Source organism: Zingiber officinale, chromosome 6B, assembly GCF_018446385.1.
Source record: "Zingiber officinale cultivar Zhangliang chromosome 6B, Zo_v1.1, whole genome shotgun sequence".
NCBI classification, from domain to species: Eukaryota; Viridiplantae; Streptophyta; class Magnoliopsida; order Zingiberales; family Zingiberaceae; genus Zingiber; species Zingiber officinale.
Window position 1 is genome coordinate 131088014 of NC_055996.1, and position 71932 is coordinate 131159945.

The following is a 71932-nucleotide window of genomic DNA, read 5'->3' on the forward strand; positions in this document are numbered from 1 at the left end:
GAATTGAAGACATATCTTAATTCCCTGTCTGTACTAGCCAAGCCGATCGGGGGTGAGTCACTTTATATTTATCTGTCTTCAACCGAGCATGCTGTAGGCTCGGCACTTGTAAGGGCGAGCGGCGAAGAGCAACCGGTGTATTTTCTGAGCCACATTTTAAAAGATGCTGAATCTCGTTACACCGGGCTCGAGAAGTTGGCCTTTGCTTTGGTTCTAGCCGCTTGGCGCCTTCGACCATATTTTTTGGCTCACACCATCATTCTCCGGAGGAACAGTCCACTAGGAAGAGTACTGTTGAACCCAGAAGCGTCCGGACGGCTCATCAAGTGGACGACAAAATTAAGTGAATTTGACATCCAATACCAGCCCCGCTCGGCGATCAAAGCGCAATCCTTAGCTGATTTTGTGACCGAAGTGCAAAGGCCAGAGCCGGAAGCTATGTGGAGAATATATGTGGATGGGTCTTCCACTCGACTCGGAAGTGGGATTGGAATATTACTGCTCTCACCTCAAGAAGAAAAGATGCACCTATCCGTCCGGCTAGATTACAAAGCTACCAACAATGAAGCAGAGTATGAGGCCCTCATAGCCGGATTGCAAGCAACACGGCATGTGGGAGCCGGTCGGGTGACACTTTATTCGGATTCACAGTTGGCCGCTCAGCAACTTTCTGGCACCTTTGAAATCAACAGCGTTCGGCTTAAACTCTACGCTGAGGCATTTGAAAAACTCAAAGCTACTTTCCGAGAGGTGCTTATTCAGAAGATTCCCCGAACGGAGAACCAGGTAGCCGATGAGTTAGCCAAACTCGCAAGCTCAATAATGCCGGTTGCCATTCAGCAACCAATTGAAAAGTACTGCTGGTGGCGCACGTCGACCGGATGCAAGGCCTCACGTTTCCGAGCGACTGGAGGACACCCATCATAGAGTTCCTCCGCTCGGGAGCCACACCGGCCGATCGGGATGAAGCCCAGTTGCTCAGGAGGAGGGTCGGTCGGTTCACACTCATTGACGATCAGCTCTACAAGAAGGCTTTCTCTCGCCCGCTGTTGAAATGCATGAGCTCGGAGGACTCGGCTTACATCCTCCAAGAGGTACATCAAGGATCATGCGGGGGGCATCCGGACGCTCGCTCGTTGGCCAAGAAGATCCTCTTGGCCGGGTATTTTTGGCCAACTTTACAAGCAGACGCCACTCGGACAGTATCTTCATGCCTTTCGTGCCAGAAATATCATAACTTCTCCCACCGACCGGCCGAAGAAATGAAGGCATCAACCGTTTCATGCCCGTTCGATCAATGGGGAATGGATATTGTCGGTCCATTTCCGATAGATCACCGAACAGATAGTTAAAAAATTCATTTGGCAACACATCATCTGTCGGTTCGGCATCCCGCGTCGACTTGTGTCCGACAACGGGCGGCAATTCACAGGGAAGTTGCTTGAAGATTGGTGCAAGAGCTATGGGATTGAGCAACACTTCACGTCCGTGGCTTATCCCCAGAGCAACGGTCAAGCCGAAGTGACCAATCGGGAAATCCTTCGCATTCTACGCACTCGGCTCAACCATCTCGGAGGAAGCTGGCCAGATGAGGTGCCGGGCGTCTTGTGGGCCATCCGAACGGCTCCAAAGGAAGGAACGGGCGTCACACCTTTCCATTTGGTGTACGGCGGTGAGGCAGTCATTCCGGTGGAAGTCGGCGTTGAGTCCGTCCGGATCCAGAGCTATGATGATGGCAACGCCGAACGGAGGAACATGGAGCTGGATTTGGTCGAAGAGGAGTGAGCCAAGGTGTCCGTTCGGCTGATGACATACCGGCTGGATGGGCGTAACTACAACCGTCGAGTAATACCTGATCATTCCGTGGCGGCGACTGGTCCGAAGAAAGTCAAGCTCGGCGACGTCGGCAAGCTTGAAGCTCCGTGGGCAGGTCCCTTCAAAATCATCGAGAAGCTCCGCTCGGGCGCGTATTACTTGGAGGATGAGGAAGGTCGGCAGCTAGATAGGCCGTGGAGCGCGAACCACCTCCAGCCTTACCGGGCGGGGTGAAAGGTGTGCCTATGTAAATCATCCTGTGTACTTTTTTCGACTGAATACTTGAAATGCAGAAATGAAAAATCAAGAGAACAAATAAGGCATCACCAACAAAGAAACGAAGGCCCCGCGCCGTTCGGCCGGAGGTAAATTGGTCGAGCCAAGCGCTCGAGAAACGAAGGCCCCGCGCCGTTCGGCCGAAGGTAAATTGGTCACGAAGGCCCCGCGCCGTTCGACCGAAGGTAAATTGGTCGAGCCAAGCGCTCGAGAAACGAAGGCCCCGCGCCGTTCGGCCGGAGGTAAATTGGTCGAGCCAAGCGCTCGAGAAACGAAGGCCAAGGCCGCTCGGCCTGGTAAGGAGTAAGCCTTGAAAGACCGACGAGCTCCGTCGTTAAAGATCGAGAGCCGCGCCGACCGGCTATAAATATCCGCGCCGTCGAGCTCCAACGTTAAAGATCGAGAGACGAGCCGGCGTCTATAAACGTCCGAGCGAAAGGCCGACGAGCTCCGTCGTTAAAGATCGAGAGCCGCGCCGACCGGCTATAAATATCCGCGCCGTCGAGCTCCGACGTTAAAGATCGAGAGACGAGCCGGCGTCTATAAACGTCCGAGCGAAAGGCCGACGAGCTCCGTCGTTAAAGATCGAGAGCCGCGCCGACCGACTATAAATATCCGCGCCGTCGAGCTCCGACGTTAAAGATCGAGAGACGAGCCGGCGTCTATAAACGTCCGAGCGAAAGGCCGACGAGCTCCGTCGTTAAAGATCGAGAGCCGCGCCGACCGGCTATAAATATCCGCGCCGTCGAGCTCCGACGTTAAAGATCGAGAGACGAGCCGGCGTATATAAACGTCCGGCCGGGAAACCGGGAGATCGAGCCGGCGTCTACTATAAATATCCGCGCCGAGGCCGTCGACGTTAAAGATCGAGAGCGAGCCGCCGTCTATAAACGCCCGAGGAAGACCGACGAGCCCCGTCGTTAAAGATCGAGAGCCGCGCCGACCGGCTATAAATATCCGCGCCGTCGAGCCCCGACGTTAAAAATCGAAAGACGAGCCGGAGTCTATAAACCCGCCGAGCGGAAGGCCGACGAGCCCCGTCGTTAAAGATCGAGAGCCGCGCCGACCGGCTATAAATATCCGCGCCGTCGAGCTCCGACGTTAAAAATCGAGAGACGAGCCGGCGTCTATAAACGTCCGAGCGGAAGGCCGACGAGCCCCGTCGTTAAAGATCGAGAGCCGCGCCGACCGGCTATAAATATCCGTGCCGACGAGCCTCGTCGTTAAAGATCGAGAGACGGGCCGCGTCTATAAACCCTCCGGCCGTTAAAGATCGAGAGCCGCTCCGACCGGCTATAAATATCCGCGCCGTCGAGCTCCGACGTTAAAGATCGAGAGATGAGCCGGCGTCTATAAACGTCCGAGCGAAAGGCCGACGAGCTCCGTCGTTAAAGATCGAGAGCCGCGCCGACCGGCTATAAATATCCGCGCCGTCGAGCTCCAACGTTAAAGATCGAGAGACGAGCCGGCGTCTATAAACGTCCGAGCGGAAGGCCTTGCGAAAATCCAGCAAAAACCCCTTTGAGGCGAGGCGCGAAGCAAAAGATGGTTAATCGGAATTAAAAATGCGAGCAAGTGAACGAGCGCCGGCCGTGCGCCGAGCGGCTGCTTAGTCGCATGATGAAAGACATTAAAGAAAATTCGCTTATCTGGCATAGCGTGGTGCCGAGCGGAAGAGTTTTAAAGAACACTTAAAGTTGGGACGAGGGAAAAATTTCTTGCCAAAACAGAAAGTGAAAGGAACAGAAGATTATCCACAATGCAAGCAAAAAAAGTCATTACAGAGATAAGCGGGGCCGAACGGCGGGAATTCAAAAAAGTTTACAGAAATGCTCCTCACATATCAAAATCAAAAAGAGAGTCGGGGATGGTGTCCATCACGCTCGCTAGATCCTCGGGGGGGATGGTCAGCTCGGCAGACAGGTGACCTTTGGTCTTCAGATAGCCCACCGCCGCCTTGATCGCCTCCTCGAAAGTGAGGGATATCTTCTCGGTAAACTTCTCTCCGAAGTTTTCCGAACGGAGGAACGCCTTCCTCACTTCATCCGAGCGGGCCGACTCCCCCTCTTGGTATTCCTTGAGCGCGGAGTGGGCGGCATCACTGGCAGCTTGAAGCTCCTTCAAGTCCCCATCAAATCTCTGGAGATCAGCCGAGCGGCTCTCCTTCTCGGTGGCTAGCAGGGCGTCCAAATCTTTGATGCGTTGTTCCAGCCCCCTGATCTCCACCTTCATGCGGTCCATATCATTGATGGCCTGTTGCTTCCGAGTGGTCACCGTTTTGATCTTCTTATCTCGTTGCTTGATCATCGTTTCAAGCCGAACGACCTTGCTCGCTAAATCGAAAGCCCTTTTCCGTTCGGCATCCAGTAGTTTTTTGGCCTTCTCCAGAGCGGCCGTCGACTGCTCGGTACGCCCCGCAGCTTTTTGTTGTTTCAACTCGTCCTCCAGTTCAGCCAACCGATCGCTAATGGCGATCTGCTCCACCCAGTTCTGCCAGCAAACGTGGGCAGGTTAAAAACTTAATTCAAATATACAAAAAAAAAAGGGGGAGGGGGGGAGAGCATACCCCTGTGGCTGACTGAAGGTTGCTGTCGCCGAGCTGCCCGGGAGTCAGCGCGGCTATTCGTCGCCGAGCATCCAACCAAGCTTGGGCGAGAGGGCCCGTCAGGGTGATCATCTGCTCAGGAAACACTGGCCGATCAGCAGCAGCCATGTACTCCTCCGAAGGAAGGCGCAGAACAGTTTTAAGTAAATTCTGGCCGCTCGGCTCGCTCTGAGACGGCCCACCAGCAGATGAGGAGGGTAGCTCGCCTAAACGCCTGATACAGCGCAAAGTTCTTGAAGGGAGGGAAGACGACACCTCCGAACTGGCCCGTGGAGAACCCTGAGGGGTCGGGGTACTCTCGAGGGAAACCGTCCCAGACTGCACCGGGGCATCCACGCCCCGCTCGGGTTGTGACTCATCAAGTGTAGAGGCAGGGGCGGATTCCGGTCGTCGGCGTTTCCTAGTGCGTAGCGGCACATCATCGGCCGAACGACCCTCCACCTCAGTTTCGATAGGAGGTTCTATGTCGCCCGCGGCCTCATCATGAGGAGTTGGAGCGTCTGAGGCTTCGGGGACAGTTGGCATCCCCTCACCTTCTTCGCCTGCCGGATCAGCCTGAGCAAGGCCCCGTTCGGCGGCCTCCTTGTTCGTCACCGCCTCAATCTGAGCGGCCTTCAGTTTGAGCTTCTCGGTAGCTTTGGCGCGCCACATGACTTCAGCTGCATGAGCAAAAAATAAATCAGTTAGAACAAAACAAATGGGAAGATAAGGAAACTTACTCATGCTGCAGGGCAGATCGGCTGTGGCAGAGGACAAGCCGAATATGTGCATTACTCCCGGGAGGAGTAGTTTGTCAATGTGATAGCGCTGGCCAACTAGCCGTTCGGCTGCATGAAGGTAGGCCGCGTCACCTCTAAATTTTCCGAGCTCCGGTTGCGATGGCATCGCCGTCTGCCACTTGGTGCGAAAAGTTGGCCGTTCGGGAAAACGTATATAGAAAAAATGCTCCTTCCAATGTTTGTTGGAGCTCGGCATATTATCGAAAAGGACGAAGCCTATCCTAGACTGGAAAACAAAAATGCCCCACTCGGCTTGCTTGGGATAGTAGAAGTAGTGGAAGATTTTTGGGGTTAAGGGAACGCCGTTCAGTTTGAACAAAACTATTACTCCGCTCAGCAACCTAATAGAGTTGGGAACTACCTGGCCGAGCGGAATGCGGAAATAATTGCAAACTTCTAAGAAAAACTTGTGGGGTGGAAAACGTAGGCCGGCTAGAAATTGGTCCCGAAAGAAAACAACAGTGCCGGGCGGCGGATTGTGAGGCCGATCGGACGGTGTGGCTAACACTATTTGATGGTCGATCGGTAGGTCATATGCTCGAGTGAGGCACAAGGCGTCTTCCTGGTCGAACCGGCTTTCCATTTTCGAGTACCAAAGACCCGGAGTACCACCGGTCGACTGCGAGGTACTGGTCATGATCGAAAGGCCAGAATGCGGGATAGAAGAGGAGAGTTCAAGCAATGGAGGAAAACCGACTGAAAAAGATGATTAACAGAAAGAAGAAAGCGTCGGGAGCAAGAAAAAGGTCTTACAAGCGAGGAAGATGATCGGAAGAAGCCGTATGGTCGTCGAAAAGCCTGAGCACAAGGTCGCCGGCGAAAGGAGGAACGACAGGGGTCTGGAAACGAAGAGGGCGAAATGCGGCGGAAATGGAGTCAAGGGCTTTATATCACCGCCCGGAAGCGATCTTCACCATCCGATCCAGGTCGTTGATATCGAGGTTGTCATCTAGCCGTCCATTTCAAACGGCGGCTGTCCCATCGGAAGTGACGCAACCGCCATACGCTGACAAATGCACGATCACCACGTGTCAGCCGGTTACTAGTCGCATTTAATGAGCTCCCCTTACCGCGGGCAGAGCACGTGATGGGTTGCATGGGAGAACAACGGGCGTGGATTTCAAAACACAAGGCATGGACAAAATATCGCCGAACGGACAGATACCGCCGCACGGATAAGCATCCTTATGGCTGGCCGAGCGGCCTAATGCAATGATCATTGCTCAGGCAGATCGGCAGTCCAGTCAGTCGGACTTTGCCTCCTTCGACTAGACTCGAGAGGAAGGCAAGTGATCCGGCGGTAAGAATCCGGAACCCCATAAGGAGGGGTCAACACCACGAGGAGGTCAAAGGGTCCAGTGGCTCGCCGGAAAGGGACGAGCCGACCGGACTCGGAAGAAAGGGAAATCTGATAGTAAAAGGCACCCTAGTAGGGACCAGGGTTCCGACGCTCAAATGAAGCAGTACATAATGACCGAGCGGAAGGACGTGCCTCCCGGTCGGCGCAAGGAATTAAGGCCGTCAGGACGACGTTCTTCGCCCGCCCGGCCGACCGGACGCTCCGGTCAGGCGGTGGGTAAAAGACGGGAACATCTTCTGACAGCCGTTAAGGCGTATGGCTATTCCATACTCTTAGTCTGACAACGGGGGGTCCTGTTGTCCCATCGACGAACATGCTCGGACTGTAGCAGTATGGTGTCAGGTAAGCTCTCTGACAGGTGTATACCGGGGTATGGGTTGCTGACACGTATGCACCTCGGTGGACGTGCATTAGTCCCTTCTCCGTCCTATATAAAGAGCCTATTACTCTGCCAAAGGTACGCATAACACAAGCTTGGCAGCCACTTTTTCCACCACTTACCTGACTTGAGCGTCGGAGGGTCGCCGCCGGGAATCCCTTCCCGGCCCGACTTTGGTGTAGGATCGCCGGAGCTTCGTTTGACCAGCCGGAGATCCACTCCATCGACTAGGAGCGCGCCACGTGCCCAGCGTCCTTTGGTTCAGCGATTCGGACAGGATCATCCGTTCTTTTAATAAGAGTTGTACTTTTGTAAGTTTTAAATTACTACTAGTAGTTTGTTGTATTTCAGAAATATTAATTTGTGTTCCATATTTTGCATAATATTGATTATAAATATCATATAAATAAATTCTAACATTATATGTATATTATTAACTGGATCAGGGGAAGAATAATCTTTAATTGGAATTAAAGCGTTAACATTTCTTGTAAAACTTCTAATTTAAATCTAGGATCTAAAGCAAATGCAATTAAATAAATTTCAGGAATTAAATAAAAATATTTTTCCCATCCTCCTGCTCTGTATTGATTATAGGCAGTTAAACTCTGTAACTATCAAGAACAAGTATCCTCTACCTAGAATAGATGATTTGTTTGATCAGCTTAAAGGTACCTGTGTGTACTAAAAAATTGATTTAAGATCAGGCTATCACCAGTTACGAGTTAGAGATACAGATATTCAGAAGACTGCCTTCCGTACTCGATATGGACATTATGAGTTTTTGGTAATGCCGTTTGGACTTACCAATGCTCCTGCAGCTTTTATGGATCTGATGAACCGGGTATTCTTAGAATATTTAGACTGGTTTGTTATTGTCTTTATTGATGACATTCTGGTATATTCGCGATCAGAAAAGGAGCATGAACAACATCTCAGAATAGTTCTAGAAACTTTACGGAAGGAACGCTTATATGCTAAGTTCAGTAAATGTGCTTTTTGGCTGAGTTCTGTGGGATTTCTAGGGCATGTAATCTCTAGCAAAGGGATTTCAGTAGACCCCCAGAAGATTGAAGCAGTTGACCGATGGGAACAACCAAAGTCAGTGCAGGAAATTCGTAGCTTTCTCGGATTAGCTGGGTACTATCGGAGATTTGTGGAAGGATTTTCTAGTATTGCTGCACCTTTGACTCGATTGACTAGAAAAGGAGTCAAGTTTACTTGGTCTGAGGCTTGTGAAGCAAGCTTCCAAGAGCTCAAGCAGAGATTGGTGAGTTCTCCAGTATTAGTTTTTCCCTCCGGAGATGATGGATTCATTCTTTACACGGATGCATCTATTCAAGGATTAGGGGCAGTTTTGATGCAGTATGATAGAGTAGTAGCTTATGCTTCTCGTCAGCTAAAAGATCATGAGAAGAATTATCCCGTGCATGATTTAGAATTAGCAGCCATCATTTTTGCCCTTAAAATTTGGAGACATTATCTCTACGGTATTACCTTTGAGATATTCACCGATCACAAGAGTCTGAAATATCTTTTCACTCAGAAAGAGTTAAACCTTCGACAGAGAAGGTGGATGGAGTTTCTGAAAGACTATGACTGCACTATCAACTGCCATCCTGGAAAAGCTAATGTAGTCGCAGATGCATTGAGCAGGAAGTCTAGAGGAGTATTGGCAACTCACAGGGTGGCAGTTACAGATCTAGTCAGACAGTTTTCAGAGTTAGATTTAACTGAAGTAGGGCAAACACAGCGTGGTATACTGGTCTCCTTGATCGCCGAGACTGTGGAGGTCGTGAGGTAGGTCGAACCTGCTGAGACTGTGATCCTCCTGCTTGATGTTGTGCCTTCAAAGTGCAATCTTTCTGCATATGTCCTGGCAGTTTACAATAAAAACATATACTCTTATCCAGTGGACATTCTGATGCCAGGTGATTTGGTGCACCACATTGAAAACACTTCACTGATATCTGGCCCCGCTGTGATGGAACTGGGCGACTAGATCCCTGTGATACTTTGGCCACCTTTCGTGACCGTGAAGACTCTCTAGTCGTATCCTGACCACGAGATCGACGACCTCGACTCTGCTGTCTAGAGTGTGAGCTATGCGAGGTCTGTCGGCTGGCTTCTCTTTCTTGAGAGACTTGCTGCTGAGTCATCTCAATAAATATGGCTCGATCAAGTGCCTCTCGATAAGTAGTAACAGGAAATCCAGACATCCTGATCCGAATATATGCTGCCAGTCCCTTTGTAAAGTGAAACATACGGTCTGAGTCCTGAGCAACCATATGTGGGCAAAACTCAGCAAGTCTGCTAAATTCTGCACTATAGTCTAGCACACTTCGGTCACCCTGCTTGAGACTCATAAATTCCTGGCGTCGAGCAACACAAAATGCTGCAGGAAAATACTGTCTCTCGAACGCCTCTCGAAAAGACTGCCAAGAGATAATCTGATCACCAAAGACTGTCTTTTGCATCTTCCACCATGTGGATGCTTGCCCTCGAAAATGATAAGCGGCTAGCTCTACCTTCTCTGTGTCTGAACAGGACATGTATCCAAAAGTGGCCTCAATATCCTCCAACCATGTACGCGCCACCCAAGGATCGGTGCCTCCATGGAACAGCGTAAAACGATCCTTTGCTGAACTAGCAAGCAAAGGAATTCGGGCCTTTTCCATAATAAACGATGTTGTAGGAATGGCTGGTACGGCTACCTGAGCTGCAACAAGATGAGGTTGTCCCTCAGTCTGACCACCAACTCCAATACTGGGACCAACCTGAGCTCCCGGTATCAACTCAGATGGGGAGATAGGAGCCTCATCCAAACCAAGATCAGTAGTAGTGGCACGCTGACATGCACGACCACGACCGCGACCACTACCACTGTCGCGACCACGACTGCGACTACGGGCACGGCTACTGCCCCAACCGCGACCACGGGCTCGTGGCATTGCCTATAAAATCAGATGAAAATTTTCAATAATCAATTATAATCAAGATAATTAAAACAAAGAATGACCCGTAAATCCTATAGCTCAGAGATATAACTCGACTTGTATAAAAATTCCTTTGCTTGAGAAGTACATAAACCGAAAACAAAAATCTCGATATAAAGTCAAAACTCACAACCAGAAAACGCAACCTTGCTCTGATACCAATAAAATTGTCACGCCCCCAGAGGAGTCCCTGCCAAATGAAAATGACAATATGAAGCATACATACATACATACATCACAATATATAAACATAAACAACATATTCATCAGCCCACACGGCTGGAACATACATAAAATAGAAACAACATAACCACGAAATGTATCAATTATATATATATCTATCCATAGACTACAATTACTATACAGATAAACGACATCTGTAACAAAAGTGCAAAATGTAAATACAGCGAAACAAAAGTAAAACAAACCAGAAAATCAGCACGTCGAGATCTCTGAGCAACTCTATGAAAGTCCAAAATCAACTATAATATCACAAGGATCCCTGTGTCTGCAAAACTGGAGACCAAGGAATGTAGCAAATTAGCCAAATGGCTAAGTGGATACTCAAGAAAGATGTGCATGAATTTAATCTTATTGAAGAAGTCAAGGAAGTAGAATAAATCATCATCTTTTATTACAACTTTAGGATTATTCTTAAGGTTTTACATTTATACATATATATGTATAATCATCTTCTCATTATCTATAATCAGGTAAAATTTTTAGATAGAGTTTAGGATCTTCACCTTATTATCACTTGTCATCATTAATAAAATCAATTTTAATCACTCAATTATAAGTTATCATGGTAAGATCAACATGTATATCAATAGTCTGAATATGATAAATCAACTAAAAAGTGAATCACTGGAGCCAAGATCATCAGAGTGAAATATCATATGGATAGGCTAAAAGCCTCCTAAGAGTATAAAACTGTCGCATACGCCATCTGACGTACGGGTTATCAGCCCTCACCGGTGGAAGACATAATAAACACTGACCGAGGGCTACATCACGCCAACACGCCTCGGGTGTACGGTCAGATACTCTGGACCGCGGCCGCCGCACTACCACAATAACATGTGGGCGGTCCAGTACTCTAATATAGAGCTCTGGTATAAAGCTAGGCTCATGGTCTTCACTTTTTAATTCTTCATTTATTATCTTTATTAATTCACCGTTATGATTATATTCATCCATTTATCATGATTATTCTCTTTTCATATTAATTGGTCAATCAAGATAATATTTTCGTATCAAATCTATTAATTTATCATTATAGGGTCCACAGATAAAAAGCTACAAGTATCAACAGATAGAGTATCAAAAGCATGAAGTATGAAAGGTCAAGCAAGTCAAAAGAGACAATGTATCAACAGAAGAGTAATTCAGAATATTTCTTTAATTTTAAAAAAACACAACCCTTCCCATATCAATCCCAATATAAACCCACATGTGAACAAGAAATAATATTAATTATTTACCCTCCAATAATTTTAATATTTTAACCCATTTCGCTATTTATAATATCAGTTAAATCCCCATTTTGAAAACAATAATATAACCTATACCTATTCCAATTTATATATTTATTCATGCACAAGGAAATAGACAAGAGTAGATGTATCCACCTTATATACAACAAAAATCTCCGAGTATCGGCAGGTCACCGTGCTCCACTCGAGCTCGGATCTACAAACACAATATCAAACATAACTTAAATAATCAAAATACTATCTAATAATAATAATGACCTAAAATCTACACATTAACTCTGATTCAAAATCAGTGAATTATTTTGATCTCGATACCTCGTACCATTTCGCATTCCTAAATACAACATCTGTTCTAATCTAGATAACCCTTCTAACTACACATCAATTTAACCAAAAGCAACCTAAAATATACCTTCTAAGGGTTTTGTGTGGCTGCTGGAAATTAGGGCAGCAATTAAGGTTCTTTGTCGGCAACTCCGGCAAGCTGCGGCAAGCTCCGGCGAACAACGACGACGCTGCCAATAAAAGGACAGCAGCTAGGGTTGCTGTTGGAGGAAACAAAAGGCAGTAAAACTGCTGCTGTTGGTGGGGAAAAAGGAGAGAGCAACTAGGGTTTTGTTTCCCCTCTTTTCCCGGTGGTTTGGCGAGCTCCGGTGAACTCCGAGGAGCTTCAACAGTTCTGTCGAGAAGCAGAGAAGAGGAAGCAGAGGAGAAAACTGTGCTATCTGCCCTTGCTGGAGGAGGAGAAGAGGTGCGGCAGGAGGAAACAAAGGTTGCGGTGCTTGAGAAGGAGAAGGGGAAAGCTTGGTCGTTCGTCGCCGCTGGAGAAGAGAAACGAAGAAGAGAGGGGTTTGAGGTGTCGGTGGGGAAGAGAAGAAAAAGGAGGGGGTATGGGAGAGACTTGTACACGTGGATGGCATGGATAGATTTGATTTTTTTTTTTTTTTTTTTTTTTTTCAAATACTTAACACCTACTCTCATGTATTGGAAGGCTAACTTCTCTTTCTGTTCTCAGTGTGGATGGTATGAATGACATAACATCTCTTCCAAGTGGCTGTATCAGAAACCTCACATCCTTGACGAAATTGAAAATCACAAAATGCAGAGAACTCCAATCTCTTCCTGGGGATGAAATACAGCACCTAGAAATGCTTCGTTCACTGACCATTAGAAGCTGTAATAATTTGACATCCTTCCCGTCAGAAGTTGGTCGTCTTAGTTCTCTTTGTTCTCTATGGCTCTCAGATTGTCGAAGTATAATATTGCAGCCACAAGAACTCATACAAATCTTGAATTCAGTAGATGAGTTCAAAATACAGATTTGTGACAAGAAAGTCAATTTACGTGGCCAACTGCAATACTTGCACACTCTCAAGTACTTGCGTCTATGTGGTGCACATGATCATAGATCAAATAACTTTATGTTCGGAATTCCAAAATTAAGTATTTGTTGTTGTGATGAATTGAAGTCGTTGATGATAGCAGAAGCAGCAAGTCATACTCTGCTAGAAGGCATATGCATAAATGGAATCTCCAATCTCACGACCTTGCCTGACTGGTTGCGGCATCTCAAGTCTCTTAGTTCACTATCAATCGAGAACTGCCCACGATTAGAAAGGCTGCCAAGGGATTTGAAGGATCTACCTAGGTTGAGTAAATTGAGACTTATCAATTGCCCACAGCTGGAAGGAAGATGCGAAAGGGAGACAGGTGAAGATTGGCCAATCATCTCACACGTGTCATACTTTGATATACGCTCCTCAGCTTAGCCGATCATCTCACACGTGTCATACTTTGATATGTGATAGGCTCCTCATATTCAATTGAACATGGTTTGAAAGGTAAGTTAGAAAACCATTTTAATTGAATAAAATAATAGATCATTATATGTAGGGATGTAAACGAGTCGAGTCGAACCGAGCTGAATAATATCAGGCTCGAGCTCGGCTCGTTTAAGTTATATTCGGGCTCGAGCTCGGCTCGAGCTCGGCTCGAGCTCGAATCGAGCTTTTATCACAAGGCTCGAGCTCGGTTCGTTTTAGAATTATCAGGCTCGCGAACAGTTCGAGCTCGGCTCGTTATTAGCTCGATTATCAAAGTTAACGAGCCTAACTCGTTAAGCGAGCTCGGACTCGTTTTCGGGCTCGTTTAGAGCTCGTTTTAGAGCTCATTTTTTGGCTCATTTTAAGGCTCGTTTTAGAGCTCATTTTTTTGGCTTGTTTTAGAGCTCATTTTTTGGCTCATTTTAAGGCTCGTCTTAGAGCTCGTTTTTTGGCTCGTTTTAGAGCTCGTTTTTTGGCTTGTTTAAGGTTCGTTTTAAGGCTCGATTTAAGGCTCGTTTTAAGGCTCATTTTTTTGGCTCGCGAGCTTATAAACGAACATGTTCGCGAGCTCACGAGCCGAATATCCTTAAGCTCGAGCTCGGCTCGATAAAACTGTCGAGCTCGAAATCGAGCTCGAGCTCAGCTCGATAAGATAAACGAATGAACTCGAATGAGCTTTTTACTGAATCGAGCTTCGAATAGCTCGCGAACCGTTTGGTTCATTTACCTCCCTAATTATATGCATTTCTATAGTTGCACAGCTAAACTATTTCTTTATCAGGATACAACATGTTTTCTTTTTCTTTTATATAAAAGTTTAAATTGTATTTAATTTAGTTAATTGTTAAAAAAGGATAGTGTTCAAACTCATACACTTTATACTAAGCTTGATATGATAATTTATCAGAGCAGGTTGGTGGACAGAAAAAGAAAAAAAAAAATCTTAGAACTTTCAGAATTCTCATAAAAAATAGCCATTTATTTAGAATTCTTAACTAAATTTAGACATTTTATATATATATATATATATATATAAACAGAGTACTTATATCTCCATAAAATGTACAGTAACAAACTTATAAGCAATAAAATGTATTTGTAATTCAAATGTGATAATACTGATTGTAATATTTGTAAAATAATTGGTAAGAAGATATTGGATAAATATCAACTCACTTCGATATAGTATTGTTACCGTCCTTTTTAATAATATTGAATTGTTTTCTTTTAATTTCTTGGTTGTAGGATGAAAGTCGAGGGAGGCACATGAGATCATAATTATTGTTGATGCATCTATTGTGGCTTATGAAGTTATTCAGGTACGTGATTTATAAGTTTATTACATTTCACATTACAACTTACTTTGTTGCTGGATACATTATGATTTTTTCTTTTTTTTAAGGATTATATGTTGTATGAGAAATTTCTATTGCTTTATAATCTGTATAGTTATGCAATAAATAAATAACTTGATATTGAGTGGCAGCTATGTAATATAAGTTTGCTTTTATTATTTTTTATTGAGATTTTTGATAGATTATGTACCTCGAAAAGTGAAAAGAAATATATATTTTTATTTCATTTAAAATCTTAAAAAATTAATACATTTTAAAATAGTTCCATGTGAGTAATCTTTTAAATTTTATGTATTATTATTATTATTATTATTATCCCTACTTTAAAGCTTAAAGTATGTTTAAAAGATATCAGTTAGCCATTTTTAAACTCTATTGTAATTAGCTTTCAGAATCATAAAACAAAACCCTATTTTTGGTAATCGGTGGAGCTTGGTGTTCTTCTACCTGCGGCTACGGTGGAGGGCGAGGTGCGTGTGTGGTTGACAGCTAGCGGATTCTCCGTTCCTCAGTCGGGGCTATCTAATTCGTCTGATTTCTTCCTTCCGGCGCTGCCATAAGTAAGGATCGACGCCGCGCCGCGGCTGCAAGTAAGGTCTGATCCTATGCTTCTTCCTGTGGTGTTTAATTTGTGCAATTTTAGCGCGGTTGGAAACTGGAGGACGTTGAACACTGAATCGTTCGATCGTGCTGTGGCTGCGATAGCGGAGTTTGAGGAGAGGGGAGGCGGACAGCTCGATGTGCAGGAAGGGGTATGACTCACCGCTCCTTTCAATCTGGCGAGTCTTGTGACTCTCTTCCTTTCCGAGGTCGGTGCTATTATTCTCGCTGTGGAGGTGAGACGAAGTTTCATATTGAGATTTTCATTGAATTTATATTCTTCCTTTTAATTAGTTTCTTGCACATCATGTTATTTAATAACCAAGCAAAGAATGTACAGATGAGAATAACTCAGGGAATAATTGGGTAAAACCATTTTGTCAACTACAAAATTGGAGATCTTTGTCCTAGTTTCTTGTCTTTTAGAAGGAAGTTGGGATTGAAAGTGCCTTTGACACCACTCGTTAAGAAATAACCTCTACCACAAGGCCCTCGGTGGGATCTTCATCTTACTTGGTAGCATAGGCATAGCACAAACACACACACAAAAAGGCAAATTAGTTTAACATGGTTTCGAATTTAAGTCCATAATATATCAGAGGAAAGTTGAATAAGAAACTAGATAAATTCATTGCCAAAAACTTGTACAACATCTTTCGCCAAAAAAAGAAACTTGTACAACATCCAATTCCCGTAGATTTCTGTCTCAATACTAACATGGGGAAAAAATTTACCTATTGTGATCCTCCAATACTAAATTTTTTTGTCTCAATTCTCTTGGTCATTCACAACCTCTAAATACTCCCCAAGCCATCTATTAGGCAATAGTTGCTGAACCAAAAATCATTCAAAATTCTAAAATGGGGCTTATTTAGCAGTCAGGCAACAGTTGAGTCTAGTGATCTAATATGTTGCTGAACCATCACAACTGTGTTTCAAAAGTGAAGTGAGGCCTCATGATGCAGTTTACCTGGAATTTCTCTAAAGCAACGACTTAGGATATACATTTTAAATAGTTTATTTCAAATAATTTGAGACATAAGCAAGAAAACATTACTATAGATCGTAGTGAATCTCTCTCGATAATTTCAACTTCTTCAACAATTTATCTCATAAATCGCATCACATAATAACCACATTGTTTGACATCTTGTTGTCGAGGAGCCTATGGTAATTAGAGATAAATTATTAATGATAAATATACATATTAAAATATATGTTATATATAATTACACATACCTTTACTGTTTCTCACATAACCTTTTTTCTACCTTTCCTTCCCTTGTTTGAATTAAACAATCTTAAGACCCTTCATATGTTAATGATTTTTTATATATGAGTTTTGTATTAACATAAATGCTTAATAAAAAGAAATATGAACTCATATTTCCACTATATATTTCCAATCCTCATCATGAATGCGGTGCCTTAGAGAATCCAATAAATAAATAACTTCATTGTAAGAGTCAATGACAGTGAGAATCCAATGGAAACTATGCACAAACACATAATTAGTGCATATAATTCAATAAATTTTTGAAAGACAACAATGGAAAGTGATGTTTTAATTTTTACTTACCCAATATTACATGGCACCAATACTAGTTGATCCACAGATGTACCACTTAGCATGCCTGCCAAATGACTTGCGCTTTGGTTTAGCCTTTCAATCTTACCTTTTTTGTCATGTGCAGTGTTTGCCATATATGGGATTTTATGTGGATTCACAAATTTGAATTTCTCTTTCTTGTTATCTTTCAGCATTTTTTTATAAAGATACCTACCATTGCAAACATAATAAAACGAAGAGGTAGATTTAGAAATGAAAGTTATTCTAAAAATGGGCGATTATCATGATTATAGTAACCCTGCTAAATCTAATCACTTACCATATGTAGCCAACTGCACATTTGCCTAAAAGAGGCTCCAAATGATATAAAGGAATGATGTCCTCAAGGTGCAGAAGAAGTTCATAATCATCATCAAATAGTTCATAATCTAAACTCACTGATATATATCTGCCATCATCTAAAACACACTTACTATAACAATATAACATATGTAATGCTCTTGGGACACATGTTGACAAAGTATGTTTCTTTTTTGGTTGTTCAAACTTCTTCCTTCGAGGCTTCTAATAATTTCAAATGTAAACAAGTTAGATATGATGATTAATAAAAAAGTGACAATTTAATTTGAAATATAATATAACAAATACCTCATCTTGGTTCACTATCAAGTGTTTTGACCAAACCACATGCGTTCCTATAGCATTACTAATTACTTCAAATTCACTTGGAATTGGATATGGCAAAGGTGTTGATTTTTCTACTGCTTCATCAATGGAGACTCGCATGCAATTATTGGGAAATGGAACACCATGAAGCATTTTATTAGATACATTGCCACAAACAATTGTACCATGTGCGATAATATTTGTGCTAGATTCCAATGTCAATGCAACTGGTTTTCCCTAAAATGAAAAAGTTGCAGGTCACAAAATCTATAGGTCACCATTAATATAACTGCAACTAGTGTTATACCTACAAAGCATCAGTTTGACACAAAATTTGTGGGTCATCATCATCGATCTTCATGTCATCTTCAATCATGGATGCAACTTTACTGAGCAACTGTCTTTGTCATCAATCGAAATGTCGCTTGCACCCTTTTTATACACCATTACTTCAAGGTTTTGTATACGTGCATCTTGTTCTAAAATTTTCTTCCTCGCCTCCATCAGTTCCCTTTTATGCTCAGTGATTACATCAACATGCTTCCATGTTCTACCAGAATTGAAATATATTGTTGGAGTGATATGACCTCCAATACCCCTCACATGGTCATTATATTCTTCAATCTCAAGCGCTTTGGTAAGTATATCCTCTTTAGTTCCTTTAATTTTCAGCTTACCCTCCCTCTTTTGTTGTATGTAACCATCCTGTCAGGCACATTAAAAAATATTATTACTAAAAGAGTTATCAGTTCAATAAAATTGGTTCTTTTATGTATTGTTATTTTGCTTACAATTTGTTGTACTTTTTTTTTTTTATCAAAATCCTCTCCTTCAAAACCACTTCTTTGGTGACTCGTCCTTTCTTCCACATAAGTAGCGCAACTGTATATTTTATCAAGACATAAGTACTCTATTTAATAATATATATACATTTAAATGTCTAAATTTTATTAAGAATTCTAAATAAGTGATTATTTTTTCATGAGAATTATGAAATTTTAATGATTCTTTTTTTTTTTTTAGTTCATATTTTGAAATTCTTTTTGAAAATAATTTTTAGTTTTAAAAGAATTCTTTCAATATGCATGTATATGATGGGACTGAACAACCTGCTCTACTAAATTACCATATCAGGATTAGTATAAAATGGATGAGTTGCGTTGATGACTTTCACTTTCCAATAATTAGCTAAATTAAATAAAAAAAATATTTTTTTAGAAAACAAAAAGAAATCATGTTCTATCCAACAAGCAACTATAGAAATACATATAAAGATCGACTATTTTATTCAACTAAAATGGTTTCTAACTTACCTTTAGATTCATGATCTTATGCCGAGTCTTCATCTGTCGAGTCTTCATCCTCGGCCTACCAATTTTGAGGTCAAAGAAAGACAAAAGATATTATGAGCACAGACAAACTTAATACTCTAAAAGAGATTTTTTTTTTTTTTAAAAAAAATCATGATTGAATAAAACTGATGACAATACCGTATATGTAATTGAATTAATGTTTCTTCAAGATCATCATACCAATTATTTTAAGAGTATTTCAATATTATCACTTTTTTTAATCACATTTGAATGACAAATAGGTTGTGCATAACTGTTATTGCATATATATATATATATGTCTAAATTTCGTTAATAATTTTAAATAAGTAATTAGTTTTTATGAGAATTTTGAAAGCTCCAAGGATTCTCCCTTTTTCTGATCTATTTTTCAAAAATCTTTTTGAGAATGATTTTTAGTTTTACAAGAATTCCAACAACATGAATGTGTATGACGGCACTGAACAACCCCTATAGATTACCATATCAAGACTATTATCGAGCGGATGTTTGAAATTCTCAACTTTTTTAGATAAAAAAGAAAAAAGAAATCATGCTATGCAACCATACAAATACATATAATGATCTTTTTTATTCAACTATAATGGTTCTCTATCTTACCTCTTCAGCATGCTTGTCCGATTGAATCTTCGTCTGTCTCCCTTTTGCATCTTCTTTCCAATTGTGGGCAACCGATAATCCTCAAATCTTTCAACATATGTAGATTCTTCAAATCCCTTGGCACCATTTTTAATCGTGGGCAGTCCCGGATTGATAGTAAACGAAGAGACTTGAGATGCTGCAGCCAGTCGGGCAAGGTCGTGAGATTAGAAATTCCATCTATATATAGTTTTTCTAGCACAGTACTGCTTGCTGGTTCTGCTGTCATCAATGACTCCAATTCATTACCACAACAAATACTTAATATTGAGATTATGCATTGCCTGATTGATAGTAAAGTAAGAGACTTGAGATGTTGCAGCCAGCCAGGCAAGGTCCTGAGATTGGAAATTCCATCTATGGATAGTGCTTCTAGCACAGCACTGCTTGCTGGTTCTACTGTCATCAGCGACTCCAATTCACCACAACAACAAATATGTAATGTTGATTTTGGATTTCCATACCGAATTGGGTACATGCGGATAGATGATACATAATGTGCATCACTTAGAGACAATTCTTTGAGCGTGTGTAAGTGTTGCAGCCGCCCACGTAAATTGACTTTGTTGCCACAAATTTGTATTTCAAACCGATGTACTGAATTCAAGATTTGTACGAGTTCTTTTGGCTGCAATATTATACTTGGACATTGTGAGAGCCGTAGAAAACAAAGAGAATTGAGGCGGCCCACTTCCAAAGGGAAGGATGCCAAATTATAACACCCTTCAATGGTCAACGAACGAAGCATTTGTAGGTATTGCATTTCATCCCCCGGAAGAGATTGGAGTTGTCTGCATAATATAATTTGTAATTCCGTCAATGATGTAAGGTTTCTGATGCAGCCACTTGGAAGAGATGTCATGTTGCCCATACAATCCACTCTGAGAACAGAAAGAGAAGTCAGCTTTCCGATACATGAGAGTAGGCTCTCACTGCAGCGTGATATCTCAAGGTGTTCAATTCTAGGAAGCCTCGGCATACTTTTCAATTTAGGACATCCGGAAATCTTCAACGTTTGCAGTAAAGGGAACAACTCATCGACACAATGAGACACTGACCATTCCTCTAAATTATACATGCCACCTAAGTAGAGTTCTTGAAGGGAAGGAAAGCCTCCGTACCCGTGGAACTCAGTAACCATCTGTGTAATTCCATTCATGCGGCCTAAGCTAAGCTTCTTAAGAAACTGCAGATTTCGAAACGGAAGAATATGCCCACAACAACAGCCGAGGTCAACTACAACCAAATTTGGCATTTGTAACTCTATCAACCATGTTGGAAATTGTGGGCTCCTATAGTTCGATATTCTTAACATCTTTAAACTCGTGTTGGGACAAAGATCATCCAACATGTCCTTGTGATATCCTTCTGAAACACCAAACTCTATGTGTAGTTCATCAAGATCTGAATTCTTCAAGATTTTTCTTCCACTTCGAGAATAATTCTTAAAATCATGGGAAATTTTAATTCCCATTTTTCCATAAAGCTTCAAATCCTCAAGCTCTGTAATTGAGCATGCGCCAGTTTTGTCACTAGCAATAAAGACAGGTAAACTTCGAAGATTAGTTAGTCGAGATAATCCACAAGGAATCTGTGTCAATTTATAATCCATTACTAAATCAAGATCCCGAAGGTTTTGCATATTCCCTAACTCTTTTGGTAGCTCTCGAAGTCCATAATTGAAACTGAGATTCAGATACTGTAAATTGGAGAGAAGGGTTATGGAGTCGGGTAGAACTTCAATTTCATTATAGTACAAGTTGAGGTGCCTCAAATGTATCAGATTTCCTATTGACGTCGGTATATCCCTAATGCCACTTTCAGTTAAATTTAATGCCCGCAAAAATTTCAATACTGAAAAGACTTCATGAAGATTGATACTCAAACGTGAAAGTTTATCTTGGAAAAAGGTGCGCAAGTATGTTGGTTTCTTGGCTAAGACCTGAGTCATGTTTGGTAGCTTTCCTTCATTTATTTGCAAATGATATGTTCGCTCTCCTATAACTTCCACTAAGTCTTGAATAGAATTCCAATATATATTTCCAGATACTGATCGTGCCAAATCATGCATCAAATCATGCATCGTGCACTTGGTTATACGACGATCATATTGAACAGGGGCCAAGAGAATGAATGATCTGGACACAAGATCATCAAAGATGCGGTTGCCCTCTGTTTCAGCTTCAAAATTTCCTTCTGAACTTACAAAACCATTTGCTATCCACAGTTTTATCAATTTATCCTTTTGCATCATATAGTCTTTAGGGAATAAGGAACCAAATGCAAAACACTTCTTTGATCGTAGAGGGAGAGTGTCATAGCTCCACTTTAGTACAGCTAACACTTTCTGTTCCTCATCTCGGAGCTGCCATATTTCACTCTTCAATACGGAGGACCAATAAGTCTCATCTCGAGTGCCACGGAGCATGTTACCAAGAGATATGGCAGCCAAGGGCACACCGTCACATTTCTTAACAATCTTTTTACCAATTTTCATCAACTTTTGATCGGGTGCTTCGTCTCCAAATGCAAATTGTTGAAACAAAGATAAACAATCATCTCGGGATAACTGTTGTATTTGGTGGGTGGCAGTGGATGAGCCCATAATCGAACAGACATGTAGGCTACGGGTTGTCACCAAAATTTTGCTTCCTTTCGCCCCACATGTTAAGGCTGCTTTCAGTGTACCCCACTCAAATGGATCTTCATTCCATACATCATCCAGCACGAGCAGAAATCTCTTCCCAGATAATGCTGTTTCTAGATTCTGCCTCACTAATTCTATTTCTGAGATGTTGACCGGTGCACCAGTAGCCAGTTCTAAAACAGACTTCATTATCTTTTCAGGATCAAATTCAGCCCCGACAAGTTTCCACATTCTTGGACTTGCAAAATGATCTTTCACCCTCGCATCATTGAAAACAAGCTGAGCAAGTGTAGTCTTCCCCAGGCCACCCATCCCAACGATGGCAATGACCTTCACTGTGCCATGGTCACTTTCATCATCATCATCATCTTCCTTTGTTAACATATTGACAATCTTATTCTTCTCTAGTTCTCTCCCTACAACTTCAATGGTATTGCGTGAGTGGGTACCTCTGTAGGGCAGTGACATGTGGCTACTGCTTTGTGGCAAATTGAGAAGAATGGATTTTTGTAGCAAAATAGAACCCAGACTATTTGTTACACCTTGTATCATGTCACTTATGTTACTCGTAAAGACAACTTGATTATTGGAAGAGAAGAAATCACTCACTATTGATGATCTCTGCCTCCGCGAGGTTTCGGTGTCATAGCAATCTACAACATCCTCGAGATCGTAGGCCAAATATTTGAGCTTCCTCAGCAAATCCTTCACAACATCATTATTTAAAGGGTGGGACTCGACGTCTTGGATCACCATGTCAATTATCGTCGACATCTCCTTGAGCTTCTTCATCTTCTCTTCGATACCAGTCATTGCCTTGAGTTTCTCGTCGAGTTGGACGAGAATTGTCACCTTGTCCGCCGCAAAGCGAGCTGTAGCTACCAAAGCTGCTTCCATGGCTCCGGATGAAGGATGCTAACAAGGACTTGGAGGAGAAAGAAAAGAGAAGCAATAATTTGCAACTTGCAAGGCGACGACTCCGATCCTTGAAGTCTTCTTCCAATTTTTGATGAATTATTAAAAAGGATCGGTCTTCATTAATTAAGATTGCTTATCAATTCCAACTCACCATGGCAGTGATGTACGCGGTATTAATTAAATAAATCGATGTTGCCAATGCCACAGGCCACAAATTTCCAATTCCGTTGCTTAAAATATCAGTAATTAATTAATGTATTATTTTATTTTAAAAAACATTTGGCACCATTAGATTTCTAAGAGATCTTTTAAAAAAATTATATTTGAGTTTAAACGGATTAAATAATCCGATCATTATTAGAAGTGTAAACAAACAGTGTCTACGACCCGATAGGTCAAGACGTCAAGTACAATTCCTTGGTTCCATCTAAATATTCCAAAGTATAAAAAATTACCTAAAAATTTTACTTCATATCTATCCAATTTAATTTGAATAAAAAACTTATATCTATTTTGAAGACATATTTTTTTCAAAATAAAATGTAGTCTTAATATTAAAAAAAAGGGATGCTTTTTTAATTTTTACCCTTAAAATTTCATAAAATATTAATATTCCCAAGGTCTTTTGGAATAATTTGTAGGGCGATGACTTAGGGATGATAATTTATTCTGAACCTAGTAGAAAATTTGATATTGGATCTGAATTGAGGAGAATATAGAAGAATTTGAATAATTGCTGTATGATTCATTAGATTGATATTGTATAATAAATATTGTATAACTGAGACTTTAGAAATTAAAGTGTTTTTATTAATTTGACAATCTCTATTTTCTAAGATGTCAATATCTTTTCTTTCTTTGCAACATATATTGATATCCCATTTTGAAGTAATTCAAGTTATATCTCTAAATAAGTAAAAAAAATAACAATCAAAATAAATAAACAAATAATAGATTGATAGTCAATCAATGTGGCTCAACCATATCGATGAAAGAAAAGAAAAAAATGAAAATTTTATCCTTTTTTCAATAGCCTCAACTAGCTCGATGATAAGAAAAGATAAAATAAGAATTGCTCTTGTTAGAAAGAAGGACTAGGGTTGTTGGCTGAGTAAAAAATATTACAAGGAAGAAAAAGAGGACTGCTTCTTAGAGAAGAGAAAGAACAAAAGAGATATGCTATCTAAGAAGGAGAAAGAGAAAAATAATTATATTACGTTTAAAAGAAAAATCAGAAGAAAAGGACAAGAAGTGACCGGTGCTTGAGGTAGAGTAAAATTGCTTATGTGGAAGTAAAAAAAAACAAAAGAGAATAGATTTTTTTAAAAAAAAAATCTAAATTTATTGAATTGATTTAACTCAATTAAATTTGATTTAATTATAATTTGACCAATCAAATTCAAATCAATTCTGATTTAGATTAACATATTACTTATCTTTGCACTTACCGGATGAATTTTATTTGACCCAAATCCAATTTTAATTCAGCATCTTCATTTTATATCTAATTCATTTATTTATTTATTTTATTTAAAAATTTAATACTTAACTAAATTTATATAGATAATACAGACATGAAGATGAAAGTGTTGAATATATGTTCTAAATGTATGTTAGATGAATTAATTAAATGCGGTAAAAACTTACAGCGATCTCCCGCAGATCTGCAATCGACAATGACGAAGCTCGCTATCGGAAGAGCGATCACAGGATCGGAAAGCCCTCCGCAATTCCACAAACCAAATCCCGCCGCTTTGGATGTTCACCTCTTACTCTCGTCGCACGATCGCGATTTCTCACCCTGAGCCTTGGACGGACCCCCTTTATATAGGGAAATACCCTAGGGGCATAATGGACATTTCCATTATGTGTAGTGGGGAACATGGGCCACGTTCCCCACTATCCCCATTTCTAACATCTCCCACTCGTCCAAGATAAGTCACTAAGACTAGTTCATTCAGGTAAGTCACAAAGACTTAATAAGTCACATAGACTATTAGAGAGTTTGGTCACATAGACCATATGAGAACATCCAATCCATACTTAGAGAAAATGGTTCGTGCGACAGCAAGCACACTGAGCGATAGTTGCTAAGAAGATTGTTACACCTTGACTTAGCCGCTCGTTGAGCAATCAATGCTAATAAAGTTGTTACACTTTGCTTAGCTGCTCAAATAAATTAAAGACACACTCTTCATGGCACATAACCTCTTTCCTGGTGGCACATAGCCTTTATCCAGGATCCATCCAATCTTCAAATGACACACAGCCATTATCTTGAAGATATCCATGTCTTGCTATTTACCCAGATTAAATAATTTTCATTTACATCGATATGAACATCTCTAATCCCTTATAATGACCACTATGTCATGAGCATGTTCCATATCCAATATTCACATTCATTTCCGTACATAACAGAAATGGGTCGACCAGTGAATAACAACAAAAGATGTAAATATATTTAATCTTCCTTTTTAGCTAGAATCAATTCATTTTAATCAGTCGCTTTCCTAGTTATGCTCCATAGACCGAATCATCCATAGCCATAGGATACACGCTAAAGTAGCAGACACTGATCAAAACTTCAAGTAGACAGCTAAATAGTCACTAAGGCAAAAATTGAGATTAACATATAATCTCAAAGGTCTCACCTAGTAGAGAAACAGGGATTCATTCTCCTACAACCTTTATTGTCGCAATAGCACATGTGGTATGAATCACATGCTACGATGTTATTCTCTTTACGAAAAAGAGTGCATGTTGTCTTCAAATTTAACATCGTACAGATTTCGATCTAGACATACCTAACGTCTAATCCTGAATTCAACATATGAATTCTAATCTGGCTTTCAACAGGTTTAGTAAATGGTGGGTTCATTTACTTCGATCATTATTTACACATAAATGATCTCATCTTGACACAATTATCAAGGCGACCTCAACTTATGAATCTGTCTCTAATTTCATAATTTCAGCTACGTAAGCTGTTTCATAAGTAACGGTCTTACCCCTATTTGTACTTAACAAACAGAGATGATTGTCCATGTGAGTGGACCAATCTCCACCTGCCAACATGCTCACCGAGATCTTACATGAATGTAACAAATACAACATATACACTGAATAAATTATGGCAAATGACATAATCATAACACAAAGTCTGATTGTTATTTCAATATTGTTACATTCTACGAAGTCCCAAAGACTTTACATGTTTTTAAATGACTCTTTAGTCATTGGCTTAGTAAAAGGATCTGCAAGCATAACACGTGTAGGGACATACTCAAGAATGACTTTTCTTTTAGCCACAATATCCCTTACAAAATTATATTTAATTTCTATATGCTTGCCTTTGCTGTGATATTTGGGATCCTTGGAAAAAGCTATTGCAGCTTGACTGTCACAGTAGACAGTTACTGGACTCCCACTATCCTCAACTTCAGAAACCTTCTCAACCAGACTGCTTCTTGCACAGCTGTTGAACATGCCACATATTCAGCTTCCATAGTCGACAAAGCTACACAAGCTTGTTTCTTGCTGTTCCAGGAGATGGCGCCACCATTCAGCAAGAATGCATAGCCTGATGTGGATTTTCTATCATCCAGGTCTCCAGCCCAATCTGCATCTGAATAACCTTTCAGACTCATATCTGATCCTTGAAAATAGAGACAATAATCTGTTGTCGCCTTCAGATATCTGAATATCCTTTTTACTGCCTTCCAGTGTCTTGGTCCTGAGTTTGACCGGAAGCGACTGACCAAACCCACAACATAGCCGATATCGGGGCGTGTACACAACATAGTGTACATTAAACTACCAATAGCACTAGCATATGATTTTTTATTCATCTCAGCTATTTCCTCTGGAGTTTTAGGATACATACTCTTGCTCAAAACAGTACCTTTCACAATAGATGTTTGTTCAATGTTGCAATTAAACATGCTGAAATGATATAACATCTTATTTATATAAGACTCTTGTGACAGACCCAAAAATCTTTTAGAACGATCTCTTATGATCTTAACTCCTAAGATGTATTCAGCTTCTCCCATATCTATTGTATCAAATTGTGATGACAGCCACTTCTTGACTTCATTCACATATCCTATGTCATTTCCAGCTATCAACATATCATCAACATATAATGATAAAATGACATATTTTCCTTTTTCCCTTTTCAAGAAAACACAATGATCCTCATTGATCATCTCGAAACCATAAGATAAAACGACTTCGTTAAATCTTATGTTCCATTGTCTTGACGCTTGCTTTAGCCCATATATAGACTTTCTAAGTCTACATACTTTTTGCTCTTGGCCTTCAGCAATGAAACCTTCTGGTTGAACCATATAGATTTCTTCGTCAAGATCACCGTTAAGGAAAGCGGTTTTTACATCCATTTGATGTAATTCTAAGTCATAATGTGCCACAAAGGCCAAAATAACTCTTATTGATACAAATTTCACTACGGGAGAAAATGTCTCTTCAAAGTCAATACCCTCCATTTGGGTATATCCTTTTGCAACTAAACGAGCTTTGTATCTGCTAATCGATCCATCTGCTTTCCTTTTTATTTTGAGAATCCATTTATTCCCAATAGCCCTTCGGCCCGGAGGAAGATCGACTAAGTCCCAAACATGATTTTGAATCATGGACTCCATCTCTTCAACCATTGCAGCTTTCCATTTTTCTCTAACTCTACATCCCAATGCATCCTCAATGGATTGAGGCTCGTCGTCATCAATTGGAAGTGTAACCAATGCCTCATTCTCAATATCAAACCTCTTCTTAGGTTTGATCTTACGAACACTTCTTCAGAAGTTGGGTTGTTGAGAAGTCAACTCATGACTTGACATATCACTCCCACTCGGTTGACTAGACTCACACATCCTGTTGATAATATCTCATCCTCCTCAAATAAGGAACACTTTTATCAACATCACCTCTGATTGGGAACTCTGTTTCGAGAAAAGTCGCATCTCTCGAGTCTATTTCGGAGATAGTTCCATCTAGTTGCTCACCTATGAAAACATAACCTTTGGAGGTCTCATGATATCTTATAAAGATACATTTCTTACCTCTAGGCCCTAGTTTTCCATACTTGTGAGAACTATCATGAACATAAGCAGCTGACCCCCAAGGTCTCAGATTACTCAAATCTGGTTTTCTGCCTATCCAACGTTCATATGGGGTAGATGGAACTGACTTTGAAGGCACTTTGTTAAGTATATAGGCTGCAGTTAATAATGCATCTCCCCAATAGGAAATTGGCAAATTAGCTTGCGCCATCATAGACCTAACCATTTCAAGAAGAGTCCTATTTCTTCTTTCAGCTACCCCATTTTGCTGTGGAGTTCCAGGGATTGTCAGCTGTCTAATAATCCCTCTATCATTACATATTGTCTTGAACATATCAGGCAAATACTCCCCACCACGGTCAGTGCGTAAAGCTTTAACTTTACGTTCCGTTTGATTTTCAACTTCGTTCATATAACGAATAAAGCAATCTAATGCTTCGGATTTGTGAGAAATCAAATACACATGACCGAACCTAGAGAAATCATCAATAAATGTAATGAAATAGGAAGCTCCATGTCTAGCCTTCACATTCATTGGACCACAAATATCCGAATGAATTAACTGCAATGTTGATTCAGATCTAATAGCCTTACCAAATGGTTTCCTAGTTGCTTTTCCAGCAAGACAATGCTCACATATAGACAATTGAATCTTAGCTCGAGTGCCCAATAAACCCTCTTTAGCTAATCGATTCATACGTTCTTGTCCTATGTGTCCTAATCTAGCATGCCAAACCTCATCAGTTATATCTGCATCACTAGTTAAAGCAATGTTTGAAAAACAACCATCAATAGCATAATTGACATCTGGTTCTATATCAAGAACCATAAAACCATTTGTTAAATAACCATATCCGATTGACACTGAGTCAATCTTAAGTTCAACAGACCGACTGTAAAAATTAATACAATACCCTAAATCAAGAAGACACGTAACGGAAACAAGATTCCGTCGAATTTCAGGAGCATACAGGACATCATGTAGAAATAAAACTCTACCACCACGTAGGTTGAGTTTGCAAGTGCCGACTCCTTTGACTTCAACTCTTGCATTATTTTCCACATAGATCCACTTGTTGCCAGCTGGTACCCGACGGTACTCAACAAATGTAACTCGTTCTCGAGCTACATGGTTGGTTGCTCCCGAATCTATAATCCACAAAGGATAAGAATCAGCTAACAACACTGAACTAGCAACAAAATGCTCTTGAAAAGAAGACACACTTGGATTTACCTTTTTCGGCTCAGTGCACTCCCGAGCAAAATGACCCTTTTTGCCACAGTTAAAACAAGTCAACTTGTTTTTAGGTTTCTTTCCAGTCTTCTTAGCTACCTTCTTGATTGAGCCTTGTCCCACAACAGCAGCTTCCTTCTTCTTTCCCTTCCCTTTCTTGAACCATTTCCTTTTCTTGGATCCATATGATCCTGCAGAACCTACAGCCACATAGGCTTGTCCAGAAATCCTTGCGGATTCAACTCTCTCCGCCTCCAATTCTACATGGCGTGAGACATCAGTGAAAGTCTTGATACTCTCACTGTGAGTTAAGGTCTGCTTCATGGTTTCCCAAGAATCTGGAAGTGAACGTATAACTGCTTGAACCTGTTGTTCATCAGTCAACTCATGACCAGCAATTTTAAGCTCCCGAATCATGTTCGACATCTCCCTGAGGTGTTGAACCATTGACATATTCGGACGCTTTTTGTAGCTGTCAAATTTAATTGTCAGCTGTCGAAGCTTGCTCAGACTTACTCCACTGTATTTTTCTTTAAGGGCAACCCAGACTTCATGAGCCGTAAGATATGACTCATATTCAAAAGCTAGGTCGTCTACCATTGAACTAATCAATATACCCTTTGCAGTGGAGTCCTTTTTCTTCCATGCCTTATAGGCATCAAGATCTCGTCTGTGTTGTGCAGTGGGACCATCAACAGGTACTTCCATAACCTGATTTACAGCCTCTAGAACTTCTTGTTCCTCAAGTACATATTGTATCTTGAGGTGCCAGATCTTGTAGTTATCCCCATTAAGTTTTTCACCTTTGTTGAGTTCAGCTATTATGTTTTTGGTTGCCATAATTTATCATAAATAAACACATTATTTAGTATTCAGTGTAAATCATATGTATGCAATTTATGATTGACTTAATATTACTTTGAGTTGGTTTACAAAATCAAGTGACAACTGTGTTTTCACTTATCATCCGTATGACCAATCAAATTAATATTAATCAATTCTATTACATACATCCAAACAAATGAACTAATCATTTATAATATCATGAATTCATTAATTAAATAAACTAATCATTTAACATATCATGTTTTTTTTTAATTAAATGAACTAATCATTTAATACATTATGAACTAATCATGTATCATGTCAAGCAAACAGCATAAATAAATGAACATATCATTAATATAAAATTATGCTGCAAATTGTTAACATATAACCAACTGACATGAATGAAATGGACTAACTATTGTTCATACAAAACGACAATAAAAATAACAGAACTCTAATAAACTAGATAGGCAACTACCACTCCCACTAGGACAGACACTAGTGCAGTGGCTAATATAATCCCTCTCAGCCTGGACTCATTTGGGGTAATCCCAGGCAAGACAGCTTCAAGATTTTCAATTGGATCCCACACACACTCTCCCAGATCCTCTTCAGATTCATCTGGATCTTCAGGCTCTTCTGAATGCTCTTCAGATTCTTCTGGATCCTCCTCTGGAGGATCTTCTGAATCCTCTTCAGATTCATCTGGATCCTCCTCTGGGTCTTCAGGACCCCAATAGAGATGTAGCAACTGTCTGCACATCTCTGAGTACGAGATGTGTCCATCATAATCATCCCAAAGTTGGAATGCTATCTGCCTAAGGTTTTCTGGCAGTGAATAGACTAGAGCAAATCTTCCGTGTGTGTCTTCTACTCGCTCGAGTTTCCAGAACAACCGATCGAGCCGACCAATAAGCCATCCGAGTCCTAGAACAGGGTCGAAATCAAGCTCCTTAATCTCCTCCCAAAGCTCATGTTGTCGTGAATCACGACTAGCCATCTGAAAAATTGAAAAATAAATAAGTCAGTACAAAACCGACTAACCAGTACAAAACCGGCTTATTTCAATTTATACAGGCATAGTACCAACATAATAAATCAAGAAAAAACAAATCTTCTCGATTTTCAGGAGTTTAAGTCGACAATTAGAACTAATCTAATTGGTCAGACCCATTGGATCGGTTGATTAAGGATCCAGATCCTAAGCTCAGTCCATTGTCCTTAATTAGAACTAATCTAATTGGACAGGGATTTTTGTACCTATGTTCTGTTAATTTTTCTCTAAGTCCATTTCAACCAATTTCAGACTTATTGATCAAACTCAGATCCGTTTGATCAAACCAATGTCATTGGTTTAAGTCTGACCAGTTAGAACAAATCTGATTGTTTTGATCAAATCTGACTCAATTGAACAAATCTGGTCATTTGATCATATTTGGTCCAAGTCCAATTAATCAACCCAAATTAATTTCGGGTTAAGATCAAATTGGTTCGGTTAAATCAACTAATGATTTATACTTGAACCGGGTCTAAATAAACCAACCAATTTAAACCTACCTAATTAATTAAAATTAGACCAACAATCATAATTCTAATTAATTTTAACATGCATAATATATATATATTTTTTAAACACAGAAGCTTAAAAAAAATTTACAGGAAGAGCCATTCGAAAATAAAAGGTTTCGTTTTTTTTTAAAAAATTGCATGCAACACCTTTTATATATATATAAATTTGATTTTTTTAAATCAAACTTTTCCTCATGAAATGTTTTCATGAAGCACGTTCTTCCCCTTTTTTTTTAGCATCCCGTTTTCTCCGCCGCCCGCTGCCCGCTGCCCACGCACGCTGACCACGTTCGCAGTTCACACATCGTGCACGTTGTGCACGCCGTCTCAGCCGCGCACCAGCGACAAACATGGTACAGAAACGGCAAGAGGCCGAGGCCGCCTTAAGCACGAAGTCGGCATTTTCTTCACCACAATCTATTCGCCGCCCATCACCACAGTGCCTCACCCACGACGAACGCAGGTAGCAAGTCTCTGCTTGTGCAGAAATTGTGAGAGGCAGCAGCCATGAGCACTCCGTCAACCAACCAAGACGCCATCATAGGCCACATAATGCCTTCACCGGTATTTCATTGCGGCCTAAGCCCTGCTTTAATGGAAATCACTAGAGCAGCGACGTTAACGCCGATGGTGACTCTTACCAGCGACCCTGTCGCTGGTGAGCGACGTCGTATGCTACGACACATTAGTCGTGCAAAAGACAGTGACGAGAAATGGCAAATCGAGAAAACATCGGAACAACGATTTTATAATTCGTCTTATGCATTTAGAAATAACTACGTGCTCTGATACCAATGTTGAATATATGTTCTAAATGTATGTTAGATGAATTAATTAAATGCGGTAAAAACTTACAGCGATCTCCCGCAGATCTGCAATCGACAATGACGAAGCTCGCTATCGGAAGAGCGATCACAGGATCGGAAAGCCCTCCGCAATTCCACAAACCAAATCCCGCCGCTTTGGATGTTCACCTCTTACTCTCGTCGCACGATCGCGATTTCTCACCCTGAGCCTTGGACGGACCCCCTTTATATAGGGAAATACCCTAGGGGCATAATGGACATTTCCATTATGTGTAGTGGGGAACATGGGCCACGTTCCCCACTATCCCCATTTCTAACAGAAAGTTGAATATCCATCCCAAGGAGAGGGGAGGGAGACAGGGATGGGAATGAATATCTTTCTTTTGATGAATTATTAAAATGGGTTGGGTCTCCATTGAGATGACTTACAAATTCCAGCCCACCATGGTGATGTGTATAAATTCCAATTCCCTTAAAATATCTGTAATTATATTGTATTTTTTAGGAGCAATAATTTGCTGGGAGTGGGAAAGAGAAGTTCTTTGATGGATATTAAATTGATTATTGGGTTTCGATGGATGCAGTGATCTTAAAATTATATAAAATTAGTTTTTATGTATTTATTTAATTTTTCTAATTGTAAAAATAATATTAAACATTAATTTAGCTAAATATTAATCAGACCTAGAGAGTTCGGAATAGATTGAAACTAGATACTATGAGTTCTTCTGATTTTTATGATTATATTCATGCCCTCAAATATCAATTTAACATAATATATTGAGTCCAATGATTTTTTTAGCATGAATTTATCTAAAAATTAATTCGTATTTAAAAAATCATTGTTTTCAAAATATTGGATTAAATTAATGTTTGATAGTATTTTTATAATCAGAATAACTATACGAACACATAAGAATTATTTTATATCATTCTGAGCTCTCTAAATCTATCAGCTGGTTTTGATTAAAATCGACTGATTAATTTTTCAAACACACGGGAAGAAATTGATTTAACTGGAAAAAAGTCAATTAATTGATTTTTTTTCCAATCGAATTGATTTGAGGATGGGATAAAATAAAAAGTGTGTACTTAGATTTGATAATTTTAAGATTATAGTACGTGACTTATGTATTTTAGAAATTTATGTACTGGATTCGATTATTGAAAATCATCAAAATTTATATTTATTTTGCATAAATTTAATTTGAATAAAAAAACTTATATCTATTTTTGCTAAGGCTCAATAATAACTCTATTATTTTATAAGCTAGTACCAGTTCTTTTAAAAATTTGTCTTGTTAATCATTTTGTCGTCATAAAGAATAATTAATATGAAAGCAAATATTAAGCAATAAGATTAGTGCAATCTATCTTCTTTTTCAAAAACAAATCACAATTACCTTAGATCATCAACATTAAAAATTCACATAATTAAATTTTACATAAGAAAAATATAATTAAACAAATAGAAAAAAAACTCAATGCATATACTAACCTCTACAATATAACTAATGGCCTTAAAATGTCAATATAACCTCTACATTACGACTTAGGATACATTATGATTTTTCTTTTTTAAAGGATTATTACGTTGTATGAGAAATTTCTATTGCTTTACAATGTATAGTTATTCAATAAATAACTTGATATTATAGCAACTACAAAATTGCTTTACAATGTATAGTTATTCAATAAATAAATAACTTGCTTTACAATGTATAGTTATTCATAAACCATTTTGTCAACTACAAAATTGGAGGTCTTTGTCCTAACTAGTTTCTTATTCTTTTAGAAGGAAGTTGGGATTGAAAGTGCCTTTGACACCACTCAATAGGATCGGAGAACACTTTAGCACCGTTGTAGATTTCATCGTCTCAAATCACACATTTATATACTCAAATCCGATGTACAATCCACAAGGCCTTCGGTGGGATCTTCATCTCACTTGGTAGCATAGCACAAACACGCACACATAAAAAGGCAAATTAATTTGAAAGGGTTTCAAATTTAAGTCCATAATATATCGAGAATAGCATGATTTTTCATTTAAAGAAAAAAAGCTTCCTTTTCCCTTAGCTGATTTTTCTTTGAACCATCCAACCAAAGGTCAAGCAACACTCATATTGGAGGAAAAAGAATATATCCATAGGTTCCCTTCTTTTGTTTCAAATAGGTCGAGTGCTTTTTTGTCTTGAAAAATTATATAGTTACCTCATGGTTTTATCATTGCTCATGTCAAAAACATTTTGAATGGTTTTAATTATTACAGCATATGTTGTCTTTCTTGTTGTCAACTCCATCCGTTGGTTCTCCAAGGAACAACACTTTGTTATACGCTCCTCCACAGAAGTTGAATACTGAGCTATAGCTGCCACAATTACTCGGTTGGATTCAAAACTTGCTATAAGAGCTTCTCACATGCATACAAAGCGAATGATGCCACCAAAGCGAACGATGCCACCAAAGAAACAAAATTTGTGTACTTCTTGAGCTGTTTTTCCATTGCTCTCCAAGAAAATAAACCAAACATGGTGTGTTCTTTTTTTGTTTTTGTTTTTGTTTTTTTCTCTCTTGATGTTGTCTTAGTCCAATTTCTTTGTCTTGCATATGTATAGATGATCATCTATGATAGTATAGAAATGATAACACAAGTGCTCACTTGCCACGCGTAATTTATTAACATAGTTAATTTGTAATTCATTAATATATGTAATTGTAAATGCCAAGTATTTGATCATTTTTCTATCTAATACCAATAGTGGATATTATTCATGTGTTTTACTCAATTAATATCTAACTGAATCACTGTAATTCTATAATTCAACTAATGTTCATTGTTAAGGATTAATTAATGTTTAGGATTACGGTTAACTTAACTTCGGCAAACTTTTTTTTTCTTCCACAATTTCTATCTCATATTAAAACTCTTCTTGTTTTATCCAAAATTATAATAATTTTAAAATCACAAATTCAAAAGGTTCATTACAATTTAAATTTTAATTATGTCAACTTAATGCTAAATATTAGAGCCTACATTATTTTACAAATCAATCTATGCACCATAAACTTCATGTCTTTACACGTTGTGTGTTGAAATTAAACATGTAAAACACTTATATTTTCTTAAAAAAATGTGCTTTAAAACTTGAAGACCAAGAATTTTCCTTATGCTCCAAAGCATTATTAGAATGTGGGTGCATGCCTTAATGTTCTACTTTCTAATTATCAACATCACTACCTATCCCACCAAATATTGTAAGACTCTATATCTAATAATAATAATAATAATTATTATTATTATTATTATTATTATTATTGATCCTGTCCGAGAGTCGAGTCGACGGACGTTGGGGAGAGGACGCTCACTTTGACTGGATGTAGACTGAAGATGACGTGGACCTACAACGAGTTAAGCCTGCAACCACAAGTCGTTAGTGCCAAGCCAGGGAGGGGTTCCCTGACAATGACCCTCCGACGCTCAAGTCAGTCACCGACGGCAAACGAATGAAGTGGAGAAGAGAAAAGAGCAGCGGCGTAATTGTGGCTACAGTAGTCGTGAGCATACCTCCGTCGAAGCCTGGAAATCTTTATATAGGGCTCCCGGGAGGCGCGTGCACGCTTCTCAAAGCATACCTGGAAAGGTTGTGTCAGAAAAGCGTGTCTGACGCGATACCCTAACAACCCGAGCATATCCTTGATGCGACAGTGGAAGCTTCCACTGTACGATTCTCCATCTGCCCATATCGCCAACCATGTCACCTGCCGATGACACGGGTCCCTAGAAAGATATCACCAACTGCTCCTTTTGTCCGTTATTGGGCCGAGCGGGAGAGCCGCTCGACCAATCTGTCGTCCGGGTGACATCATGGCCGGACCGAGCGGGAGAGTTTGCTCGGCCAATGGTGCGCTGTCTCGGCTCCGTCTTGTCAAGCGAGGGAGGCGTGCTTGCTTGGTCAGGGCTACGTCCACTGTTCAATAGAGCGGGATGGTCGTTTGACTTTTGTCCTTCCATGCTTGAGCTTTTTGAGTGTTGGAAGCTCAGTATTTGGTTGAGCTATCGTAGTGTCGGATCGGCTACTCTTCATGCCGACCGGGAAGGTGGTTCGCCCGATCGGATGCTTGCCCAGGACGTTGCCCACTTTGCCTATGATTCTCCACATGATGATAACCTCCTACTAGATGGGCCCCACCCTTACTACCGGATCAATAATAATAATAATAAAATGACCACTTATATTTGAATGATCTCTTTCTCATTTTCAAAATAATAGGATGAGAGTAGTGATATGTATAGAGAAAAATATTAAGAAAATATTTTGAGATACATACATAAATTCATGATCCGTTATTTAATTTTTTTTTTTATGGTTCTCATTATTTCTATGTCTATTCTTGAGATTTTCTCCATGTACATATTATTTTTCTAAGAATTGATTAGTAATTTAATACTCAATAAATACTAAACACATTCATTAACTAATAATACGCTTCCCAGTTTTTAAGATATTAAGAATAAATTAATAAATAAATAAATTTTCTCTAATAAATAACTCTTCGTTTTAGAAATTTCACAAATTTTATACGGTAAATTTTACTGACCAGAATTTGACCAGCTTGAAAATTCACTTGAGGGTCAACCCTGTTGAGCACACCAAATACAATAGACGGAAGGCATGAGCACTGTTCATCGTCTTCCCCAAACAAAATGGGCAAGTCGCGCCAAACGGCCAGGGGAAGATTCGAAGATGGGAACCCCCTCCCCTTGGCACGACTCTCTTTTGACACAAGGTCCACTGCATTTCGAGTGGTGCATCAGCAGCCGCTACACCAAGGACCGCCGGAAGAGAATACAGGCGTATTGGAAAGGGCTCGGGGAGACCAAACGGTATAGCAACAACTGTGCTTCTAGAATGACACTAACCCTCTGTTTGGGAGGAGGTGAGTAAAGGGGAGGAAAAGATAAACATGGGTAAAATGACTTTTTACCCTTGTTTGGGAGAGAGTGAGCTATGAAGGGGAAGGGGAGAGAAGGGTAAAGCTTCCCCTTGCATGCTCGGGAATAAGCGAAATTCCTTACACCCCAAATTGGGGTGTAAGGAAGGGTAAGGAGAAATTATTATAATTATATCCTTATTTATTTTTTCACATGCAGATTTATTAAAAAAATAAGAGGATATTTTTTTAAATTTGTATATTTAACCTTCATTCCATCCCTTTCCTCTCACATAAACTTTCCCTCCCTTCCAAACAAGGGTAAGATAAATATATTACTTTCCCTTCCTTTTCCTCCCTTCCCCTTCCATCCCCTTCCATTAATAAACCTTACCTCACCCCATCCAAACAGAGGCTAATGCGCCGTGCAAAAGAAGCCAAGGCTCACATGACCTTGGGCAATCATCTTCAACGCTTCGTCGGTTAGAAGCACCCTCTGGAACTGCGACTGACAAAAGTAAACGCTGCACCGGAGGTTTCCCTATCTCCGGAAACCTTCAGCGTAGTTTCTCCCATGGTCTTCCGAGGCGCTTTCGCCGTGTTGCCGTGGCGCACTCTCTCTTGTGTGAGATCACCAAGCGGAACTCTAAAACCATCTCCAGCGCGACACATGGCCGGAGTTTCCTCGTTGCGCCCATCAAGGGGCTCCAAGACGAAAGCGCAGTGGTCCGACATGCCTGTTTCCGTCGAGGGTAACATCCAATGGGAGCCGAGTAAGGCAAGGGAGGATTACGTCGTGGTCGTCTCGGAGGAGCACGGGTGGGTCTTCGTCAGCATCTACGACGGCTTCAATGGCCCTGACGCCACCGACTACCTGCTTTTCAACCTCTACGCTTCCATCCATCACGAGCTCAAGGGATTCTGGGACGATAAAGACAACACCTTTCCCGGCGAGGGACTTCTCATCAAATTGATTTCTTCTCGCTGCCGATTCACCGAATTCTGTATTCACAGAATAAATCACCGCCGCTAGCAGAGGTGCGAGCAGAGTCGCTGCCATTAGAAGCACGATTTAAAATGGCCACATTCTAATCATTTAGTATAAAATCTAAATGACAAAGTCTGCTACTCAGATTTTGACCATTTCGCACTGTCCAATTTTATATTGGTGACTTTATCAACAGACAGATTCCAATTCCAGTTGAATGCGACAAGAAAATTATTATATAAATTTAAATAAAAATATTTTATAAATAGTATTCAACGTTGAAATACATTAATTTTCTAAATTACGTTCGTAATGAAAAATAAATAAAGCCGTCTAAACTAAGAGTGTTTAGCTACGAGTTAATCCGCGGATTGAGAAACACATATAAGATAAATTTTATGTCAATTTATTTGTCACGCCCCGGGGAGTCTCTGTCAGAAGAAATTTCGACAGCATGTACGGATGATAATCTGAAACTTTACTACATCATATAGATACCTCGACCAACACGACCGGAATATACATATAACATAAAAGTAAAATAAGCAAGCATCCATGCAGTTAATAGTAAAAAACTAAATGAATGCAACGATAAGGAAAAACCAAGTCAAAAATCCTACTCAACTACACCCATAAAGCTCAAATCTGATATCCTACTCCACTACACCCATAAACACACAAATCACAACGAACTCATCTTTTCTGTCATCCAGGCATGCATGTAGCAAAACATATCCAATAAAGCCCATCGAAAATAAAAACATACAATATCCAAGTGTCAAAAACCAGAACAAGTCTAGATAGTAATAAGAAAACCAAAAGACAAAAACACACATCCTCGCGATTTGCAGGGGACTAGCGATTGGAACTCCTCCGGACAGCCTCAACCTGAAAATAGTAAATATCCACAGGGTGAGTCAACTCCTCAGCGAGTAACTACTGATATGCATAGTAAAAAATATAATAAATAACTCTAATCATGCGTACAGTCTCCTGATATAAGAAGGATAAATGCAACTAAAATAAATAGGAGAACAACTGTACTAACTAGGACCTGGTGTATGGATAATAAATCGAGAGGTATAGAAATCCTGCATGCATGTCAAACAAATGCATCCATCCAATATGCAGCATACAAGTGCAGTAAACACAAGCAATAAATGCATCAATGCGTATGATTCCAATGATATGTCCTGATCACCCCTACTGCCAGTCAACCATCTCACACACGATGGTGAGACCGAGTGGGTATGGCTGTGACAACCGTGCACTCTGCCATCACTGCTCATAATGAGTGACCGAGTGGACGGGATGCTGTCGGAATATACCTATCCTCCTACCCTAAATCATAAGTGAGGGAGCGTAATGCTCTCATCTCTTTAAGCAAGTCCAGAGGAGGGATCCTTGCCGGCTACCACGCTGCGTCACACTACCCATGAGCGGACCAACGGAGCTTAACAGAGCAAAACTATCTGTCGACTACCACGATGCGTCTCCAGACCAATGGAGCCTAACAAGTAGAACTGCCTGCCAGCTACCACGTTGAGTCACCGGACCAGCGGAGCCTAACAGCAGAACTGTCACACACCCTACCTGATATACCACTAACCCATGAGTGGTGGTGTGTGTAGATCTATGTAACTGGCGATGTGCTCAACAATAATGGAGCCGACTATCGCACAGCATGCAATCATGCAAGATGGTCCATGATATTAAGCATAGAAATATCCTGAACATATTCATCTCTACATAATGTGTACCATAGGATAATGAATCAAATCAAAGGTCTAAGTACACAGATCATATAAGGTATAAAAACCTAGGTCCTGAACATAATAAAGTATGGTTATATCACTATGCCTATAAGCATGTATAATCAGGTAGGTACTAACATGAAGTGCATAACAAAACAATCATGTAACACATATCGGGTAGTGACCAACCGATGCAGATAAGAAACATAATCATTACTATTTGTTAAAAACACTACTATGCATATCAAATGACATATCTAAAAACATAAGTCAAAGTACCCGCCTCCAATAAGAGGATCGTATCCGAAATAGATCCCTCGTCGAGACACCGTCTCGAATCAAAGTCTTGTATCACAATGTTTAGTTTAGCTAATTCTATCATGCATCCACTAACTAAACTAAATCCTAATCAAATTAAGAAATTTAGAATTGGATACACTATGCCTTAATTCAAATAATCAACTCAATTCCAATATAGAATGTATCCCATCCATACTTAACCTAATACTGAGCATGACTTACCCAACTCTGAAACCTCAGCCGGTGATCCACAGCCAAAGACAACTTGCTGCCAGTAAACCTAACCGAAGCGAGGTAAATGGTGCTGCCCTCTAAATCAAATACCCTACATCACCATCAACACATTTGTATCTGCATTAGTCCCAAATCTAAATCCACAACTCTTAAATAAGGGATCTTACCTTCAACACCAAACACCACTTATCTTTAGGTGCTATCTGTATCGCCAACACCTGCATTTTAGTCTCCAGATCAGAATGAACTCAAGAATCATCACAGCCAATAACTACCTAATCCCATAACAATCTATGCACCTTACCTATTTCTCTCTTACTGTCTGTGACGACCAGGGATCCGACAATTAGTGGCGCAGCGAGACCATGCTGCTAGGGCACATCTTGGAGAGGAAGGAAACTCACGAGGGGAAAACCCCTGGTGGCCTTCACAACAAGGGTAGAAGAGATGGCGGCTCGGTCGAATTTGGTGGTCGGCGACAGTGCTAGGGCACAAGGACGGCGACAACCGGCGCTAGGGCACGGCAAAGAGGTTCCATGCGTTGACGTCGGCGCGATGAAGAAGGGAAAGAGGAGGAGAAGCTCGCGTCGGCGCTGGGATCTCCACGGCGAGGGGCGACGGGAAGAGGAGGGAAATCGACAGAGGCTTCAGAGATTTCCCTTGGCCGGGGGTTATGAACGCAGGGGAGAAAGGAACCGTCAAGTGGCGGTTAGGGCACGAGTTCGACGAGGGAAGAAGACTCGACGCGAGGAGGCGTCGAGTGAGGGTCGGGCACGCGGGGGAAAAGGGAAACGGAGAAGAATAAAAGAAAGAGAAAAACAAAAGAAAATACAATATAAAGGAAAAATCAAACATTTCCATGCTTAAATGGGTAACCCAAACAGGCTCTCCCGGGGCCCAATATTTATCTCCGTAAACTCGTCATACGAGTTCTGAAAATTTTTCGAAAATTTTCTAAAAATTCTGAAAAATGCCCTTGTGGTTATTCGTCCTTTTTCGGTATTTTACATTATTAACCCCCAGGGCGTAACATAGACGGTGGACGTATAGTATCTCTGGTGTAATGACATCAATTCTCATGAACTGGTGATCTAAGGTTTACCTCACTATGAGCCTATGACTTATGTACCCGCATGTACCTCTCTCCATATCCATGGGACCAATACAGGAGGCTGATAAGGTAACAGATCTATCTTGTTTTTTTTTGTCAATTTATTATATTTTTTTTGTTATAATTTTAAAATATAAATAATACTTTATATCAAATATGTGTACTCATTTGTGTCCATTTACTTTTAAACTATCTAGTTTTGAATATATTTAATTGATGAAATCCTTCTAAAGTAAAATGGTGAAGATATGAAATTTTTTTAATTTTTTTAAAAAATTGATGGGCCCATGAGTTAGCCTGGCTAACATACTATATCCGCTTTAGATTGGGTTGAATTGGAAAATTTCTAATCCACCAAGATGATGGGTTGATCCGTCTCGCCTTGCCAAATAATTGCCCTGCGACGAGTCAACTTGTCTTGCCACGAATTGACCTATCTAATAGCTCTATTCTTGTAGCCGTTTGATAAAGACGTGGATGGATTTAAGATTTTAAATCGCGAGCTGAAGGTTTAGGTTTTGGGAAGGGCGGATTGATGTGTATCTTAGCTTGCAACATTAAGATGTCGTCGCAGGGCAGCGTGATCAACTGACTGACAGTCCAAACTCTTCTTCCACCTTCGGAGTGGCTGTGGCCCAACCTAATCCTATAATAGATCCGCCCCTAGATAAAGATCCTAAGACTGGTAGTGAAAGTTCTTCTAGTCGATGGAATTCCCAACTCACTCCCCTAACTACGCCTCATCGTAGATCCGAAGGCGTCTGCCATGGTGGAAATTCCTAAGCCTTCTATCTCATCCTCTTCCTCTATCAACACGTGATTCTCCTGTCGAAGACCTACTAATCGATGATGGTTTTGCTTGTTTTGGTGGAAAAAAGGTTAGATTTTGAGATGCTTCGCCTAATATTTTTAGGTTGTAATATGAGCGATGTGGCAGAAGTGGTCTCTTCCTTGGGAAAAGCTGGAGAAGAGTCATGACTTTCAAAATTTTACACCAGTCATTTCTTGACAGTCAGTGTGCCCAGTGAAGTATGCTCATAGTAAATTTCTTTAGATTCAAAGAATATTGGGCATTTCTGTAGTGGTAGAACCAACAAAAGGTATCAGACTAACCGATGCACAAAAGATATAGCACATGAAACATTAAAATTAAAGAATCTTAAAGTAAACAATTATTTCTTCTAAATTATTAATCGTCCAATTTTGAAAACCATTTTCTATATAGATACCACCAAAGATGTGTGATTCCATAAAAAAGAAATATTAAGGAGGCTAGTATCAAGCACTTGGTTTAAAGTTTGAAATGCATAAATTAAAAGAATGTTATTAATTATTTAATCATCAATAAAACATAAATTCTTCGTGACAAGGTAGAGGATATTTTCATTGTCGAGAAAATTGATCGATGTATAATACCAATATTTAATTTTGTTATCTACTCTATCGCAGAAGCCAATGATACAAGCCTACTTTCAATTAATAAATTTTAAAGTTGTTCATAAGGAAAAAAAAATTATTCAACATGAAAAAAGGAACAAATATTGAAATTTATATTAGAAAATCACTTTATCAGTGGGCAAAAGATAGTTGATTGATTGAAGAGGCAGAAAAAGGATGCAGATTGGCCTCCGTCGCCTGCTAACTCAAGCTAATCTGGTGAGGGTGATTACATCTGCTACTTCTCTCTTATTGTTATTGAAGGATAAAAGAAACTGATCCAGCTCCTTCTCGCATTCCATATTTCTTATCCTTTACGAATTGAAAGTCAACTCTCCGATCAAAGGTACTCAAATATTGAAATTCAATCTCATATCCAAAAAAAAGAGCCAAGGTTCCAATTTCCTTGGTTATCTCTTTGCTGCAAGTCTTATTCTGTAATAATTTATTTATTTTATTTTTATTCCATATCAAGTTTAATTTAATATATTAGAAAAGATATATTATTGTTTGCTTATTTCTCATTTGGTATGATAATTTATTTATTTCTCTTTGGGTATGATAGTTTAAAATTTTCTCATTTGGTATAATATTTAATTTTTTAAAATTATTTTTTATCCACTTTATAATTTTATTCAACTTACTGTTTGGTATGATCAATTAGCAAGAATTATGGCTAGAAAGCTGTATGACTGAATGCTAGAGTAGGAAGGTCATAAAACAGTTCAAAGATACTGGTTCAACAAAAATATTTTCAGATAGAATTCAAATGTAAAGTTTTCATACATCAGGTACATGGAAGAACACACTGAATATTTTCCTGTATCATGAGTTAATCTATATAGGATTTTCTTTATCTTTTCTTTGGTATTGCTTGCAAGAGACTGAAATAACTTATTACTAACACTTACCTTTATTTATGCTTATTACTAATAAATCTTGAAGTTGTTGGTATTTATTTTGATTAAAATCAAGTCATATACGTGATTCCTTGAGCTCAGCCATCAGAGTAGAAATTATATGGCCTCCTATAAGTATCAAAGACATAGGATCTCGCTTGCATACAGAGCTTAAGGAAGCAATAATTCAGGTAAAACCTATTTCTTTTTAAAACATTACTATTATAAAGTTCTTATTTTTTTTATGTTTATCTGTAAGTTAACTTATATAAGCTGACTGGCAGACACTGAAAATTGAATCAGTAAACCTAACATTTGTAAGGGCAATTTTTTGAAATGGGGATTGGCAGTCAGACCCCGAGGATGCATTCAGACAATATAGTCTTAATTCAGTAATGAAACAGCTCTATTTTATAATATATCAGGTTTTATGGTTCTATACCTTCAATAACCTTACACGTTTGTTTTAATTGTTCTACCTACTTCTGTCATGGAGACTATTTAGTATTTCAAAATTAAATACAGAATCTTATTCTTATTTATCAGGTCAAGGTTCTTGTGACATTTCCTAGTTTTACTGAGATCATCATCATGATGTACTCTTGCCCAAATCATTTTTTTTACTTTGCAACTCTTTAACTCTGTTCTTATTCCTTTCAACCTCAGGAACCTTTATTTTCAACAACACTTGACCTCGTATCAGTTATTGTATTTTGTGAGTTTGAAAAGCCTGCACTTATCACTTACCCAGATGTTGCCATAAATTATAAGTTTCAAAGTCAGCTCTGTTTAATTATTACCGGCCCTTTGTTCATAACAGTATAGCTTGATGTGCTTGTTTAATAGATTCATAGTCCTTCAACTCTTATTTTGTTACTCTGTCTTGCATACTAACGACTGACTACTACTACATAGCAAAATGTTACTTGGCCATTTTATTCGCCTAAATGACCTCAAAAGAACTTTAAGAATTAAACTGCATAATTATAGCATACTCAAGTTCTAAAAGACCTCAATGTTTTACATGAATTGTACTGTGCTTTTCTTGTTCTCTAGTTATGTTCTGCTTCGAAGGGCTTTTCTTTTGTCCAGAAGCTGCTTCTTTGTTTCTTCACAGTTTCTGCATATATCATATCAGCTCTCCGGGACATTAGGTTTCTAAACACATAACTAAAATCATAAAAGGTGGTTCTTCTTTGCTATTACTAATTGCCATGCTAACCTACTCTTTTGTGGCATCCTTTAGATTTTGCACTTTGGTGTCGCACCAATTTCTTCACATGCTCTCGTGCTTTTTGTTGATCAATTAGCTGATAAGTTGCTGATGTCCTTAATTTCTTTGAGTAATAATTTTTCCAGTTAGCTTTATTTTGGATGCGGTTCTGTTACTGGTGCTTCTATTCAAGTCAATTTTGTCACAATTAGTTTAGATGTGGTTCTTTTACTGGTGCTTCTACTCAAGTCAATTTTGTCACCATTATTTTAGATGCGGTTCTTTTACTGGTGCTTCTACTCAAGTCAATTTTGTCACGATACAACTAGTTTACTCTGTGCATTGCAGGTTAGGTTCTGTAATGTGCTTCGAGGACATTGAAGTCCTATGTTCAAATTAGAAGTAGGCCAGAAGTTTTTTTTTTTTTTTTTTTGCTGAAGAGTATTTAACTAGGTACATATGCTTGGTGAAGGTGTTTGTCCATTTGATTTACGAGGAAAAGTTCCTAGTCTTGGATTTTGCTTATAATATGATGGTTGAAGATGATCTATGGTAAATTAGTTGAGTTTTTATTTTAGAAGACTTTATTAGTTTTAAAATTTAATATTTTGAGTGAATTTTATTAGTGTGTAGTTAGTTTTGGATGTAAAAAACTTATTATAGGTATTGAATTTGTAATTTTGATTCAAATGGTTGCTAGATGAATAAAAAAATATATGTTAGCATTTTAATTTGTATTTTGATTTTTTTTTAAATTTTATTTTAAGTGATGAATAAATTGTGATCATGTGTAAAATTTAAGTTTGATTACATATTTTAAATAAATATTAGTGATCATCTTTAATATTATAAATGATATTTATTAGCGTCATTATATATTGGGAGTGTTTTAAAATGACTTTAAAAATTATATTCCTGACTATTTTTATTGTTTTTATAATAAATTATAAGATATTTATAATTGTCAATATAAATGAATTTAGATGATATTTATATTTATCCTTTTTTATGAAAATAATAAGGTATATAAAAAGGTTCTTGAAACCTGATTCTTTTCTAACATTTGGTACTGTGGTTATATCTCTAAATTGACACACTTTTGAAATTCTCATTGATATTTTATAATGATATTACAAAAATATCAAAGGGCTTAACACAACATCACTTTATAGGATGATTAACAGTGATGTCATTAAAATTTTTGTTTCACTAAAAGTATATTATAAGAGTATTTATGTGTTCCTTCAAGAATATTATTTTTATAGATAAAGTCAACAGTTAAATCTATTATTGAGTATTATAAATGTCATAGGTATGATCATTATACATCATAATGTTATATTAATTTGAAAAAAAATAAAATGAAGATCAAATTAGTTATAATAGTTATAACTATTATAGATCAAAATGTTATACTAACTTAAAAAATAAAATAAAGATCAAACTTTGGTATGACATGCTAAAGGAGAAAGACATACTACGAAGATAGATAACAAAGATGAAAATATATTTATAGTTGTGAAAGGAGATAGATAACAAAGATGAAAAGAGAAATAAAATAGCCAACGGAAGTAAAAAATGTATTTTTTTTTGTATGAATAATATATCAAAAATTTATAAATATATAATCCTACTATTAAGAAAATTGTCATCAGTTGTGATGTTATATTTGATAAAAGCCACCTAGTCATATAATCAAAATGGTGTTAAATAATTTTTTTTATAAATTTCGATGATGATGAAAAAGTGCAACAATTTTCTATGTAGATTTGAAAGAAAGTATATTTATCAATCAACGATCATGTGAAATTTGATAATAAATATAAAATTTATAAATTTAAAAAATTCTATATGGATTAAAATAAGTCCCATTATTTCTCGATATAATTGTATAGGCATTTATTTTTTTAAAGGAAGGATTTTAAAAAATGTCCTTAGGAATATACTCTTCACTAAGATTGAAAAATATTGACTTAATTTACACTAAAAATAATACATTTATGTTTGCAAATTTTAAAAATTCTATGATGGCAGCATTTGAAATGACGATCTTGGTATCATCATTATTTCTGTGATATTCAAGTGGTGCAAATTTCTCCTAAATTTTTTGTTTCTCAAAATCTTGTACAGGTTTTAAATGAAAAATTGTAATCCTATAAACATTTCATCTGTTACACAAAGATATTAGAGAAAAGAAGATTGATGTCACATTTTACAAATAAATAATGAGGAGTTTAACATACTTGATAATAACAACAAAACATGATATAATATATGTTGTAAGTATGATTAATAGACACATATGTTGGGTTATTCTAAAAAAGATACATCCCTTAGTTGCAAAGATTTTTTTTATATATTTGCATGATACTAAAGAATTTGGGCTATTCTAAAAAAGGGGAAAAGTCAATTTATTTTGTTTTGCGGATAGTGATTATTTATGAGATCTAAATGATTAAAAAATATATATGAATATGTTTTTATGTTGGGACAAGAGTTATTTCATGGTCATCGAAGAAACAATCTATTGGTACATATTATATCCACTGAAGTTGAGTTTTTTGTTATAATATCTTGTGCTTGTAAAGCTATTTTACTAAAGAAAATCTTTAAAAAAATATATTTTGAGGAGGATGGATCTCCTCAGATTTATTGTGGCAATATTTCAACAATAAAGTTTTCTAAAAATTTAGCATACATGGTCAAACTAAATACATAGATGTGAGATACTATTTCATAAGGAATTTCATAAATGTTGAATCATTAATTTTGGGTATTGTAGAAGCAAGAATGAAATTGCTAATATATTAGTCAAAGTCTTTTAAATTTTCTATATTTCAAAAGCTCAAACAACTAGTTGGTATTTACCAACTAGATGAAATTTTAAAATTTGAACACTTATTAAATTGATTATTACATCAATTTAAAGAAGAGATTATTGATAAAATTTAATGTCAGTGATGTAGTGGATACATGAGTTGACAAAGGAAATTATCATGTGTTAATTAGTGGTGAAATAATGGAGTTAGTGGATGAGGGATAATGAGATAATAGTTAAATTGTGGAGTTAGTGGTTAATATTAGGTGTACAGATGAATCAAGTCGCTCATGAATAGATCATGAGTGGCTTGGTCAAAATTCGACTCGAGCTCTAAGTTGATTAAGCTCAAGCTAAGCTCGAGTCGTCTTGATTAGAAATCGAACCGAGTTTGAGCCTAATTATTACTGACTCGATAGTTTATCGAGCTAGTAATAATAGATATTTTTATAATATATAATATATTAATTTATTTATTAAAAAATAATTAAAAAATAAAAAAATTAAGCTTTAGCTCGAGCTCAATCTCAACTCTATGGGCTCGAGCGAGCTCGAGCTTGAGCCAGTATAAATCGAGCCAAGCTTAACCTAGGCTAACTTGAGCTTAGTTCGATTCGTTTAACATCCTAGTTAATATAATCAAGTCAATGGAGTATAATTAAGTGTTACTAAATTAGTAATTTTTATATTAACTTATAAATAGACGATTTATTATGAATGAATTATATTTAAAATTATTTTATCCTCCGTGTCTATCCTCCATCTTTTACTATTGTGTAAAACTTTCGGATTTTATAACACAAGCTAGCCAACTGTAGGTACCCTTCTAATTATGATCGCATTGTTTAATCCGTTTAAACTTAAATATAATTCTTTTAATAGATCTCTTAGAAATCTAATGAGGCCCAAAATAATTACATGAAGCGTTTCTTTTAAGCAACGGACTTGGAAATTTGTTATGAATGCCTGCGGCGTTAACGACGAAGATTTAATGAATACCCACATCACTGCCATGGCCAGCTGGAATTTGTAAGCAATCTGGTTGGAGATCCAACCATTTTTAATAATCCAATACCTTTTTAATAATCCATCATAAAGAAAGACCGGAAGCGGGAGTCATCGTCCTGCAAATTATTTATTTATTTATTGCTTCTCTTTTCCTTCTCCTCCAAGCTGCTAGCCAGATCCACACCCAACAACTTGTGCATCCTTAATTCATCCGGAGCTATGGAAGCAGCTTTAGTAACTGCTGCGTCTCGCTTCATGGTCCAGAATGTGTCAGATCTCCTCCAACTCGACGAGAAACTCAAGGCAATAACTGCAAGTAACAAAACGAAGATGAAGAAGCTCAAGGAGTTGTCCGCGATCATTGACGCGGTGATCCAAGATGTTGACTCCCGCCCTTTTATTGATGCTGCTGTGAAGATCTTGCTGACGAAGCTCAAATACTTGGCCTACGATCTCGAGGATGTTGTGGATTACTATGACACCACAGTCTTGCAGAAGAAGCAGAGATCAAACAGTACTTCTTTAAGGCTGGTGCGTGATTTCTTCTCTCCTAATAATCAAGTTGTTTTTAAGAGTAGGATAGGTGGCATGATAAAAGCTATAACAGAAAGTCTGGATTCTATTTTGCTGCAAAAGTCCGTTCTTCTCGATTTGCCACAAAGCACGTCGGAACCACGTCTCTACAGAGAGACCCACTCCCGCAATAGCTTTGTTGTTATAGGGAGAGAACCAGAGAGGAATAAGATTGTCGACTTGTTAACAAAGGATGATGATGATGAAAGCAACCATGGCACAGTGAAGGTCATTGCCATTGCTGGGATGGGTGGCTTGGGGAAGACTACACTTGCTCAGCATGTTTTCGATGATGAGAGGGTGAAAGCTCAGTTTGAAAATTCAAGAATGTGGACAGTTGTTGGGGCTGAATTTGACCCTGCAAAGGTAATGAAATCTGTTTTAGAAGCAGCTACTGATGCACCAGTCAACATCTCACAAATAGATTCAGTGAGACAGAACATAGAAAAAGCACTATCTGGGAGGAAATTTCTGCTCGTTCTTGATGATGTCTGGAATGAAGATCCATTAAAGTGGGGCATACTAAAAGCAGCCTTGACATGTGGGGTGAGGGGAAGCAAAATTTTGGTGACAACCCGTAACCAACAGGTGTCTAAAATTATGGGCTCATCCAATACCACCCACCAATTACAACAGTTGTCCCAAGATGATTGTCTGTCCTTGTTTCAACAATTTGCTTTTGGAGACGAAGCAGTGGATCAAAAGCTGGTGAAAATTGGTGAAAAGATTGTTGAGAAATGTGGCGGTGTGCCCTTGGCTGCCATATCTCTTGGTAACATGCTCCGTGGCACTCGAGATGAGACTTATTGGTCCTCAGTATTGAAGAGTGAAATATGGCAACTCCGAGATGAGGAAGATAAAGTGTTAGCTATACTAAAGTTGAGCTATGACGCTCTCCCCCCACGGTCAAAGAAGTGTTTTGCATTTGCCTCCCTATTCTCAAAAAATTATAAGATGGCAAAGGATGAACTCATAAAACTATGGATAGCAAATGATTTTGTACGCTCGGACAAGAATTTTGATGCTGAAACAATTGGCAACAACGTCTTTGATGAACTTGTAAATAAGTCGTTCTTTCTCTCAGCATCTATTAGGAAGCGTAATTATAGAGATTTTTCCTGGGAACCTTCCAATGAGCTTGATTGTGAAGATGCTTGCACAATGCATGATTTGATGCATGATCTGGCACGATCAGTATCTGCAAATGCATATTGGAATTCTGATCAAGACTCGGTGGAAGATGTTGGAAACAGAACATATCATGTGCAAATACAAGGAGGAGAGGAATCAAGCATGGCTCAGGTCTTAGGCAAGAGACCATTGTACTTGCGCACCTTTATGGCCCAAAATCCATCATCAGGTTTGAGTATCAATCTGCTTGAAGTCTTCTCAGAACTGAAATTTTTGCGGGTGTTAGATTTAAGTTACAATCACATCAAAGAGGTGCCGACGTCAATAGGAAATCTGATACTTTTGAGGTACCTCAACTTATCTAACAATAATATTGAAGTTCTACCCGACTCCATAACCCTTCTCTCCAATTTACAGTATCTCAATCTCAGTTTCAATGAGGAATTTCAAGAGCTACCAAAAAAGTTAGGGAATATTCAAAACCTTCGGGATCTTGATTTAACATGTGGTTTTTTTGAAAGTGATTTTAGATTGACACACATGCCTAGTGGATTATCTCGACTTACTAATCTTCGAAGTTTAAGTCTCTTTGTTGCTGGGGACAGAATTGGTGCATGCTCAATTATAGAGCTTGAGGATTTGAAGCTTCAAGGAGGAATGACAATTAAATTTTCCAAAAATTTTACAAATTATTCTTGTGGTGGAAGAAAAATCTTGAAGAATCAAGATCTTAATGCACTGTGGATCGAGTTTAATAATTCAGACAGATATGACAAGGACATGTTGGATGATCTTTGTCCCAACACGAGTTTAAAGCAGTTAACCATATCCAACTATGGGAGTCCACAATTTCCAACATGGTTGATGGAGTCACAATTGCCAAATTTGGTTGAAGTTAACCTTCAAAAATGCTTCAGTTGTGAACATATTCCTCCGTTTGGAAATCTGCAGTTTCTTAAGAAGCTTGACTTAAAGTTTATCAGTGACATCACACATATGGGTGCTGAGTTCCATGGGTACGGAGGATTTCCTTCCCTTCAAGAACTCTGCTTGTCTTCGATGGATAATTTAGAGGAATGGTCAGAGTCTCATGGTGTCGATGAGTTGTTCCCTAAACTGCAGCTGCTGCAGGTTTTCGATTGTTTCAAATTGAAAAGTATGCCGAGACTTCCTACAATCCAACACCTTGATATATCATACTGTAGTGGGAGCCTACTCTCATGTATTGGAAGGCTAACTTCTCTTTCTGTTCTCAGTGTGGATGGTATGAATGACATGACATCTCTTCCAAGTGACTGCATCAGAAACCTCACATCTTTGAAGGAATTAGAAATTATAAATTGCAGGCAACTCCAGTCTCTTCCTGGGGATGAAATGCAGCACCTAGAAATGCTTCGTTCGTTAACCATTGACAATTGTGATAATTTGGCATCCTTCCCTTCAGAAGTGGGGCGTCTTAGTTCTCTTTGTTCTCTACAGCTCTCAAATTGTCCAATTATAATATTGCAGCCACAAGAACTCATACAAATCTTGAATTCAGTAGATGAGTTCGAAATAGAGATTTGTAACAAGAAAGTCAATTTACTTGGGCAACTGCAATACTTGCACACTCTCAAAGACTTGTCTCTATGCGGTGCACATGATCATAGATCAGATAACTTTACTTTCAGAATTCCAAAATTAAGTATTTGTTGTTGTGATGAATTGAAGTCGTTGATGATAGCAGAAGCAGCAAGTCATACTGTGCTAGAAGGCATATGCATAAATGGAATCTCCAATCTCACGACCTTGCCTGACTGGCTGCCGCATCTCAAGTCTCTTCGTTCACTAACAATCGAGAAGTGCCCACGATTAGAAAGGGTGCCAAGGGATTTGAAGGATCTGCCTAAGTTGAGTGAATTGATACTTATCAATTGCCCACGGCTGGAAGAAAGATGCGAAAGGGAGACAGGCGAAGATTGGCCTATCATCTCACATCTGCTAACTATTTTTATATAAGCTCCTCAACTTAGCCGATCATCTCACATGTATCACACATTGATATTTTCATAGGCTCCTTAAAAAAAACGTAGTACTACTGCCACGTTAGCAGCCCCCTCATGAATTTCCCACGCCATTGAGAGGGAATTCAACAGAAATCCAAATTGACAAGTGCATGAGGTTGAAATTCTCTGTTAAATTTTGATACCCTGACTACTACAGTCATTATCCGTGCACTTTACCAACTGAGCCCGCCTGAGACCTATTTTATAGGTTCCTCAGATTCAGCCGAACATTATTCCAAAGGTAATTTTGAAAATCATTTTAATTGAATAAAACAATAGATCATTATATTATATGTATTTCTATAATTGCATGGCTAAACTGCTTCTTTATTGGGATACAACATGATTTCTTTTTTCTTTTATATAAAAGTTTATTTTTTATTTAATTTAGTTACTTATTGAAAAGTGATAGTGTTCAAACTCATACACTTTATACTAGTCTTGATATGCTAAGGTTGTTCAGTCCGGAAAAAAAAAGGTAGAATCTTAGAGCTTTCAGAGTTCTCATAAAAAAATAGCCACTTATTTAGAATTCTTATATCTTGATAAAATGTAGTGTAACAAATTTATAAGCAACACAAATGTATTTGTAATTCAAATGTGATAATACTGATTGAATACTCCTAAAATAATTGGTAAGATGATATTGGATAAACCTCAAATCACTTATATAATATAGTATTGTTACCATCCTTTTTAATAAGATTGAATTATTTCCTGGGAGGCTGAGCATGAGATCATTATTGCTATTTAAAGGTACATCTGTTGTGGATTATGAAGTTGTTCACGTATGTGATTTATTATATGTCACATTATGACTTACTCTGTTGTTGGATATATTATGATTTTTCTCTTTTTAAGGATGTTTACTATGTTATATAGGAAATTTTTATTGTTTTATAGTGTATAATTATGCAATAAATAAATAACATAAATTTTCTGATAATTATTATGTTTTTCTATTTTTTTTCACATGCTTATTATTATTATCCAACAAAAACAAAACAAAACCTTATTTTTGGTCACTCATCTGGAGCTTGGTGTTCTTCTAGCTGCTATGGTAGAGGACAGGGTGCGTGGTTGACGTCTGAATTTTTCTTCATTCCGGCGCTTCCATTAATAAGGATCAACGCCGTGCCGCAGCTGCAAGTAAGGTCTGGTCCTGTTTTTCGTCCGGTGGTGTTTAATTTGTGCAATTTTAGCGCGGTTGGGAACAGGAATCAACGTTGAACACAGAAGCATCCGAGCGTGCTGTGGCTGCGATAGCAGAGCTTGGGGAGAGGGGAGGTGGACAGCTCGATGTGCAGGAAGGGTACGCCTCACAGCTCCTTCCAATGTCTTGCTTTCCGAGAGTGCTGTTATCCTTGCTGTGGAGGTGAGATGAAGTTTCATATTGAGATTTTCATTGAATTTATGTTCTTCCAATTAATTAGTTTCTTGCACATCATGCTATTTAATAATCAAGCAAAGAATGCACATGTGAGAATAGTTGGGTGAAACCATTTTTTTCAATTACAAAGTTGGAGATCTTTGTCCTAGTTTCTTGTTCTTTTAGGAGAAAGTTGAGAACACTTTAGCACCATTGTAGATTTCATCGTCTCAAATCACACATTTATATACTCAAATCCGATGTACAATATGAAATAACATTTTGAATGGTTTTAATTATTACAGCATATGTTGTAATTCGTGGTTCCAACTCCATCAGTTCTCCAAGTAACAACACTTTGCGATACACTCATCCACAGAAGTTGAATACTGAGCTATAGCTGCCACAATTACTCGGTTTGATTCAAAACTTGCTATAAGAGCTTCTCGCATGCATACAAAGCGAATGATGTCACCAAAGAAACTGTTATGTGGTTTCACAGTGCAGGAGTATCGAACGATGCCACCAAAGAAGCAAAATTTGTGTACTTCTTGAGCTGCTTTTCTATTGTTCTCAAAGAATATCAACCAAACATGGCGAGTTCATTTGTTTCCCTCTCTTGACGTTGTCTTAGTCCAATTTCTTTGTCTTGCAATGTATAGACTATGATAACATCGAAACAAAAAAAAAAAAAACAAAAGAACTCAGTTAGTCTTATTGACTAGTCCTGGGGTGACCGGCTTGACTCACAGAATTTTTTCATCGGTCACTAGGATAAATTAAGAAGTGCTCGTGCATGACAGGTCAAAAAAATCTAGTATCCTTTAATTACGCATCCCATTTGGAGGATATGATTACATAGAAATGATAACACAAGTGCTCACAAGTGCCGCGTGTAATTTATTAACATAGTTAATTTGTAAGTCATTAACATATTTAATTGTAAATGCTAAGCATTTGATCATTGTTCTATCTAATACCAATTGTGGATTTCATTAGTATCTAACTGAATCTTTGCAAATCTATAATTCAACTAATGTTCATTGTTAGAGATTAATTAATGTTTAGATGAATCATTTATCATTACATTTGTTTTTTTTTTAAAAGAGAAGCATTGATACATTTGTTACACAAGAAACTGTGTTCAGGGTTAAGCGCGTGGCCAACGGTCAACCTCCGCAAACTTTATTTCTTCCCCAATTTCTATCTCATATTAAAACTCCCTTGTTTTATCCATAATTATAATAATTTTAAAATCACAAATTCAAAAGGTTCATTATAATTTAAATTTAATTATGTCAACATAATGCTAAACGTTAGAGCGTACATTATTTTACAAATCAATTTATGCACCATTAACGGCAACCGTCGGCTGCGGCGGCCAGAGATGGCTGGCGGCGGCGGCGGCGACGGCGGGCGTGGTGGTCGCCGGTGGTCACGGGCGGCGGTGGTCGTCGGCGGCAGCCGGCTGTGGTCGCTGGCGGTGGTCGTCAGCGACGGCCGGAGGTGGTCGTCAGCGACGGCCGGAGGTGGTCACCGGTGGCGGGTGGCGGCGAGCGACGGTCGCGGGTGGCGGCGAGCGACGGCCGTGGAGGACTAGGAGTATATTCGACATTTAAATTTTGGTTAAATGATGATCTCGTAATGTAATCGGATTACATAGTATTTGTTTTGTAATCCAGATTACAAAACTTCACTACCTTTTGTAATCCATATTACATTACATTACAAGTTTAAAATTAAACCAAACAAAATAATCAACCTTGTAATGTAATCCTGATTACATTACAAGACAGATTACATCCTATCAAAAGCAGATTAATGTCTTCTAAGTTGTGTGTTGAAAGTAAACATGTGAAATTTGAAAACACTTATACTTTCTGAAAAATGTCCTTTAAAACTTGAAGACCAAGCATTTTCCCTACGGTAATTTATCAAAAGACGTACTTAAATTTATGAATTAATAAAAAGACATATTATATTTTAGTATTTATCAAAGGGCACACTTAATTTACTAATCTTTCTATTTTAATCTTCAATCAGTGCTACGCATTCATGTTGGGTCTGTTATTTTTCATTTAGGCCCATGAGTATTAGGTTTTGTTATTTTTTTTTTGATATATTTTAATATATCTGGAGAAGTTGAAATATACAATGAACGACACTGTTAGTCTCCTTACAATTTTATAAATTCATAGGACCGGAACTAGATCCAATCAGACATGTCTAGGTCAATTGGTAGATTTTGATCAAAATCCACTGATCGATTTAGAGATCTTAGAATGTAACTATTTTAGATTTTATGGATTTTGAGACGGTAAGGAATCCAACGGTGTCGTCCATTGCATAATTCGACTTCTCTAGATGTGTTAAAATTTTATAAAAAATTAACTAAAATATAAATCTATTCATATCAAACCTAAGTTAGACTTGATATTTTTTCATATGAAACCCCTGCTTGATATAAATGGATTTAAACATTTAAACCTTCTGGACAAGCTCCTGTTTTACTTTTTCCAAAAATCAAATAAATGGCGGTCCACCATCACAAGTAACCTATAAAAATTTATCATTTGTGGTCATGAAGTCCAAAAGAGAAAGAGACAAGCTTATATGCATCTTAAATAGGATAACATTGTTGAAAGGTAAAAATTTAACAGAAAATAGATAATAAAACGCATGATAAAGTGCAGAAAGTTACTGAATTGTAACAACTCTTCCAGATAGCATATAATCAACAAGGATTTCAATTGATGAGTTTAGACATTGTATATTCGAAGTGAGAAAAACTAGCATATTAGAAAGGAAATTAGATTGACTTCCTAGTAATCGTGCAAGATAATTTAGTTCCTACATAAAAATATATTTATATGGTGTGGTTACAATTACAGTCAACTTTGGCCTTATAATTATTGTAATGTCCAGAGAGATACTAATATAATGTTTAAAAATTTGATTTTTTTAAAAATGCATTTCATTTCCGATTATACAAAAGTAACAAAGTAACCCCTAAATCTTGGAAAGAAACATTCAAAGGTATCAATTATATGAAGCAATGAAAAGGTAGATTTATGGGGAAAAAAGGTTTTATAAAACCTTGTAAGCCCTCGAGTACAACACTCCAATAATATTTTTTAATCATAGTTAATAGATAAATGATTAATCCACTGTCAAAGTGATATTCTTTTAATCATAGTTAATGTATCATATTAGGTTCAACATGGATCTAATATGAAATCATATCAGGTCCATGTCCATATCAGACTCAACGTGAAGATTTTTGATGATTTTTTTTTATTACATTTTAACACATTCGAGAAGTCGAAATAAATAATGGATATCATTTTTAAACTCCTTGCAACCCTAGAAATTTACATGAACTGAAATGAGTGTAATCAGAGCTCTCTAGGTCCATCAGTGAATTTTGACCGAAATCCACTAATAGACATAGAGAGATTTAATTGTACTCATTTCAATTCCTATGGATTTTTAAAGTTGCAAGGAGTTCAAATATACTATCCATTATTTATTTTGACTTGGAGGTGTTAAAATATAATTAAAAAAAATCGTAAAAAATCTTCACATTGAACCTGATATGATACATATTAGACTCACAGATCGATTTCCTTACAAAAAAAAATGAAAAATCTATCCTGAAAGGGACCATTAACCATGTTGTATTCAATCTTTATTTAATAACTTAGAGAAGCTTCCATCTCATGAGTCTGTTTTATGGTGATATTTTTACTAGTTTAAATCTCAATTAGCACAATACTTAAGTTCGGTGTGTTTATGAAATATATTTACGTCGCAGTTGAAACATTCACACACAACTACATTGATGTTTGATTGGAGCTTTACACCAACCAACAAAAGAAAGTAAATTAATTAAGTGGGTTGCAGTTTTAATTAATGAAGACTAAATTAAATGAAATTATTAATCATATTTAAATACATTAAGCATTAATGTATTATTTAATTAGAATGAAAAATATTAATAACTATTAATTATTGTAATTCAATTTGTTAACAACATGTTTTTTTAATAAAATATTGTTATCAAGTAGTGGTAGAAATATTGTTTTAACTCATTAACACTTTTAATTAAATAAAATATTAAATGATTATATATCAAAATCTGGTACGATATTTTCTAAAAACAAAGTATTAACAATATTTTAGGAAATAAATATTATTTTTTAATATAGTAAAATTTGGTCCAATGACTGAGTCGATAAGGAATTAAAAAATTATTTAAAAATAGAGTTGACATTTTTTTATTGATTTAATAATAAAATAATAATTTTATCATACCAAAGTAAATATTTATGAGGATTAAAAGTTTTTACTAAAGATCTCCAAAACTAGTTGTTTATAAGATAAAAAAAACTAAAAATAATAACTATGAATTTATCTGCACAATGAACAGTGAGTGGATGAATGAGCAATAACTTCGACTTTAATTCATCATTAACAATATTAGAATTTGTTTATAAAATATTATAATACTATATAATTATGTTAGAACTATTTTCTAGTTTGGGATGACGAAATCTATATATTTTTTAACCTTATTCTTTACAAAAGGGTAGAAAATTGAAGAAGAGGAAGAAGAAATGATAAGACAGCTTTATGTTGTTAATTGCTAATCGGATCAAACTAAGAATTTATTCAAAGTTCTTCTGTAACCCTCCAATACTTGCTTCGTCCATGCACTAATTTGAAAGTAAAAATTAACATGAAGCATTGCATAGGAATTGTAACCCTCCAATACTTGCTTCTGTTTTGCATAGGTTCATCAAAATTTACTGATGAACCTAGAAATCTTAAATTATATTTATTATAGTTTCTGTGAATTTATAGGGTTGCAAAGAGTTTAAATATGTTATCCATTATTTATTTCAATTTTTCTAAATATATTAAAATATTACAAAAAAAATAATTAAGTCTTATAAAATATTATTCATACGAGTTATGAAAAAAAAAAGGAAGAAAGATAAAAGAGGAGAGAAAAAATAAACGAGAAATTACATACATACATAGAAGAAAGAAAAGAGAAAAAATGATAAAAAAAATGATTAGAAAAATTAAATTTATCAGGAATATAAAATAAAAAATATACTTAAAGAAATGAATATTAAAATAATATACATGTTTTAATCAATTTAAAAATTTAGATTAGTCATTTAATAAATTGCCGTTTACCTTATGCTCCGAAGCACCCTGTGGCACGTGATATATCATGAGTGCCTTAATGTTCTAATCTTTTTTTATTTAGATATATATTAAACACTGTCGGTGCTTTTATCTCTCTAATCAACATCATCACCACCTATCACGTCAATTATACTCTCTCTTATAATACATATTATCTCGTGTCTTTATCTTAAGAGCTAAGACTAAATCCCCATAATTTATCCTTGTGAAATCGTCCGGGAGGAGCCGTTAAAGTAACGATACTCTATCTTATAATGATAATAATAAAAAAAAAATTATGTCTTCTACAACCTTCCCAAAAATCTTCATAAAATTGATAAAATTTTCATTTCATATTTCAAATTATATGCGTCTGATTTTCAGCCGAGACAAAATTGATCATGTAAATTTGAATGGCCAGCAATATTAAACTAATAAATATTATCTTCTAAAGATTCCCATTCAATGGACTTTGTCCCTTCAATGTCGCATCTAATTCTTTATTTATTCTTAATTAAAAAAAAAAGAGATGCATGAATTTTATAATATAATTCATCTTTGACCTTATTAGTAAACGAACAAATATGGACCATAAAATTGGCGTGTATTAGTATGCTGTGAAAAAAAAAACTTTTTAAGTTGACTTAGAGGTAGATATTAAAAGAAAATAAATAATTAATAATAATACTCACTAAATTTAATAAAATACATATTTTATTTTAATTAATAAATTTATATCGATTTAATCAAACTTTGGAAGTCTCCTCTCAGAAATGAATAAGAAAATCACCAATTCGCTTAAATACTATTTCTGTCAAACCTCAAAATTAAAGCAGGTGCCGCCCGCTGCCCGAAACTTTCGGTCACCGATTTCCTTTGTCGGCCACGTTTTCATTTCGTTAATTAATTTATTTTATTTTATTTTTTCCGTCTGTTTTCTCCACTACTATAAATAAAGCACGTTCTTGTTACTTCATTTTTTAAATATTTTTTTTACCAATTTTATTATTGTTTTTCTCTTCTCTCAAGAGTCAAGTCCCACCCACCGCACTGCGATCCAGTTCACCGCTGCTACGACGAAGCAAAACCCTAGGAGGCTTTAAAAGAGATCGAGCGAGCAAAAAAAGGGAACATTAATTCGGCGTCGAATTCAACTGAAGGCGAGCTCAATGGTGGAGGAGAATATGGGAAGCAAAGAGGAGTCCAGCTTCTCCAGGACGTGCAGGCTGTTGAGCCGGTACTTGAGGGAGAAGGGCAGCTTGGGAGGCCTTCCGCCGCTCGATCAACGGCCGCAAGGTGAGGCTTTTCGTCACGGATTTGGCACTTTTGTTCGGTTTTCTGTGTTTTCAAATTGGGGGGAAATTAGTTGATTGCTCGTGTTTGGTTTGGGGATTCCCCGCTGAAGCTGTGTTTCGGTGTGATCGCCCAGTTTTTTCTTTGAAGTTTCTAATTTGGACAGCGAAATCACCGATCTTACTACTTATCGGACTTGCCTACTTTGATTCTGCAAAGCTTTTTACCTGAACAATTGATTCACCCAAACCTACCAAAATGAGCTTTTTTGCTTCCTTTTTTTATATATTTCTTTCCCTTTTGTATGCGAGCTTATGAAATTTCGTTGCAGTTATTCTTGTCAAGTTTTTATTCTGCAAATGTTTCGATTTTAAACAACTGATTCAAACAAGTTTATCTGAATGCTTTTTTTTTTTTCTTTTCAAAAAGAAGTTATTCATGCAAGCTTGTCAGTGAGTTGCAGTTTCTCCCAATAATCGTTTTTTTTAAATTTTCTCAAAGGCGCCCCAAATTTAAATTTCTTTTTTTTTATATAATTATCTCTTTCTTATTTTCACAAAAATATTTTTATTTATTGACATGAACACCTTTGATGATTTTCGACCCTTTTAATTTTTTCCTATTCAACTTTGGCCACTTGATTTTGTCCAAATATTTCTCTTTCACTTTCTCTTTTCCTGATTAGTTTGCCCTTCAAATTAATAAGCAGGCCAGTGGTTCATAATTTTCTGAATCAATTTCTTGTACTCGTTATCAGGCAAATCTAGGGAACCCAAAACCATCAACTTGTTTCCAAGGGTAGATGTGCTAGAAGAGATCCAAACACAGATCAACCAAGAGAAAACCTCTCACATATCCTTGAATTTTTCCCCCCAACAATCAACACAAGGACCTGCCAATGCCTCAGAAACCAAGTAAGAGCAAATTGGCATCGGTATCATTGCTGAGTACAGAATTGTCGAACTTGATGTTATGATGAATATTTCAGGCAGATGGAGATGAACCAGCTCACTATCTTTTATGCCGGCGAGGTGCTTGTTTTCAACAACTATCCCGCCGACAGAGCCAAGGACCTGATGCAGATGGCAAGCAAAGAGAGTGTTCCAGCTCAAAATTTCAGCTTCTCCACCCCTCACGTTGCAGCTGCTGGAGCTGAGTGCAATTCCAAGCCTGAAACCAAGCTGGCTCAGGGTCAGTCGATATCAGTTAACAAGTATAGTTTGAGAACAATTTGCTCAGTGTAACAAGAATCTTTATGGGTTGTAGATATGCCGATAATGAGAAGGAATTCCCTGCATCGGTTCCTCGAGAAGAGGAAAGACAGGTTAGTAATGAAGTTATATGCTGGTGTTGGCTCACAATGAAACTAAATAGCTCTCTTTGCTCAAATGTTTCAGAATCCATTCCAAGTCACCGTATCAAGGCAATCCTTCTTCGTCGGTGAATGAGGCAAAGCTGGAATCTAGCGAACCTTGGCTCAACCTAGGCAGACAAATCTCAGATCACAGTTCAGATGCTAGCAAATGACATGGAAGAGTGGTCTCCAGTTTCCGCAAATTTAACCACGTGGAGGAAGAGTTAGATGTGCTATTTGTTGTTTGTGACATCCATTATGATCCTCTTTAGTTTTGTTGTGATAATGAAAGAGAGAATATCACTTCTTTGTTATTGATGTGGCATATACATATACGATTGCAAGATTAAGTTACGTTTTTTCCAATGTTACTTTGAAATTTGAGAAAGGAGATTATGTTTAGCCAAATAATTCTGCGCATAAGGAAATAAAAATTAAAAAAAACTCAGTGAATTGATAATAATGGTCACTCTAGAACAAATGATATCCTTGAGATTTATGTCATTTGAGTGTGACACTCTCTGCCCTAAAATGTCGACAGAAAGAAAACTGTGTTGGGGTAGCATAACAAAATATGTAGTTTAGTTAAATACAATCTGAAGCAAGCTAAGATGAAGTCCACAGTTGAAATGCAGATTCAATCCAAGAACAAGTAAATCGAATCAAATTAATAAATTATTTTTTGAATTTGGATCTCAAATTATATAACCAATCATTTCCAATTACAATGTATAAGAGAACCAGCAGACGATTAAAGAATTGGAATTTATTTAGTAAGTGGAAGAGAGAGAGAGAGAGAATGAATCCGGGCCAAGTTGCTGGCCATGGAGCTCATCCTTATTTATTATAAATAAGTAATAAATGAATTAATTAGAATAAATTAATGGTAATAATGAATAAATAACGCATTCTTTAGGTTTATGCGCATATCTGTTCTAAGCCTGATTCCTTCAGAAGCTCCACAGAGACGAATCCACGCCGCCGTGATCGGCGGGAGGCGACTCCGGCTCCTCCGAGACGAAGCCGTACATGAAGTCGTCGTCCATGGCGATGGGGAAGTCGACGCATTCCACGTCGGGCGGAGCTTCCCTTGACGAATCCATGAACGACCAGTCCAGCGCTTCCTCTGATCTCCCCGCCGAGGAATCCCCCGACGGAGAGTCTGAAGCCGGAGAAATGGAGATACGCGGGGGGAGGATCGGGGAAGGCGGGGTGCTGGCGGCGTGGAGGGCGGCGGCGGCCTGGATTTGCTGGAAGCTGAGGGGCCGGACGGCGGCGATGCGGGGCGGGGGGGATTGGGGGAAGTTGAGGCGGGCGCGGCTGCCGCGGAGGCAGGCGGAGGCGGCGTCGAAGGCGCGGGCAGCCTTCTCCGCGGAGTCGTAGGATCCGAGCCAGATCCGCTCGCGGCTGTTGGGCAGGCGGATCTCCGTCACCCACCGCCCCCATTTCCGCTGCCGCACTCCCTTATAGCGCGGCTCCCCTATCTCCGCCGCCGATGCCGCCGTGGAAGGCGATCCACCACCGCCTTCCCTCTCCTTCTTCTCCGACATTGAGTAACCGAGGGCTTCCGGATTTTGGCGTTCGACGAAATACCAAATCGTCGAAATGGCGGGAAGCCGATGCCCGGTTTATATGCATAACACCGACCATGCGAGCAGCCGCATCGATCGAAAACAATGTCCCGTGCCTTATTCAAATGAAAGCAACCTCCTTTTCCACCCAACTAGTAGTTTTCATCGTTTAGGTGGGGTCATTGTGGGGAAGGTAGGTGTCTTCTTGGGTGACACTCGTACTGTTAAACGAGACCACATCAGATTCTAAGTGGTTCCGCCTCTGTGGTTCTGCGGTGCTTCGTGCGGGCTTCCTTTATACCGCCACGCCGTCCTTGTTTTTCTTATGCCGTCTCATGTTTTCATTGAGAGACTCCAATCTATTTTTTATTTTAAATTATAATCCAAAATCAAAATTTAACTCTACCATTTATGTGACAAATTCAAATACTATATAGCTACTTACTAATTATCAGTAGGATTAACATTTATTATACAAATTTATTATAACTTTAGTTTAATTTTATTGGTTATATTAATTAGAATCCATTACTCATTAAAATTTTCTATTTTCCATTAAAACATGAATGTGACATTTTGCTAAATCAACAAAGTTATCGTTAATAACACATTAATTTATCTAGAATATATTCCTGTCAGAATTCATGTATGGACAAAAGGAGACCATTAAAAATAATTTCGAGCAAGCCCTAATTCAGCTATTTATAGTTAACCCAAGTGATTAGAAGATTAGAGGAGTTTTTATTTTTTTTTTCTAAAAATATATATCCGTCAGAAATTAATTTCTTATCTCATTATAATAAAATCTGGAAAGACTGCACTTTACTGATCCACGCAATTTCAGAATGTGTTCTTCATGTTAATTACCAAGAAGACTTTGTGTGTGAATATCTGCAGATTAAGTTTGACCTATATATCACTGTCCATTGTGGATGCATTAAATAAATGTTACAAAGTTTCCAAGCCGACATCCTGCATCCCGCTCAACAATAGTTACAAGCTTTGCCTTTTCCTTTCCATTAACAGTGCAACTAAACTGCGAAACTGGTGCTGTTCTTCTTAATTTGGCAGTATGCGACAGTAGATAAAGTGTGGCATCTGCAGTTTAATGCATGCCTTCTGATATACAGAAGTAGATCTTGATCATCAAGCTGAGGAAGATACTAGGAAAGACCAGTATTCATATATGAAGATATTGGAATCATATGTTCAACGGGGAGTACTTCTAGAGGACAAGTGCTCAGAGAATACTTACGTGAAGGGATTTTAGGTGTGTAAAGCATGTGTAGGATGCTGATAACAAGTTGGCATGAGAGGAGAGAGAACCAAAAACATAGAAAATGATTGATCATTTTGAAAAAAAAAAGAAGTACCACTACTAGAATAAAGGCCTATTATGACACTGTAGTTATGACACCTGTTAAAAAACGTAATTATAAATACTCTATAAGGACATTCATAAAAAATGATTAATTTTAAAAATAAATATCATATTAGAATCCATGTCATAACATTTATTATAAATGTCATTATATAAACATATGAATCACAATTATTTTATTTGTTTAACCTAAACTTTTCCCAACTTCTCCCATAGCCGCACGAGGCATCCTTTCCGCTCCTTCCCTCTCCTGTTGCGAGAAGCAAGATCCTTGCTCGCCAAGTAGCCGCAATTTTTTTTCTTGTTTAGTAAATAGTTCTGTTGCCGACGAAGATGCAGCGAGCGTCGACCGTTGAGGCAAGGAGGGGCGACCGCTCCTCGCCAGGCAACGAGCGACCGCCTCGTGGTCGATCGGCTCGCAAGATGCTGCAAGCGAGGTAGTGAGGCAACGAGGCAAGGAGCAAGAAGTAAGATCTCTGCTCGCCAGGTAACTGTAAATTTTTTTCTTGTTTAATAAATACCTCCGTTGCTGACGAAGAGGTAGAAAGTGCAGACCGCCGAGGCAAGGAGGGGTGACGGGTTGAATAGGCGTTATTTATGATATTTAGTAAATACCTCCTCACCATGTCCTTGTTTAGTAAATTTTTTTCTTTTGGCACGGAGTGTTTAGTTATTTATGATTAAATAATAGGCGCTATGTTTGGTATTTAATTATTATTGTTATGATCATTACAAGTTGGACGGGTTGAATAGCTCCAATCACTTCATCATTGAAAATGTAGTGAAAATCTCGAAGCAAAGTTAACACAATACAACATAATGCTAATGAGTTTGTTTTCCTTTGGCTCATCGCTTGTCAAGACGACTACGTCCAAGGCTAATCTAGTGTTTTACAACCTCTATCGATTTCCTCCTTTTTGGACAAAAACGAAGGTAGAGAAATCTTCTACAATAATATTACAACACACAACAAAAAAGATCAAGCAAGAAGAAGTTATAATGAGTTAATTGAGGGATTTGATTTCTTCTTCAAATGGTTATTGATCCTTCCTGTAAACATCGACAATTAAATTATCAGTGGGTTGGATTTGTTGTCAACTTAATCGTCAATCGTTGGATGACAATGAGGATATGATGATCTGACTGTCGGAGCTTGAATGAGGCAAACAATAAGAAGAAGATTAGAATGACGACCAGGGGTTCCTCGACACAGCCATTCCGACGCTCGAGTTATCGACGCTCGAGTTAGAGAACGAAAAGGAAGATGAATATTAAGATTTTGATGTACTTAGATGTGTGTTATCAAGGAGCTGGGAGGCTAAGGGGTTGGGAGGCCCGAGAGATGAGAGACCAAGGGAGTTGGGAAGCTAAGGAATCGGGAGGCTTGGGAGTTGGGAGGTCAGGGAGGCCTGGGAGCTAAGGAGTCAGGAAACTTGGGAGTTGAGCATCGACTCAACTTCCCTCTAATAGAGCCACCTCAGTAGGTCTCGCTAATCTTATTATATCCACGTGGTGTCCACTGATCATCCTCCGGATCATAAGTCTCCTCTTTAAGTTTAGTCGTCGGAGGCAGGAGTCTGACTGACTAGATTGTTTTGTAATGGGAAAAATTCTAGTTGCCTTGACTACTTAAGCCACGTGACGGATCTATTGTGTAATTATGAAGAGATTACACATTAAATATCAACACACCTCAGTCATTATGTCTTTAAATATAGCCATTCCTTTTAAGCATGCCACCTGCATTATCCGCCTTGATTCCCTAGCCCAAAATGCACCAATGTGCTTTCAAGATTAGATCACATTAATGTGATATGACCTACGATAGAGAAGACAAGGGGGTGTTTGGTTTACATTTTACATGTTGTTTTCTATTTTTATTTTATGAGAAAATGGAAAACGCGTTTGGTTTGTATTTTTCACGTTTTTTTCAAGAAAAAGAGAGAGCATTTTCTAAGAAAACGAAAAACGCAGAAAAGTCATTTTATGAAAAAAATGATAAAATATGATTTTCTAGAAAATGAAATGAAAATGCAAACAAATCAAACACACCCTAAGTGTCTCTTACTAGGTAATGATTACTCTGGATTTTATTTGTTCCATGTGCTTGATCCTTGATGTGCGTAAATTATATATACTTTTATGCATACTTTAACACACATTCATTTGTATTCTTTGAGTTCTATGATATTATATTTTTCTTTATCATATTTTCAATATAATTACTCTTTTTGTTGGATATTTATTCATGTTTGATTTTTCTTGATAGAATGCATTTTCGGAGTGAAAACAGAGCTAAGGCGTACTTCAAAGCAATCCTAGAAGAGTAGCAAAGTCCTAGTAGTGCCCTTTGGCATGACCATGTGTCACACCACCACTTAAGCAGAGTCAGGCCATGCCTGGAGGCACAATCGTGCCCCCTCACTAGAGAGCAAGCAGAGTCCGGCTGTGCCTCCCACCAATAACCAATCTAGGGGCGGCCGTGTGAAACTACATGATCGTGCCTCCCTTCCAGAGCCAGTTCATAGGGCGACCATGCCCCAAGGCACGATCGTGCCTCTCCACCTGAGCTCATTCATGCTCTGGTCGTGTCCAAAGGCCCGACCGTGACACGGGCAAAGAACATGAGGGGCTCATGCCTCCTTGCTATAAAAGGAGATTTTTGTTGGATCGTGAAAGTCGATAGAAGGGGGGGGGGTGAATATCGATCGAAAAATTCTCATATTGAATTAGAGTAAGCACAACGGAAAAAATAGAACAACGTTAACACAAACCAATTTACTTGGTTCGGAGCCTTGGTCGACTCCTACTCCAAGGTCTACACTTATCGAGTTCTTTCGTTGGGCAATCACTAATAGTTCGTAAAATCAGATTACAATATTGAGTACAGGAACTATTAAAAACAATATCGACAACAAAATAAAGGAAAGAAAAACTCTTAGCAGCACGTTGTCGGAGTAGTGTCGTAGGAGCACAACGCAGTAGAGCAGATATCGTTGTTGTTGTTGTTGTTGTTGTGAATTGCTCCAGGACTCACCCTCCTTATATAGGAGGCTCCGAGCGCCCGGATCCCTTCCGGGCGCCTGGACCGTGACGCCGTCAGACCAATCAGCGTGCTCCAAGCTATCGAGGAAAACATTTGTCTTCTGGGCGCCCAAACCACCTTTCTACAGAAAGTTCTTCTCCTGCAAGAAAGAGTTAGTCCGAGGTAAAATAATAGTTTAAACTACCCTACAAAACAGAAGTTTGCACAATAGAAAAGATTAGTAATTAGATTCCGTCTCCCCGAGACCGAAATCTAGTCACGATCTCAACTTAGATTTTTAAATGGATCTAAGTTGGATCGACGCCTAAGTTCCCTTCCTTGGAACACGTCCTCATAGTCACTCACCTCCAGTGACTTACCTTAACTTACCTACTAGACATCCGATCATCCCTTCGACCTGTCTGTGTTGGAATGTATACTAAAAGTCTAGCTTTTTGTATAAACATTTACTTAGAAATAAGAATCATATTGGTCAAAAATCTACATTTATAAGCTAAGTGTAGTTGTTCAATTAATTTATATTGTAGATAACATGATGTGTGGTGTCACATACAGAAGATTATGTTATTAGTTTTTTATAAATTATAAACAATTGCTCACGAATAAGATGGATAGGAACAAACCATTGGAATAGTCGTAGTATAATTTCGTATTAGTTTATCTTGACTATAAAATTATACTAGTACACTTAGAGTGTATTGAGCTGGACCATTTAAGGTAAGTTCTTTTTATACTGACTGAATAAAAGGACAAGACCTTTGTTATTATGGAAATGTGTGCTCTTAATCATGATATAATAACAAGCACATATACTTAATATTTATTTCTTTGATTTATCAAAGGGTGCAATTTAGTTCGATAAATCAATAGACCCGATAAGTTGGGAAATGATATTATTTATATGATATGTTGTTGATTATAGAATGAAACTGTGTCCTAGTAATCTAGGTTGATAATGTCCCTAAGATGAGCTCATAAGGATTGCCATGTTAAACCTTGCAGGTGGACTTAGTCCGACACGACAATAAGGATGAGTGGTACTAGTCTTGGACTAAGATATTAATTAAAGTGAGTTATCAGTAACTCACTTAATTAGTGGACATTCGATATCTTAAACACAAGGAGACTAACACTCTCATGATAAGAAGAAGCCCAAAATGTAATTTGAGATTGATGCGGTAGTTCAATAATAATTCTTTAGTGGTATGAATTATTATTGATGAAATTAAGTTGGGTGTTCGGGGCGAACACGAGAAGCTTAATTTCATCGGGAGACCAACACCAATTCCTCCTCTTGGTCCCTATCACAACCTCTTATTTATAAAGTATTATACCCACCTTCTTACCCACCTTAAGGTGGCCGACCAAGCCTAGCTTGGAGCCCAAGCTAGGGCCGACCAAACCAAGGTGAGTTGGATCCAAGGGTGGCCGACCCTAGCTTGAACCCAAGCTTGGTGTGACCGGCCACAATAAATTAAAAGGATTTTATTTTTTAAAAATATTTCTTATGTGGAAACCATGATTTTAAAAGAGAGTTTAAAATTTAAATCTTTCCTTTTATATCTTTCTACAAAAGATTAAGAGAAAGGTTTGATATCTTTCCTTATTTGTAGTTAAAAGAAAGATTTTAATTTTTGATAAAACTTTCCTTTTATAAAACCATCCTCATGATTTTAAAAGAGAGTTTTAAAATTAAATATTTCCTTTTATAGTTTTTACAAAAGATTAAGAAAAGATTTGATATCTTTCCTTATTTGTAGATTGAAAGGAAGATTTTAATTTTAGAGAAAACTTTCCTTTTTGTAAATCATCCACATGTTTTAATAGAGAGATTTTAATTTATAAAAATTTCATTTTATGACCAACCATGAAGCGAATTTTCAAAAGAGAAATTTTTATTTAAAATTTCCGGAAACAAATTAGGAAGTTTTAATTTTGTATTTAAAACTTTCCTTATTTGGAGGGATTAAGGTGGCTGGCCACATATATAGTTTGAAAGGAAATTTTATTAAACTTTCCTTTCATTGGCAAAGAGAATAAGGAAGTTTTTAATAAAACTTTCCTTATTTGACAAGACCAAGGAATATAAAAGAGAGAGTAGAGGTGCCTCACCTCATAACAATATCTCTTTTTTGGTTCCTCTCTTCCTTGGTTGGTGGTCGGCCCCTCTCTTCCTCTCCATCTCCTATTCTTCTTCCTTGGCCGACGACATCTTCATCTCAAGGGTTTTGGTTAGTGGCCGGATTTTGTTAGAGGAAGAAGGAGAGATAGGAGGCTTTGTTTCTAGTATCCCTTGGAGCTTGGTGGTGGTGGCCGAAACTTGCTTGGAGAAGAAGGAATCTTGGGTGGTTCTTGTCTCGGTAGATCGTCACCCACACGATGTTCGAGATAAGAAGAGGAATACGATAGAAGATCAAGAGGTTGTTGCTTACAAAGAAAGGTATAACTAGTAATTCTATTCCTCATCATACTAGTTTTCTTTGTATAGATTTTGAAATACCAAACACAAGAGGCATATGATTCTAGGTTTCGAATTTGTGATTCGAGTTTGTGTTCTTTTGTTTTTTTTTCAATTTTGTGATTCGATTGTTCCTTTTGGTTAAACCTAGGGTTACTATAAGGAAATTAAATATTAAATTTCGTTGAAAGGATTTGTCTAGGAAGTGGTGGATGCTCCCATACCCAAGAAGGCCTAGTGCCTCGCCATGTTTAACCTGGAAGCCAATCTCTGAAATTAATATTTAATTGAATTTGTAACATAGGTGGATTTGGATTAATAATGTTAAGTATCGTTTGCGATCCAAGTCTAAACCTCTAAGAACAGATAAGTTAAATTTGGAATCAATAATGTTAAGTTCCGTTTGCGATTCCAAATTTAATTTCTAAAGAACACAATAGGTTGTTAGGAATGGTTCAGGACTTGTACAAAATTTTTGTATAGGGAAACCAATACGATATTCCCAGTAGTAACCAACAATTGGTATCAGAGCTAGGGTTTGCCTCTGTGTGTTTGGTTTTCATTTTAATTATGCACATGTCATATATATTTTAGGCAGGATAATAGTAGGATATGCTAACTTTGTGGTTGCAAGCTCCAACTATTATGACTTAATGTGATTGTGTGTGATTGGACCCTTGGACATGTCAAGGGCATTTTTATGTGTGTGCATGATTGTATTTATTAAATATAGCAGGAGCTGTATTAGTTTTAGGATTTTATATTTTTGTTTCGATCTAAATTACATGTATATTCCTTTGTGGAATATATGATCGATATATGTAAAATTCTATTTTTGTCGCGGATCGTATCCTTGCGAGGCGTGGTACTATTTGTGGACCAGAGGCGCAACGGAAAAAGAAGCAAGACAGATGCGGTGACTAGACCCGATTACGGTGGCTAAAGATGGCAACAGCTAGGGTTGACAACACACGGAGGACAGTGATGGAAAGTGCCATAATAGTTGGAAAATTATTTTTCCGTA

At 38.1% G+C, this 71932-nt stretch overlaps 6 protein-coding genes across 11 annotated transcripts; 2 read left to right on the plus strand and 4 right to left on the minus strand.

Moving 5' to 3' along the window:
* Nucleotides 1–7744: 7744 nt before the first annotated feature.
* LOC121989532 lies at nucleotides 7745–12577 on the minus strand. Its single transcript, XM_042543631.1, has 3 exons — nucleotides 12119–12577; nucleotides 11842–11902; nucleotides 7745–10168 (listed from the first exon to the last, which is right to left on the minus strand). The coding sequence occupies exon 3, from the start codon at nucleotides 10163–10165 to the stop codon at nucleotides 8921–8923; it is 1245 nt and encodes a 414-aa protein (XP_042399565.1). The 5' UTR covers nucleotides 10166–10168; nucleotides 11842–11902; nucleotides 12119–12577; the 3' UTR covers nucleotides 7745–8920.
* Nucleotides 12578–17188: 4611 nt separating this feature from the next.
* LOC121989533 lies at nucleotides 17189–20574 on the minus strand. 4 transcript variants are annotated; one of them, XR_006114275.1, is made up of 4 exons: nucleotides 19673–20574; nucleotides 19034–19088; nucleotides 18028–18425; nucleotides 17189–17957 (listed from the first exon to the last, which is right to left on the minus strand). XR_006114275.1 is itself a non-coding variant. In XM_042543632.1 (3 exons), exons 1-3 carry the CDS (start codon nucleotides 19720–19722, stop codon nucleotides 18093–18095), a joined length of 438 nt encoding a protein of 145 aa, XP_042399566.1. In that variant the 5' UTR covers nucleotides 19723–20574; the 3' UTR covers nucleotides 17189–18092. The 4 variants fall into 4 exon arrangements, 1 of the variants encoding a protein (XP_042399566.1); XR_006114276.1 differs by having other exon boundaries at nucleotides 17189–17618; nucleotides 17703–18425; XR_006114277.1 differs by adding an exon at nucleotides 18512–18602 and having other exon boundaries at nucleotides 17189–18425.
* Nucleotides 20575–20695: 121 nt separating this feature from the next.
* On the minus strand, nucleotides 20696–23391 carry LOC121991548 (disease resistance protein RGA2-like). Its single transcript, XM_042545541.1, has 2 exons — nucleotides 20833–23391; nucleotides 20696–20717 (listed from the first exon to the last, which is right to left on the minus strand). Exons 1-2 carry the CDS (start codon nucleotides 23253–23255, stop codon nucleotides 20696–20698), a joined length of 2445 nt encoding a protein of 814 aa, XP_042401475.1. The 5' UTR covers nucleotides 23256–23391.
* A 26244-nt stretch (nucleotides 23392–49635) lies between these two features.
* Nucleotides 49636–55294, plus strand: LOC121989534 (putative disease resistance protein RGA1). 3 transcript variants are annotated; one of them, XM_042543634.1, is made up of 4 exons: nucleotides 49636–53481; nucleotides 54293–54615; nucleotides 54915–55025; nucleotides 55112–55294. In XM_042543634.1, the coding sequence occupies exon 1, from the start codon at nucleotides 49711–49713 to the stop codon at nucleotides 53191–53193; it is 3483 nt and encodes a 1160-aa protein (XP_042399568.1). In that variant the 5' UTR covers nucleotides 49636–49710; the 3' UTR covers nucleotides 53194–53481; nucleotides 54293–54615; nucleotides 54915–55025; nucleotides 55112–55294. The 3 variants fall into 3 exon arrangements, with proteins under 3 accessions (XP_042399568.1, XP_042399569.1, XP_042399567.1); XM_042543635.1 differs by having other exon boundaries at nucleotides 54293–54394; nucleotides 54458–54615; nucleotides 54915–55294; XM_042543633.1 differs by having other exon boundaries at nucleotides 54293–54389; nucleotides 54458–54615; nucleotides 54915–55294.
* Nucleotides 55295–60814: 5520 nt separating this feature from the next.
* Nucleotides 60815–62806, plus strand: LOC121989535 (protein TIFY 10a-like). Its single transcript, XM_042543636.1, has 5 exons — nucleotides 60815–61101; nucleotides 61856–62012; nucleotides 62087–62289; nucleotides 62365–62422; nucleotides 62496–62806. The coding sequence occupies exons 1-5, from the start codon at nucleotides 60975–60977 to the stop codon at nucleotides 62623–62625; spliced, it is 675 nt and encodes a 224-aa protein (XP_042399570.1). The 5' UTR covers nucleotides 60815–60974; the 3' UTR covers nucleotides 62626–62806.
* Nucleotides 62807–63402: 596 nt separating this feature from the next.
* On the minus strand, nucleotides 63403–64002 carry LOC121991549 (ethylene-responsive transcription factor ERF018-like). Its single transcript, XM_042545542.1, has one exon. It carries the CDS (start codon nucleotides 64000–64002, stop codon nucleotides 63403–63405), a length of 600 nt encoding a protein of 199 aa, XP_042401476.1.
* Nucleotides 64003–71932: the final 7930 nt, after the last annotated feature.

Bases quoted from the DNA above. Each gene is read 5' to 3' on its own strand.
- LOC121989532 (XM_042543631.1), bottom strand. From the start codon at position 10,165: ATGCCACGAGCCCGTGGTCGCGGTTGGGGCAGTAGCCGTGCCCGTAGT.
- LOC121989533 (XM_042543632.1), bottom strand. From the start codon at position 19,722: ATGCAAAAGGGAGACAGACGAAGATTCAATCGGACAAGCATGCTGAAG. The intron at 19,089-19,672 runs GTAAGATAGAGA...CAAAATTGGTAG, and splicing joins CGGACAAGCATGCTGAAGAG to GCCGAGGATGAAGACTCGAC. The intron at 18,426-19,033 runs GTAAGTTAGAAA...TGTGCCTGACAG, and splicing joins ATAAGATCATGAATCTAAAG to GATGGTTACATACAACAAAA.
- LOC121991548 (XM_042545541.1), bottom strand. From the start codon at position 23,255: ATGGAAGCAGCTTTGGTAGCTACAGCTCGCTTTGCGGCGGACAAGGTG. The intron at 20,718-20,832 runs GTACGGAGGCTT...CAAACGTTGAAG, and splicing joins ATGGTTACTGAGTTCCACGG to ATTTCCGGATGTCCTAAATT.
- LOC121989534 (XM_042543634.1), top strand. From the start codon at position 49,711: ATGGAAGCAGCTTTAGTAACTGCTGCGTCTCGCTTCATGGTCCAGAAT.
- LOC121989535 (XM_042543636.1), top strand. From the start codon at position 60,975: ATGGTGGAGGAGAATATGGGAAGCAAAGAGGAGTCCAGCTTCTCCAGG. The intron at 62,013-62,086 runs GTAAGAGCAAAT...TGAATATTTCAG, and splicing joins GCCAATGCCTCAGAAACCAA to GCAGATGGAGATGAACCAGC. The intron at 62,290-62,364 runs GTCAGTCGATAT...TATGGGTTGTAG, and splicing joins TGAAACCAAGCTGGCTCAGG to ATATGCCGATAATGAGAAGG.
- LOC121991549 (XM_042545542.1), bottom strand. From the start codon at position 64,002: ATGTCGGAGAAGAAGGAGAGGGAAGGCGGTGGTGGATCGCCTTCCACG.